Source organism: Gavia stellata, chromosome 1 (genome assembly GCF_030936135.1).
Source record: "Gavia stellata isolate bGavSte3 chromosome 1, bGavSte3.hap2, whole genome shotgun sequence".
NCBI classification, from domain to species: domain Eukaryota; kingdom Metazoa; phylum Chordata; class Aves; order Gaviiformes; family Gaviidae; genus Gavia; species Gavia stellata.
In genome coordinates, this window is record NC_082594.1 from 89,507,825 (window position 1) to 89,579,913 (window position 72,089).

Below are 72,089 nucleotides of genomic sequence, written 5' to 3' on the forward strand. Positions count from 1 at the left end.
TTAGCAGCTTCACAGAGCTCACTGTTCTTCATATGTTTATTTAAGGAGAGAAAGGAGAGTGGTGATAATATTTTAGATGTTTGGAAGAGAAACATATTTTTCTTAATTAATTATGAATGTGCATCTGAGGAATATGCATTTCTTTATCATGAGCCTTAAAATGATTGGTATTCTGGTGTTTATATGAGATTTTCTGTTGTCAGCTATTCTAATTACATTAAATTGATTCTATGTAGCATCAGAGGTTCATTTTATAATTTTCTGCTAGAAAACTTAAAACATTAATTACCTAATGTTCTGTTTATTTCAGAAGATTTTATGGCTGTTTTTATTTTTCTTTCCAGACACCAAATACAATCCCTAAATAAAAAAGAAAAAAATGATGTGTGTTTGTGTGTTCATGTAAAAGCCTGTATTATTAAACTGTACTGTTACAAATGTTTAAAGGGTTAAAAAACAGAGAGGAAAATTTTCGGTATGTGTAGTTTGTTATATTTATCTGTGATACATATCGTTTCTGGAGTCATTGAAATATCCAGGTGAGGTTTTGAAACCAAATAACAATTCAAAGAATCCAAAACTAGACAACAATTAAAAAAAAAAATCCTGCTGCGGAGGAGTAATGACTTTATACTCTTGAAGAAAAAACTTGGTCGAAATGCTACTGAATTGGTAGAAGAAACTTAAAATAAATAAGGCCATTCTGCAAACTACCCTCAACCCCAGCCTCAAGCTGTGGAAACTAAAGATTTTCTGAGGATTATTATGTCAATATAGTGTGTTCAGAATTTCAGTGTGTTCAGGTCTTATTTCAACAAAAAATTTCAAAACTTCAATTCAATAAAGAAGGAAGAAAAAAACTTTTTACTTTATTTCTTAGTGTCCAAGGCTTTTTCTCTCAATAGAAATGCCTTAAATCTAAAACTTTATAAAACTTTCCTATATTTTAAGAGCAACCATGAATTTCAGAAATTAGGTACATTTTTTATTTTCCTTTATAATTTTTAAAGTAACCTTTAAGATGTGAACCTTTCTTACAGAGGTACAAATCCAAAATGGTTCAAGTCTTCATAAAAGTGCTCTTCATGCTTCTGTGAGAGAGAATGCATACACAAAGATTTGTGTAGAGATATTTATTCGGTGCTCGAAACACCAAAAATGATCAGATTTTTCTTCTGGATATTACCATTTTGGAGAGAAGGACTCATTTCTGCAGACGTTCCCAGAATCAGACCTGCTTATAAGCCCCTGCCTCTTGCAGCTCCTGATGAGCGTACTGGAAATATTTTGTAGTGAGAGCTGAAATCAGTTCTCCCTGAATTTCTGAGTTAAGGAGGAATTGTAAGGTGCTGTTACTCAAAGATGCTGGAGATATAAGATACCACCTCTAACATCTCTGCTTAGGAGGTCAGGTCCCAGAGCACGTTCCCTTTTTCCTCTGGGAAATATTGTCTCTCTGTGCTCAAGGCAGCCCTTTGACAGGAGAGGTTTGTTTGAGAAGGCTTGCCTGGCAGTGCACTCGTTTGAGGAAAATTTGAAGAACCCTCAGCAGAGGCTCCCCCTCTTCGCTTGGGAGCTGCTGTGAAGTTTCAGCTCTTGCCCTTGGTCCCTGCCTGAGCTGTGTTGCAGCTGTGCTGTGCCTGGTCTCACACCTCCTTGAGTCTGACCTGCTGACTTTATGTTCTTAGCCTAATCTTGGACCTGTCTCATCATGACAGACTTGCAGGGTGACCACAGCCTCTTGGCACTAGCCTGGTTTTTCTGGTCACCTCAGGACCCATGGGGTGAGGTCCTCGCACCATCCTGTCCCATGGCCCCGCAGGTCCCCTCCCTGGCCTCATCAGACAGCCCCCACCTGCTGCACCCTGACAGGAGGCCCACTGGTAGCCATTCAGTCAAGCAAGATAATTCTCCTACCCAGAAAAGAAAGTACTCTACCTTTGTGAAAGACAGAAACTAATAGACAGCTAAAGCTACCACTCTGTCCTGGCCTCAGGAATACCCCGGTAAGCTACTAGGAGGCAAAACCCTGGGCAGTGTCAGAGCTGGGGCACCCACGTCCCATGAGCAGGGGTATTCCTCAGCCTCCATAAAACTCAGAAGTGAGAAGGAAGGGTGAACTGAGCTCCCATCCCTCCCAACGGTGAAAAGATCCTTCTTCTATAGAAAGGCATCTGTTGCTGGCTCGCACCTCTTGCTAAATTCAGCAGTAGTCTAGCTCCAAAGCTGTGAAGAGTGCCCAGCCTGTCCTTTCGTATTCCAGGCACTTATTACCGTTCTTCATAATAACATGTTATTCAGGAAATAATAACGTAAAAGATTCATTCAAGTAGCCAGAAAAATAAAGTGGGAATACTGGTGGAGACATAAAGAAGGGATTGTGTGCTTCAAAGGCTTGCTTCAAAGGCTTTTCCCAGCTGTGTGAGTTGGTCTAAAGAAAGATATTTTTAGTACATAGTACCATAGGAAGCGTGATAACAAGGATCATTGCTGTCTGGGAATCTGAAACCTGACAACTATCCTATAAAATACATCTAGCAGGCCATGTGCAGGAAGGGAAGGTGTCCTGCCCCTTCCCGCACATTCAGGAGCCTCACAAACCAAGAGCCCCTTTGTCCCAAATAATACAGGCTACCAGAGGGGATTATACATCAGAACTGCTCAGTGCCAACTACCTTAATGCATAAAGAGGCAAGTTGATTTTGCAACTGGGAGAATTTATTTTTCGGGAACCCACTACCTTAATGCATAAAGAGGCAAGTTGATTTTGCAACTGGGAGAATTTATTTTTCGGGAACCCATCAATGGCTTCTTGTAAGTGTGAATCTTGATACAGATTTATGCCAAAGTTAAGACCAGTCAAGTAATCTGTGGAGTTAGAACCAGCCATTACACAGTTTCAGTTAGTGCCTTGACCACAGAAATTAGCGTGGCTTGATTAGATTTGCCTGATGAGTAAACTAGGTTCATTTTGAAAAGATTAGATGATATTTTAAATTGAAAATAAAATCTAAAATTAGGTTTTTTGCATAATTATAGCATTTTCTTAACCTTTAAACCATGTTCTCCACTGAAGAGAAGTGAAAAGAGTTTGTTATTTTCAGGACCTTGTCTTTGCTCAGATGCGACTCTCTTCATAAGAAGAAACAAAAGAAAGAGGGGAAAAAAGTAGAGGAGATGAATGGGAATGAAATTACAAAAAAATATTTTTGACCATTTTTTTAAATGATGAAGAATATTTTGAAATATTAAGGAATGATAATTCTTACAGAAATCACAATGAATTTTAAAATTTTCGGTAAAAATCCTCTTCTTTTGTTTTCACAGCCATAATATCTGATTAATTGTCTTTTGGAATTTTAAAAGTAAAACAAAGGGTTGATTGTTTGGGAAAAAAAAGGGTTATTTTCTATTTCACATAATCTCCTGCACTATTTAACTACTACCAGAATCCCTTCAGTTTGGGAAAACAAAATCATAAAACATCTGATTTGAGTCACTTTGATAGAATGGAAATGGAAAGGTTCTGATTCAACAGGACCTGTTATCTATCTGTACTTTCTCACTGGAAAATTAAAATTGAGGAAGTTTGTGGCTATTGAGTTGCACATGGTGAATTTCAGGTGAATTAAACTCCTTACTGGTCACTTTGATATTTTTTTTTTTTCAACCTATTGTCTCTTTACCACAAAAACTCAATCAGAAACATCAGAGACACCAAAAGGTACAGGTTGCCCACATGGTCAGTGTGATATTTGTAATATGTTTCAGTGTGACCTAGAACAGGGTGTCCAGAAAGGTTGTGGAGTCTCCATCCTTGGAGATACTCAAACGCTGTCTGGACATTGTCCTGGCAACTGGCTGTAGGTGAACCTGCTTGAGCAGGGGGAGCTGGACAAGATGACCTCTAGAGGTCCCTTCCAACTTCAACTATTCTGTCATTCTGTAAATGTAGTTTGGAATTGATGGCAATAAAAAATAATAATACCTGCCCCGCTCAGATTCCGCTCCCCCTCCATCTTCCTATCTATGCAAGTAGTTGATCAAACAAGATAAAATAATAAATGGACATTGAAAATTTAGTCTGTTTTGGGGATGGAGAAATAATTCACCATGCTTTAGTTTAGGAGAATGGCTAGGCTTAGTGATATACTGCTGTGATATACCACTAGTATATTGATGTGACTCCACTGAAAGGGGTGAAATTACAGCAGAGAAAAACTGGTATAGTAGACCGGTTAATCAGGCCCATATGTTCATAACAGGAAATTTATTCATAGCTTATGTCTTTAATAATTGATGGTTACTCAAAACAAAAAACACACTACAGACACTGTGGAGAGAATAAGATCTTCTGACTTTAACTTTGTTGGAATTTCTCTGTAAATATTAGATTAAAACTCTATCACCTTCTTTTTCTATTCTTTCCCCCCATTTATTACTTTGTTAGTTGCATTTCCCATTTTTTCTGTACTGTTTCTAAGGCAACTGTTATTCTTAGAATTCCTACAGTACCTAGAGCATCTCTGAAGGATTTGTTGCTTTCCACAGATGTGCAGATAACTTAGTATCATTTTTTTCTTTTTACTGCGGATGTATATTCTGCAATTCTAAGTTTGATCTGTCCAGAGTCGAGACACTTTCCTACTGTAGATGAGTAAATGTGTCATCTTATTTCACAGAAGTGTACAGCTGTAACACTCAACATTCCCCTGAGATACACTAGGTGGAAGGGATATGATATGAAATAATATAAATGTCTAAAAGCACAAATAAATTCTTAAGGTTTTTACCACTTTTACAGATGAAAGAAGGAAAGCTGCAAATTGTATTTAAAAGTTGTAATCACTCCAAGGAAAGCTCCAATGTTTATGAACAAGAGAATCTTTTCTCTTACTATGTAAGGTGAAATAATAGCTACAAGGAAATCTGAAACTTGTTTTTTCTTTCTGTGTACTAGTATTTTACCCACCCTTTTCACCTGCTTTCCCATAGCCTCTTAACCAATCCGTTTAACATAGCTTGCTAGAAATGCAGGCTTCTATTCTTATGACTTCCTTCTTCAAAATTACATATTGTTCTCTCATTATTTTCCATTTTAGTCAAATAACTTGTTCACATATAACAATAAAAGCATCAATTTTGTTGATATTTAATCTTCCAAAAACTTACGATCCTTCTTTCTCTGGGAATTTTGTCTCTATGAATGAATGAGCAAATTATATTTCATTTAAGCTATTACAGGACTCTCTATTTCTGTTGATCCAACCAGCCAGCTCAGTCTGTTGGCAAAATGAGAACATTTCTTTCAATGTCTGAAGATTCAACATGTGGCAACTATAGGAACCTAAGAAAGGGCTGTCAAGTACTAAATCCAAGTGCCTGTGATCCCTTGAAAGCTTGTAACCGATGTGGCAAATTGGATCTTACATATAAAATAAAAGGTGAAGGAAATCCATATACTGTACAACAGCTCTATGGTGTCCTATAGAAAATTTGAAGAAATGTGAATTAAAGGTCCACATTTTTATTTCTTTTGATATGTTACATTAATTTTGATAGGAACCCCGAAAACTGTGTAACACTGAGGTATACTAATTTTTAAAATTAATTTTTTCCAAAGAAATAGGGGGATGTGACTGATGCAGGAAGAAAGATAATGCACTTGATATTAAAGTCTTTTCATTATTTCATTTTATTATAATGTAAGCTGGAATATTTAAAAATGTTCAAAGTGATTTATCTTTCATCATATCATATTAGTGGTGAAACAGCGTATTTATCAGTTGTAGTAACAGGCACTCTACAGTTACCTACAAGCATAAGCAATTAACCAGTGATAGACTTTGCCGAATCAAGATAATAATGTGCAGATGATAGTTAATGAACATCTCCCCCGAGGGGTTTCATTCGCACACCAAGCTCTTAGAGAAGATGATGGTGCTGATCTCTGGAGCTGCTGTTACAAACTGGTAAGGATGGTCATGATTTCTTAAGTTTTAATCAGTAAAGGTCTAAATACTAGGGCTTTTCCCTCTGCCATTAGAGGCGTGCTAAGGCAGATAGCAGAATCTGCACTCTGTTCGCACCAGTAGCGGGTGGCAATCTTTGGGGTCTAGTGGCTTCTGACACCTGGGCTTCTGGGCATTCCTGATTCTGGTGAAGCTTTCTGGAAGGCAGGATTACCTGTGCGCTGTTCCAAGGCCACAGAGCAAGTATATATGAAATACATTTTGCGTAGAAAATACCCAGACAATGTCTCTGCAAATCTCATCTGTTGGAAAGACAGCTTGCAGATTTCTTAATATCTGCTACTGCTGAAATAAAATGATGGCAAAAAAAAGAAAACAGGTATCAGAAGAAAGAGAACAAGCAATTATTCTTATAACCGAAGTGTTAAAAAAGACTCAGAAACCTTACTTTGCCTTTTGTTTCTATACATGTGTGTATATGGTCTGTTCATATAAAGGAAGACTAAAATGCTTTGAACTACTGGAGAAGAGAGACTGTAGATGACTTGGTTACTTCAACCCATTTCTGCAGGAATCATTTTAGTGGAGAGCAGTCTGTCCTCAGATGACCATTGTTTTGCCTAATACAAGGTATGGTGGTCACTGAGCTGTCAGATCTCTGAAACTCAGATCTACCGAATGAATTTTCAGTAATAGGAAATTTGGAAAAAAAAAGTTATTTCTCTTCTCTTCTGTTATCCTGAAACTATTTTCATATGACACCGGGTAAATAATTGAACTCAATAAAAAGTTTTTACTGAATTTTCTATTTAGGAAATAACTCAAAATTGCTGTAGAAAAGGAATTTGCATCCATTTTTTATCTACTGGATGATGCTTTAATGGGCATGGGAGGTAGGTTTCATTCTGTCATTTACCTGAAAGAGTCTGAATTCTCTTCTTCCATGTGACATTTTCAGCCATCACAGCACTCAGAGCTCTTTTGTCTATCTGTAACAGCTTCTTGTCATAGACAATTTTGCAGATCTATTCAACCCTGCCCTATATAATTTGCCTAATCAAGTGATAATCTAGAATAATTCATAATTATAAACATATAGTAGTGTAAATGTCCAGCGTAGGAAAAACATAGAAAGAGAAACCTGACTTGTAAAATATTTTCTGAGCACCTAGATTTCACACAGAAGTCTGCAGGTCTTGGAGACAACTGCCTTTGATAATCAGATCACAGAACTGCAGGCAGAAGACATCTAAATTGCAGTGTGCAGCTGTGTACGGTATTTATTATCTATTCTAGATCTGAGAGGGAGGTGAGAATCCCCAAATACCAAGGACTGTAATCATCATGATCATCATTCATCATTACTAGCCAGCTGCACACAAACACGCACACACACATGCTCTTCTTCCCTTTTGGCATCTGATAAAGCCCTAATATATATGTCATGTTGATTTGGGAATTGGAGAGAAGGTTTATAGAGAAAAACCCGAATCATTCCAGTCCCCCTAAATATGGAGCATTTATCTTAGGAGGAAAACCAGACTTACTAGTTATAGGTTTATTTCTATGCAGTGGAAAAATTAGTGTGGTATATCATACAGGAAGTATGAGGTAAACTGCATATTTATTTCATGTATTCTTTTATTTTAAAATGTACATGCTTCAAGATCAGAGGAAAATTCTCAGTGAAATATTGTTAACTGCAGGGAAATTATTTGTAAAAAATTGTAAGGTTGGTCCAAAGAAGAAAGTTATGAGAGTTGTATACAACAGCTACAAGATAAAGATCAGAGAAAGTTAGTGTGCATTTGCTACAAAGTAAAAAGCAAATTCAATTTGTAAGACAAATTAAATATAAGCAACTCCAAAATAATTATAACAGATTTCATTTTAATATATCCAAACAGGAAGGAAAGCGTCTACTAATTTACAGAAATTCATGCTGTTCTGTGTGGGTTATTAGAAGGATGAAAAAATAAAATAAAAATCCTGCCTTGGAAAAATGAGGTTGAGAAAGAAGTTTTAACTGCCCTCAGCTTTTTGACAGACATAGCTGCATAATCTGCATTTGTCTGGTGAAGTGGACAAACTAAAACCAACACATAATTAGCACATAAAGAATATTCAAATTTTCTCTTTTTTTTCCCTCAAACTAAATAAAATAGCAAGTACTTATGGAAGAATCTTAGTTACCGTTTTTCATTTATAATTTCTATTGATCTGTGGAAAGAGAAGGGGCAACGCTGTTTCTCTCCAAGACAGCATGTCTTTCCAAGGACACCGAATATGAATGCTGAAACTAACCATCTGAACCAGTGGGTTTATTTAGTGAAAATTATTCCTGAAGCTCAACATGAAGACTGTCAGAAATACAGTCTTTAGAAACAGACAGATGTTAAACAGCTGCTAAGATTATGTTCAGCAGTCATACATTTTGGGAAATTTAGTATGAATTTATGAATCTACACTGACAAAAAAGATTCTGTTGATTTAAACTACCCAAACACCCTATTGTAATATTTGTGGAAATCAATAAGATCCTGCCTTATGCAGCTAAAATTGTTGGCTATTCAGGGATCTCTGTCTGATTTGCCTTTGTGTTTGTTTGTTTGTTTCTTAGAAGGGCTGAGGGGTTTACCTGTAAAATGGGGGACACAGAAGAGGAAATTACATTTTCTAATATTATGCTGCCTAGCTGAATGAAATATAGGTGCCTGGGCTGGAACTCCATCAATACAAAAAAATGAAATGGAATTGCAGCCTGAGCCTCTTTGATAATGCATTCAATGACTTTGGGATGCAAAGGCACAGACTGGGGAAGGTAACATTGATTTAGGTGTCCTCGTCAAGCTTTTACCAGGTCCATGGCCTGAGACAGCACTCTTATGATTATGTGACAGTTAGGTAATGTGTTATGACTAGGGAGAAAGCACTGTGGCAATGATGAGTGGGTTTAGTGTAGAAGAGTTAGATGGGAAGTTGATTCACAGAACTATGGTATTTATCTATTTAACGTTTTTTATTATTACCTTTTGTGATATAAGTGCTGACTGCTCTAGAGAGGTAGACTTTGGTTCATTCTGATGTGATTACTTCTCACCTTTGAATGACTTTCACAGGGCCCTTGCTCTTCTCTGGTTCTGTGAGTTATTTCTGTTTTCTATCCCCAGCTGTTTTGCTGCAGTTAGCTTTTCTTTCACAGAATCACAGAATCACAGAATCACTACGGTTGGAAAAGACCTGTAAGATCGTCAAGTCCAACCGTTAAAAAAAAAAAACCAAACAAAAAACCAACAAAAAACAACAAAAACCACCAAACAAAAAAAAAACCACCCACAAACCACAAAACACACCACAATCCACACCAAAACAACCCACCAACACCACACAGCACCATACCCATCAAGCCACATCCCACAATGCCATATCCACATGCTCCTTGAATACCTCCAGGGAGGGTGACTCCACCACCTCCCTGGGCAGCCTATTCCAGTGTTTCACCACTCTCTCAGGAAAGATCTTTTTCCTAATATACAGTCTGAATCTCCCCTGGCGCAATTTGAGGCCATTTCCTCTTCTCCTGTCACTTGTCACTTGGGAGAAGAGACCAACACCCACCTCTCTGCAACCCCCTTTCAGGTAGTTGTAGAGAGCGATGAGGTCTCCCCTCAGCCTCCTCTTCTCCAGACTGAACAACCCCAGTTCCCTCAGCCGCTCCTCATAGGACTTGTGCTCCAGACCCCTCACCAGCTTCGTCGCCCTTCTCTGGACACGCTCCAGCACTTCAATATCCTTCTTGTAGTGAGGGGCCCAAAACTGAACACAGTATTCGAGGTGCGGCCTCACCAGAGCCGAGTACAGGGGCACGATCACTTCCCTGCTCCTGCTGGCCACACTATTTCTGATACAGGCCAGGATGCCGTTGGCCTTCTTGGCCACCTGGGCACACTGCTGACTCATATTCAGCCGGCTGTCAATCAACACCCCCAGGTCCTTTTCTGCGGGGGAGCTTTCCAGCCACTCATCCCCAAGCCTGTAGCGTTGCCTGGGGTTGTTGTGGCCAAAGTGTAGAACCCGGCACTTGGCCTTGTTGAACCTCATACAATTGGCCTGGGCCCATCGATCCAGCCTGTGCAGATCCCTCTGCAGAGCCTTCCTACCCTCAAGCAGATCGACAGTCCCGCCCAACTTGGTGTCGTCTGCAAACTTGCTGAGGGTGCACTCTATCCCCTCATCCAGATCATCAATAAAGATATTAAACAAGACTGGCCCCAAAACTGACCCCTGGGGGACTCCGCTTGTGACCGGCCGCCAACTGGATTTCACCCCATTCACCACAACTCTCTGGGCTCGGCCATCCAGCCAGTTTGTAACCCAGCGAAGAGTGCACCTGTCTAAGCCACGAGTCGCCAGCTTCTCCAGGAGAATACTGTGGAGAACAGTGTCAAAGGCTTTGCTAAAGTCCAGGTAGACAACATCAACAGCCTTCCCTTCATCCACTGGGCAGGTCACCTAGTCTTAGAAGGAGATCAGGTTGGTCAAGCAGGACCTGCCCTTCATGAACCCGTGCTGCCTGGGCCTGATCCCTTGTTGTCCTGCAAGTGCGCTGTGAGCGCCCTCAAGATGAAGCTCTCCATAATCTTCCCCGGCACCGAGGTCAGGCTGACAGGCCTGTAGTTCCCCGGATCCTCCTTCCTGCCCTTCTTGTAGATGGGCATCACATTGGCAAGCCTCCAGTCGTCCGGGACCTCCCCCGTTAACCAGGACTGTTGATAAATGATGGAGAGTGGCTTGGCAAGCTCCTCCGCTAGCTCCCTCAGTACCCTTTGGTGGATGCCATCAGGCCCCATAGACTTATGAGTGTCCAGGTGGCATAGCAGGTCATTAACTGCTTCCTCTGGGATCATGGGGAGCCTATTTTGCTCTCCATCCCTGTCTTCCAGCTCAGGGAGATGGATACCCTGAGGATACCTGGTCTGGCTATTAAAGACTGAGGCAAAGAAGGCATTAAGTACCTCAGTCTTTTCTTCATACTTCGTGACAATGTTCCCCGCCGCATCCAGTAAAGGATGGAGATTCTCCTTGGCTCTCTTTTTGTTGTTAATGTATTTATAGAAGCATTTTTTGTTATCCCTTACGACCGTGGCCAGGTTGAGCTCTAGCTGGGCTTTTGCCTTCCTAATTCCCTCTCTGCATGACCTAACGAGGTCCTTGTATTCTTCTTCACTTGCTTGCCCCTTCTTCCAGAGGTGATAAATTCTCTTTTTTTCCCTGAGTCTCAGCAAAAGCTCCTTGTTCAGCCAGGCCGGTCGTCTTCTCCACTGGCTCTTCTTACGGCACATGGGGACTGCCTGCTCCTGCGCCTTCAAGATTTCCTTCTTGAAGAACATCCAGCCTTCCTGGGCCCCTTTGCCCTTCAGGACCATCTCCCAAGGGACCCTCTCGACCAGTGTCCTGAACAGGCCAAAGTCTGCCCTCCAGAAGTCCATGGTAGCAGTTTTGCTGACCCCCCTCCTTACTTGGCTAAAAATTGAAAACTCTATCATTTCATGGTCGCTAAGCCCAAGACAGCCTCCAACCTTCACTTCTCCCACCAGACCCTCACTGTTCGTAAACAGTAGGTCAAGCAGAGCACCTTCCCTGGGAGGCTCGCTTACCAGCTGCATCAGGAAGTTATCTTCCACACATTCCAGGAACCTCCAGGACTGTTTCGTCTCGGCTATGTTATACTTCCAGTAGACATCCAGTAAGTTGAAGTCCCCCACAAGAACAAGGGCTTGCGACTGTGAGACTTCTGCCAGTCGCTTGTAGAATGCTTCATCGGCTTCTACGCCCTGGTTGGGTGGTCTATAATAGACCCCCAGCAGGATATCCGCCTTGTTGGCCTTCCCCCTCATCCTTACCCATAAGCATTCAACCCTGTCGTCACAATCATTGAGCTCTATACAATCAAAGCACTCCTTGACGTAGAGCCACCCCACTGCCTCTCCTTCCTTGCCTATCCCTCCTGAAGAGTTTATAGCCACCCATCGCAGCACTCCAGCCATGCGAGTCGTCCCACCATGTTTCTGCGATGACGACCACGTCATAGCTGTCCTGCTGCACGATGGCTTCCAGCTCCTCCTGTTTGCTGCCCATGCTGCATGCATTGGAATAGATGCACTTGAGCTGGGCTATCGATCTTGCCCCCGACAAAGGCACGCCACCCCTAGGCTCATCTCTAGGTACACTGGCTTCATCCCCTTCCCCCTTCAAGTCTAGTTTAAAGCCCTCTTGATGAGGCTTGCCAACTTGCGAGCAAGGATCCTTTTCCCCCTTGAGGATAGCTGAACACCGTCTGCACTCAGCAGACCCGGTGCCGTGTAGAGCGCCCCATGGTGAAAGAATCCAAAATTCCTCTGATGGCACCAGTCTCTGAGCCACGCATTGACCAGGTTCGCTTTCCTATTCCTATCAGCATTCCTTCCCGCTACTGAAGGGATTGAGGAAAACACCACCTGTGTTCCCGATCCCTCAACCAGTCTCCCCAGTGCTTTAAAGTCCTTCTTGATCCCTTTCAGGCTTCTTTCTCTCTGGACACCAGAAATCTTGGCTATGTTGTCTTGAGTGATCACTTATATTCCTCAGAATGGATAATATTTTCATTGTGGCTTTCCCTCACGATATTCTCCTCTGACTTTATGACTTATTACAACGTCTTAGAAAACAAGGGAAATTTTCATATTAGACGAGTCCCAATCTTTTGTTGGGGCACGGAGAGTGGAAGGAACAGGCTGTTTCTCCTTTATTAACCACACTACAGTTTGATTTGAGGGAATGAGAATAGCCTTATCATTGCTATAATTTATTTAAATCAGAGTGGAAAACATGGATTCTAAACAAATTCATGGAGTCACTTTCTTCCAAAGAATAGCCAAGTCAAGGAAAGAAAAGGAGGATAACAGCCTCCGTGAGAAGTGATCAGATATTTTCACTAAGGCATTTTTTTGGCAATATAAATGTTGTTTGCTTGGAGCCACTATTTGATACGTTTGCAAGAATATGTCAGGTCTGCTGACTAGGATTTTATTTCCATAGTGGAATTTCCTGGTCAAAATGAGAGAGAACATCCCACAATGTAAAGCAGAGAATAAACAACAGCGCAATGGTGGCGGTTGTCTCCTAAAATGCAAGTGATTTAAATTCTCCCTGAACTGGATTATCAACTTGAAAATAAGCCTCACCCACCCTAATGACTGCCCTGTGAGATGATCAGATGTTCTGCAGAGGAGTTGTTACAGTTCCATTCATGAAAGCTGTTTCATTTTTCTATAATTATTTAACAACTGATTAGAGAGTCACTTGATCGCACATACCAGGTAAGTACTTACAATCATCAGTATAATACCTTGTTCCTATTTCTCAGTCTCCCTTACTGAGCCATTCCACTTTGTTTACAAATTTTCTTATTCTCTTTTGGGGCTTTATTTGTATAAAATTAAGAAAAAGACCCTAACCACTGAAAATGAGACAAAAAGAGAAAGACATTTAGGGGCTCTGCAAGAGTGTCAATCCCATACTGTTACTGTTAAAATCTGTTTTTTGTTTTCTTCCTTCCTAAGATTATATGCAGCAGCATAAGAGATCTTTCTACGCTTTGCTCTGATCTTGTGTCTACATAAGGGAGAGGAAAAAACCAGATTATCTCAATCTTATGGGAGCTCAGAGTGACAACCACGTTTAGTGCAGAGGCTCAGCTACTTCCTGCATACTACCTGCCCCCTTGCCAAAGAAACTTGGCAACTCCTGTGACAAGAAATATGTCTTTCCATAACTTCACAATTTATGACTCTAATTACAATGAAGCCTTTGAAATTTACAGGTAAATGATTCTATAGATTGTTCGAAGCACAACAACCTTTAGGGTGACAGACATTCGAGGAATTTGCCATTGAAAAATGTTTTTGCAGTGCCCAGAGGTGTGGTGTGAGAGCTATGTGTCAGAATATTTATAGTTAGGTTTATCACTTCAAAAATATAAGGGAAAAATAATTTAATATATAATGTATAAGAAATGAAAATGTTTCTGAAACATATTCCTCTATCATTAAATCTACCTACTGCTCTTTTCTATCTTAAGGCCAAATAAGCATAATTTTTTTGCCTTTTAAAAGACTTATTTTCTTGTTGCTTGTTCTTGGACTCTGGGACATCACACAGTGATACGCGTTCAAGAAATTGTCTCCCTCCTCTTCCTTAAAGTCTCTTGAATCACATTTCTATTTTGTTCTTTAATTCACACATTCCTTGCTTAAGACCTTTGCAAACTTTCCCCATTTATAAGATCTAAAAGGTTTAATTTGAAACAGACTTTGTAGAGAGTCTACCGTGAAGCCTAAATAACCCAGATTTGAGGATAGGGTTGCTAAGACTCCTCAAAAGCCTGCTTTGTTAGAATTAGGGAAGCTACTAAAAGACTGTATTTTTTTCTTTCACTGTTCAAACTACACAGAAACAGGGTGGGATTTAGACTTTTAACCTTATGAATAGAATCAAGATAAAAAACCATCACACAAAACATCTTTGCTAGGTACTGTCAAAATCCATCCTCTTTCTATCACTCGAATGACCTATCATTCCTGTCCTACAGGCTCCCTCTTCCAGACCTTCAAACAGTTTTGTGTTGCAAAATCTGGATCTTCATTATCTGCCTGATATCTTTGTGAGGTATTGCATTTTGTTGTCAGCAGGCTCATTTTTTTGCATCACACAGATCAATTCGGGATGAAAGACAGCAGCCTCCCCCTCCAAAGTTAACAAAATAATTCAGGGATGATGCAGTGCCTTGTCATGACAGTACAGCACAGGTCATTTCTACCATTTTTCACCACTAAAGGCAGGCACCCCAGCAGCAGAATCACTAGTGTTCGCATTTGTCTTCAGTGGTAGGTACCACATTTGACTGTGTAGAATTGACTGTAGCAGAATTTCAAACTATCATTAAAAAATCATTAGAACCCCAAATGGGACTTTGTGAACCTATGCTTCATTCAGAGTACTTTTCCTGAGCTCTCACAAAGATGAGAGCAGCAATATCAGTAATGTATATAAACTGCTGTGCCATGCCATCTACATTTATATTGTGGACTTGTTCAACCCAATACTTCTTTCAGCCTGTCTGTGAACACAAAGTGAACTACTTTTTTCATCATCCAGAGCCTGGGGAGACTGAGCAAAGCTGCGCCAAAGATGCTTCTTTATGTGGATCAGTATCAGTGCCACGTTGTTCATTTGACATAAGGCATTTCATTTTGCAATGCCTTGATGCCCTGAACCTCAGTGCTTCCTTTAAGCACTCTAGTACCTGCAGAATCCATGAGCCTGTCTTTCCCCATTTGAAACAGTCTAAGCCCCTTTTTATTAAAACTGCACAGTGAATTATACAGCAGATTTCTGTATAATAGTCAATACTTTATAACCCTCTTCAATTACGTATACACTTTTAACTAAAAACAGTTAAAACAGGCTAAACCATGTGGATTGGATAGCCACTAAGATAAATTATTGACATCACAAACTGCTGTGGGACATGTATTATGTATTTTACAGGAAAGAAACAATTTTTTTCCTTCACAGTCTGAAATCTTTCATTTCCTGACCAGACCAAGCTCTTAGTCTCTTTTGCAGCCAACTTCCTCTGAATGGCTCAATATCCACCAGAGTAAAAAAATAATGGTCTTTCTATACAGAAAACCCGAGGAGATTTATGTGCATGTATCAGGTGTATCAAGCAGGCAAAGCTATTAAATGAGGATGACATATGTTTCTTACTCAAGACACACAGAGCAGCACCACCCTAAGAAGCCATTTCAGTGTACTTGCTTAGCATAGACTAGCTCCTTTCTTATGAAAGGAAATTGATACGATTGCAGCAAGGAACCTGAAATTTGTATTGCATTTAAAGCCATGTGAAGACACTTCCCATATCATCTTAAGGAATTGATACAATTTCTCTGTCAGTCAGCCTACTTGCTTGAAAAGTGAAAGTTCTGCAGAGCCTTCTTATAAAGTAATGGCTTTATTTTTCCCAGAAAAATAAAATATCCAAAATATAGGCTGTGAAAGACAGATTTCTATAGGAAGATGTATCTGCATGGAAACTACAGCCTCTTGTAGCTGGGAACCCAGACTCATGAATTTTATGTTCAAATCCAAAATCAAAAGTCTTTTAAGGATTTTGGCTGGGGAGTGCCTACTCATTTACCTCCATGAGGCCCTGGAGACACAACCATTACCAGGTTATCAGATAAGCCGGACTAATGGTGCTTACCAGCATTATATACGATATCAGAGCAGACGTATGTATCGGAAGGAGGCCATACCTACATACAACTGATCCCTACAGATGACAAACAAATTTACAGCTCTTGCTGATGAGCAGCCTCACCCCTCCCATAGTTTGCAATAATACTGCAATGTGGACACAGCAGGTTATTATGAAGGGCAAGTTTCCTATTCCTTCCTCAAGGAAGGACTCTCCCACATAAACTGTACTTCAAAAGGACTGTAAAGGATATCTATCCCATTCATGTTTGGTCCCTCTGCAGTGCTCTGGAGACTCCCTCTGGTGTGTGCTCCCACTGACCCTGTTGAAAAAGAACATCCACAAGAATGGGGTGATGAAAATAACAAAAGATTTCAGGACGTCCTTTTGGAGGGATCTTGGGATACTTGTTCACAAGGCTCTTGAAAATGGCACTGCATTTTCTAGATTTGGAAAAACTGTGTCACTAACCTTCTTCAAAATTTCTGTGCTTTTATCCATTCTCTGTGTGGAATTTGCTGAAATTCTTGTGTGTTTTCAGCTATAAATATTTCCTCTTGCTTTTGACTTCTATCTAAAGTGTCTGCAAATCTTGTTTCCTTAGTCAAGAACAGCACAGGAAAATACTGACAAATAAAAAAGGATTAGAAGCAGAAACGAAGTAAATATTATTTCATCCCACTGAAGGAGGTAATATACAAAACACAGGAGAAACAAGTCTACTTATCTGGAGGTTTGAAAAAAGTTGTGCTAAAAGCAAGTTACCTTTTTTTAGGAAAAATAAGTGTTTTCTTGCTGCTGTTTTCTAGTAGTGCCAAATGCCAGGAGAAAATTAAAAAGAGAGGGAAAGTATTTACAATTCTCATGAAGGGGTAGGTGTTGAAAACATTATGTGTGATTGCAAGGATGATTTGATCTAGACAGCTAGTGACTGCTGTCTACTATACTGAGCAAGGAAATGGTAGTGCACAGCTTGGCAAGGGCTGCAAGGCTCAGCTCTGCTCATGAGTGGCACTGATTAACTTCTGTGATGTGCTGTGGGCTCTGTGCTCTGCCTCACGAGAGCTCAGTTATGCTACTTGAAGGATAAGATTAATATTTTTGTTCTATTTAGCAAGGGGGTAGAAAAAAGGATGAGAATGAATGTTTATTTATTTTCAGCTTTTTCAGAAAAAAAGGAGGAAGAGTTCCACCGTGACTATAACATGCAGCGGGCTTATTGAGGGACCTAAAATGAGATCAGATGCTTCTAGTGTAATTGAAAGAGACATACACCCTTTTTCCTTTTATAGCACTTGTGGCACTCATAGCACTGCAACAATAACAAGGATCACAGGAACTGCATGCAGCATCCAGTCCCAGCCTCTGCCAGATAAAGTGTGTCCATTTATCTGAGGGCAGGATTTCGACTGTGCATTGTGTTCATGTTACCTATGATAAAGATTCTGAATACTCATTAAGACTAAGTGTTTTAGTGAGCGTGAGTGACCAGAGCTTCTAATTCAACGCAAAATCCACAAGGAAGACACTATTTTAAAATGTTTGTAATATTTTCACTTTTCCTTTGTTTCTGCTGTATTTTGTGGTTGTCTCCAAGAGCTGAGAATTGGACTCTTACGGAGAAGACCAGAAAAAGACATTTTATCTTTCTTGTCTGTCACTATTTCACAGCACTGGAACCCAAGAATATTCTGTATTTTTTCAAATAAATAAAGATAATTTGCGTTAAAATAATCAATGTATTTGCATATACATTTCAATATATTTGTAAATAATTTGGAAAACATGTTTCCGTTACATGGATAGAGACGTTGCTCTTATATTTACCATGGCATGGATAAGTATTTGCAAATGAGGTGTCACCACAGGAACTGTGCAACTCAATGAAGCATTAAAAAATAAATAAATTAATTGCCCTTTTTCAGGAATTCTTCTCAGATTTCTTCCTTTTCTGCCCCCTCTTACTTGGACGGGCGCTTGCTGTTTCTTGCTGAAAGCTCTAGGAAAAATCTCTTCTTAATTTAAATAGATAGCTCAGGTTTCTTTACTGACATCTATAATCTGTGAAAGCAGTGTTGCCTAACTTCTGGAGCCAGCTGAAAGGATACATGATATTATTATAAAAACATACATTTATCAGGAGCTTCCCATCAGCTTTTGCCTCAGGTATTCATGGGAATAAAATACTACTTTAGACCTATTCTCTTCAAAATACACACACTCAAACTGGTGTATTCGAGAAACTCACATAAAAACCAATTTTTAACGTTACTTCAGTGGTCAAATCAAAGCATAGCTGCAAAAGTAGCCACTTAGAGATAACACTTCAGATTTTATTTACAATTCATCTCAACTTCAGGAAAGAGCCATCTGCATCTGGTTTTCCTTGTGCTTGTTTCATCCAATACTCTAGTACTCCTGACATAAGTGTGAGATAAAGATTTTAGGAAAAGTTCAGATTTATCAGATATGCATTTATTTCAGGGACATTATTGCTCTTAAATATCTACTTTGCATAGAGTTTTTATGAGTTGCTAATGCAAATATTTTTTTTAATTGGGGTTCTTTTCTGTTTTAGTTTAGGTAATATTGTTAAATGGATTAGACTGATCCTTTCTGTAACTCTATTGATGTCACTGGAGTTACATTAGGGACACACTAAAACCCATTTGTCTCACCAAGCACCAGGGAAATATGCTTAGAATATGCTTGGAATTCAATGTCTTTTTGATGCCATCTGAATCTAAAATATAAATTCATACAAAGATTATCTAGCCTGGCAAGGTTCAGAATTTCATTTCGGTAGATAATCTGAAACTGAAAAACTTTAAAAGCTGGTGAAAAAGGCAGAAATATTGTATATAAAAATAAATAATTAATACCTGTTTGAAAACACAGCCTTTGCAAGCTACTGTAATTTTGAGGGATTTTTCTTCCTTTGATCCCCTCCCAAAGTATTGTATTTAAACATTTAAAAGAGGCATAAAAGAGACAATGGGCACAAAATGACATACAGGAGGCTCTTTCTGAATATCAGGAAACACTTTTGCGTTGTGAGGGTGTCTGGGCATTGACACAGATTACTCAGGGAGGTTGTGGAGTCTCCATCCTTGGGGATATTCAAAAGCCGTCTGGACAGGGTCCTGGACAAACGGCTCTAGGTGGCCCTGCTTGAGCAGGGGTGTTAGACCAGATGATCTCCAGAGATATCTTCCAATCTCAACCATTCTGTGATTCTGTGACTGAAGCCAGAGATGATCTTAAAGGAAGTACCTTTGCACAAATCTGCATTGCCTTAATGCTTCCTTTCCAATATTAGATGGTACATAAGTTAGTGAAGAGTCTTGCTACACAGCCATGCTTTAACCTGGTTAAAGGTCAAGACTAATTAGAAAGAAAGAATCAATTATTCCTTGAATTTGCATTTTGAGTCTTTTTTGGAGAACATTAGCACATTACTTATCATAGCTCCCATAACATTCAGTAATAACTGATTTTTCTGCCTTTGATTTTGTACAGCAAATTTATGCTGAGCCACATTATTTAGACACTTTCATTAACTGCTGAGACTTTCATTGTTTCAAAACTGGCAATAAAAAACATGTGTCTTAAAATCAGTTTTGCTACCTGGAAATAAATCCTATAATACTTTAATTTAAAGTACTGTCTCAAAAGCACCTTATGCATCTCTACATTTCCTCTTCAACAGTTTTTATTATAAGACGCAGCAAAAAATAATAGATGGAAGATTTCTTTAACTCCCTCATTCCCTCATGTACTTCTCCCATGGATCCTATAACTGAACCGCATTTTTTGAGATATCAGGGTCCATTTCCCCAAAACATTGACAAAAACTTTTATTTGCAAAATGCAGGTTTCTTCTGAAATTCTTTCTTATGACCAATTTTTCCCTGTTTTTTTTTCCTACATTTCTCTACTTGCTGAGGCTACAAGAACTTGTGTTCCTCTCTACCTTTGATGAAGTGAAGTCCTGAAAGTATTTCCAGTGATGGCAAAAGGAAAGTCCTATTTCAAAAGTTTTGTTACTGAAAATATTTGAAGAGCAAATGGAATTGTATTCAAATAGAATTAATAGAATAGGAGATTTTCATAACATACAAAAATGTTCTGAAAAATGAGCATGTCTGGAGTTGTTCTAGCAGAAACATTTTAACTGGACAGGGACTTGCTGAACACATTATTTCTCATGTGGACAAAAATTCAGTTGTTGAACTATACTGTTATCACTGCCTGCATCTGTCCCAGTGAAATGTTCCTACTACTGTTTGGGATTTTTCCAGGTATTTAAAAGTTACTGCAATCAGATGAGAGAGGAAAACGGAATAGATGATACCATTGCCATTATAGCTGTCACCCAGTTTCTATTAAGTAAACCCAAGAAAGGCTCTATTTGTAGCCTATTTTTTGTGTTATTCCCATCACCTTTTGTCATTCTGTGTTCAGAGTTTTCTTCCACTTCAAAGACAGGCAAAGAAGGAGAAGCAGTGGGGTAGCCCTGTATGTTAAGGAGTGTTTTGACTGTCTAGTGGTTAATCATGGTGACAACAGGGTTGAGTGTCTGTGGGTAAGAATCAGGGGGAAGGCCAACAAGGCAGATATCATGGTGGGAGTCTGTTATAGACCACCCAACCAGGATGAGGAGGCAGATGAAATATTCTATAAGCATCTGGGAGAAATCTCATAATCGCTAGCCCTTGTTCTCATGGGGGACTTCAACTTACCAGATGTCTGCTGGAAATACAATACAGCAGAGAGAAAACAGTCCAGGAGGTTCCTGGAGTGTGTGGAAGATAACTTCCTGACACAGCTGGTGAGTGAGCCAACTAGGGAAGGAACCCCGCTGGAGCTGCTGTTTCTGAACAGAGAAGGACTTGTGGGGGATGTGATGGTGGGAGGCCATCTTGGGCACAGTGATCATGAAATGATAGAGTTTTCGATTGTCAGAGAAGTAAGGAGGGGGGTGAGCAGAACTGGTACCTTGGACTTCCGGAGGGCTGAGTTTGGCCTGTTTAGGAGCCTGGTGGACAGAGTCCCTTGGGAGGCAGTCCTGAAGAGCAAAGGAGTCCAGGAAGGCTGGATACTCTTCAGGAAGGAAGTCTTAAAGGCGCAGGAGCAGGCCCTCCCCACATGCCAGAAGATGAGCCATCGGGGAAGAAGACTGGCCTGGCTGAACAGAGAGTTTTGGGTGGAACTCAGGAAAAAAAGGAGAGTTTATGTCCTCTGGAAGAAGGGGCAGGCAACTCAGGAGGACTACAAGGATGTTGTGAGGTTTTGCAGGGAGAAAATTAGAAGGGCCAAAGCCCAACTAGAATTTAACCTGGCCTGTGCCGTAAAAGGCAATAAAAAAATGTTTCTGTAAATACATTAGCAACAAAAGGAGGGCTAAGGAGAATCTTCATCCTTTACTGGATGCAGGGGAAAACATAGTGACAAAGGACGAGGAAAAGGCTGAGGTACTTAGTAACTTCTTTGCCTCAGTCTTTAATAGTAAGACCAGTTGTTCTCCAGGTACCCAGCCCTCTGACCTGGGAGATAGGAACCGAGAGCAGAATAAACCCCGCTCCAGTCCAAGGGGAAATTGTTAGCAACCTGCTACGGCACTTAGACACCCACAAGTCTATGGGACCAGATGGGATCCGCCCAAGGGTTCTGAGGGAGCTAGCAGAAGTGCTCACCAAGCCACTTTCCATCGTCTACCAGCAGTCTTGGCTAACTAGGGAGGTCCCAGACAACTGGAAGTTAGCAAATGTGACGCCCATCTTCAAGAAGGTCCGGAAGGAGGATTTGGGGAACTACAGGCCTGTCAGCCTGCCCTCAGTGCTCTTCGCTCAGGGGAAGATTATGGAGCATATCATTCCGAGTGCCATCACGTGGCACATACAGGACAGCCAGGCGATCAAGCCCAGCCAGCATGGGTTTATGAAAGGCAGGTCCTGCTTGACTAACCTGATCTCCTTCTATGACAAGGTGACCTGCTTAGTGGACGAGGGAAAGGCTGTGGATGTTGTCTACCTGGACTTTAGAAAAGCCTTTGACACTGTTTTCCACAGCATTCTCCTGGAGAAACTGACTGCTCATGGCTTGGATGGGTACACTCTTCGCTGCGTAAAAAACTGGCTGGACGGCAGGGCCCAAAGGGTTGTGCTGAATGGAGTTAAATCCATTTGGCAGCCAGTCACAAGTGGTGTACCCCAGAGCTCAGTATTGGGGCCAGTTTGTTTAATATCTTTATTAATGATCTGGACGAGGGGATCGAGTGCTCCCTCCGTAAGTTTGCAGACGATATTAAATTTGGCTGGAGTGTTGATCTGCTCGAGGGTCGGAAGGCTCTGCAGAGGGATCTGCACAGGCTGGATCGATGGGCCAAGGCCAATTGGATGAGGTTCAACAAGGCCAAGTGCCGAGTCCTGCACTTGGGTCACAACAACCCCAGGCAATGCTACAGGCTTGGGGAAGAGTGGCTGGAAAGCTGCCTGGTGAAAAAGGACCTGGGAGTGTTGTTGATTGACAGCCAGCTGAATATGAGCCAGCAGTGTGCCCAGGTGGCCAAGAAGGCCAACAGCATCTTGGCCTGTATCAGAAATAGTGTGGCCAGCAGGAATAGGGAAGTGATTGGGTCCCTTTACTTGGCACTGGTGAGGCTGCACCTTGAATACTGTGTTCAGTTTTGGGCCCACAAGAAAGACATTGAGGTGCTGGAATGTGTCCAGAGAAGGGCAACAAAGGTGGTGAGGGGTCTGGAGCACAAGCCCTATGAGGAGCAGTTGAGAGAGCTGGGGTTGTTCAGCCTGGAGAAGAGGAGGCTGAGGGGAGACCTCATCGCTCTCTATAATTACCTGAAAGGGGGTTGCAGAGAGGTGGGTGCTGGTCTCTTCTCCCAAGTGACAAGCGATAGGACAGGAGCAAATGGCCACAAGTTGCATCAGGGAAGGTTTAGACTAGATATTAGGAAAAATTTCTTCGCTGAAAGGGTTGTCAGACATTGGAACAGGCTGCCCAGGGAGGTGGTTGAGTCACCATCCCTGGAGGTATTTAAAAGACGTGTGAATGAGGCGCTTAGGGACATGGTTTATTGGTAGACTTAGCAGCGTTAGGTTTTAGGTTGGACTTGAGGATCTTAAAGGTCTTTTCCAACCTAAATGATTCTATGATTCTATGGTTCTATCGAATGTTAGCAGGGAACTGAAAAGCAGCTTTAACACATCTACCTGTGACTTTGCCAAAAGACAATGGGAATTAACATTTTACTGGCTGCTAAAAAAACCCCAAAAACCCAAAAAACAAACACACAAAAGCACTGTAAGAACAGTATTGGTAGTAGCTATTTAAAAATCAGTGTAATGTAATATAATGCAATGTAATCTTCAGATACTGCTCTAACCCTCTTTGGTGACTGTGAAAACATTTGCTAATTGCTTATCCCCCCACTATCCTCCTTCCCTCTGCTGAGCCTCCCCATCACTAGGTGCATAATCATCAGCCTTTGAAGTCAGCAGCAGTGTGCTAACAAAGCAATTAGTTGAAGCACGAAAAGCAGCAGGTGTTAGATGTATTGCTTTTTTGTGACATATCAACAGCATTTATCATGTACTTGCAAACGATTAATAATATACCAATGGATTTGCTACATGCCTTTATTTTCTCTGTTTGAATAAGGTGAATGCGTGCCAGCTATTATTTTTTTGCAAAGAGGATTCTCAGGCCACAGAAGCTGATGGGTCATATTCCAGGATCCTGACCCACAACACATGTCATGTGGCATCAGCACTCCAAGTCATTTGCTGAAATGTTATTCATCTGACTGAATGTAGTAATTTTATATTGGAGCCGGTTGTCTGGATTTCCATTATTGTCAGTGGGAAGAAATAGATTAATTGTTTCTTTCAAGCGCTTTATTTAAAGTACATATGTAAATGGTACATTGCTATTCTGAGATAGTATTATGAAATTAATAAAAATGCAAATAAACATTATATGAGTTGGACCTCAAACCAAAATTAGCTCTACCTGGATGTAGGAACAATGTCGAGTATTATTGGGTAATAGCAAATGACCTGGTTTAAAGTAAATTTCTTAGAATTTTTACTGTTACCATCTCCATTGCACAGTCATAGACACACTTGGACATTTTGGGGACCCTTGAATACGATTTTCTTTGTTTTTCAGATATGTAAACTTCAAAATAATCTCCACACTACAGCAGTTATATGACAAGATTCCTTTTAAAGTTGCTGCATTAATCTGCTGAATGAGTGCATCAAGGCACCTTTACAGATACTTCCACAAGTCTGCTTCCATTGTTAAGTGTGCTTAGTGGAGAAAGATAGGGAGATAGATAGCAGCATGCAAGGAAATAACACTTGTTTGCTTTTTAGGAGTTATCCCTCTGAAATGCATGACAAAACCAAAAACATAACATACGTTATATTATTATCAGACATAAGTATGCTCTGATAATCCGGTCTTGATTGATTAATCAAAAACTCTGTAAAAGAGAGTGATATAAAATCATGTGTCCAACTTCATCTGCCCTTCTTTTTTTTCCCTTGAGTGAAGTTACAGATTTTTTTCAAGGACTGGAGGCAGATGACAGTGAGCTGAAGAATAAAATTTGTTGTACAGCAAGGGAAAAAGAGAAAGGATAGTATGCATATTGTTATTATGTGATGTTCAGTGCAACTGTATTCTAGAGTGCCATGCAAAGGTAACACCTCTTTACTGAAATGATTTACAATATGGACACACTGAGTCACAGATGCATAGTTTGAATAACAGATCTGTCTTGTAAATGTATTTTACTACACCCACTACAGCTTGGACAATACAAACTGAATTTGTTTCTGCAGACAGAAATGTTTATTAAAGTGCAGCATGTTACACCAAACAGACAGACTAGAGACACTGTAGGCTGCATATTGGCGAATGCAGAACAGCTTCTGATGTGAATTTTAGCTTTAATTTGCAATTAAAAAACCTGGTTAACAGATATACGGTACTAATAATCAAAGAAAGTTATTTTATCATGTGTGGAGATATGGCACTACTATGTGAGCTGTGGTGTACAGTTTTAAGGCATTTTCCCCATTTTTCTAGACAATATGAAGGCATTCCTTTTTCTCCACATAAAGAGTCCTAAATACAATGAAGGTATGAAGTAGCAGTGCAGATGGGCAGGTCATGGTAGTGGGAGTATAAAGGGATCCTATGTCCTGTGGAGAAGGTGGAGGACAATGCAAGAGGCCATGGTAATAGGGCAGAGAGAAGATGGTAAGTGAGACCTGGGGAGAGTCTCCAGAGGAGAGATTCAGATACGTGTGTTTGTTCTAAGAAAGATTTAAAATTCCCCTGAAGTTCATGTATAGGAAAATAACTTTTGTCCAGAAATGTTCCCTTTTATTGCAAAATAGCAGGTTTTATTGTTGCTTTTCCTCGAAACAGTGGAATTGTTCTTCATGCGATTCATCTGAAGAGTAAATGGCTCACTTCAATATGAAAGCAACCTCTATATATTTTCTGGACATAAAATATCTTTTTATTATTCCAACCCAGCAAACACAGAGAAGTTAATCAAGCTCCACTCCATAAATTTGTACAAGTATGATTTGTACTCAGTCAAGTGAAAGAGTATTGCAAGATATTTAAGGCCACCATGACTTGCAACAATCAGTCTAAATAAAAGAAATACAGAAGTCTCTTTCCTTAGCAAAAGTTGCATATGCAACCGCAGAGTAAAAACACCAAAACATGCAAACAACAATCTCTATGTTAAACTAGGCAGAAAGCTTCTCAGTTTCCAGTGTGCCTTCTGAGACACTTAATATCACTTATGCTCTTCTGTTTGAGTGTGTGATTTCTGTTTTTATCTGTGTGTCAACAATTATGTTGAGATCTGAGATATGTCTAGCACATGAACAAAATTACTGGAGGAAGTAGGAGGAGTAGGAAGGTTATGAAAAGTCTGGCAAGGTCCAATGGAACAGCTGTTCTTCTGCCAACCTGATGGAGGAAGGGCTGCACAGCAATACAACACCGATACTAACAACACCTGCACCACTTCCCACCAAAGCTTTGCAAAGGGCAGGTAGGGAAGACAAAATTGTCACTGTCCAGTCAGGCTCTTTAGAACAAAACATTGTTTTCATCCTTTTCTAAGGAAATGTATCGTAAATAAACAAACTTTAATACATATCTAGCTTTTCCAAAACTGCTGTTAACTATGTAGGGAGAAACCTGTTTCTTAGACAGCTTTTTTTCCCATTCCTTTTTTCAGAAGGAAGGGGAAGTGGAAAGGGGAAGGAAGAGTTTGTTTGTTTGTTTGTTTCAGTGATGAGCATAATATTATGGTTTGATTGCTTCAGAAAGATTTGTTAAAAAAAAATTTGTCTTATGGAGCTGGCAGAGGAGCTTGCCAAGCCACTCTCCATCATTTGTCAACAGTCCTGGTTAACAAGGGAGGTCCCAGATGACAGGAGGCTTGCCAACGTGACACCCATCTACAAGAAGGGCCGGAAGGAGGATCCGGGGAACTACAGGCCTGTCAGCCTGACCTCGGTGCCGGGGAAGATTATGGAGAAGTTCATCTTGAGGGCGCTCACAGCGCACTTGCAGGATAACCAAGGGATCAGGCCCAGGCAGCACGGGTTCATGAAGGGCAGGTCCTGCTTGACCAACCTGATCTCCTTCTATGACCAGGTGACCCGCCCAGTGGATGAGGGAAAGGCTGTGGATGTTGTCTACCTGGACTTTAGTAAAGCCTTTGACACTGTTCTCCACAGTATTCTCCTGGAGAAGCTGGCGACTCGTGGCTTAGACAGGCGTACTCTTCGCTGGGTAAAAAAGTGGCTGGATGGCCGAGCCCAGAGAGTTGTGGTGAATGGGGTGAAATCCAGCTGGCGACTAGTCACAAGCAGTGTCCCCCAGGGCTTTGCGGGGTTTTGGGGCCGGTCTTGTTTAATATATTTATCATGATCTGGATGAGAGGATCGAGTGCTCCCTCAGAAAGTTTGCATATGACACCAAGCTGGACGAGAGTGTTGATCTGCTCGAGGGTCGGAAGGCTCTGCAGAGGGATCTGCACAGGCTGGATCGATGGGCCAAGGCCAATTGGATGAGGTTCAACAAGGCCAAGTGCCAAGTCCTGCACTTGGGTCACAACAAACCCAGGCAATGCTACAGGCTTGGGGAAGAGTCGCTGGAAAACTGCCTGGTGAAAAAGGACCTGGGAGTGTTGATTGACAGCCAGCTGAATATGAGCCAGCAGTGTGTCCAGGTGGCCAAGAAGGCCAACGGCATCCTGGCCTGTATCAGAAACAGTGTGGCCAGCAGGAATAGGGAAGTGATTGTACCTTTGTACTCGGAGCTGGTGCGGCCGCATCTTGAATATTGTGTTGTTTTGGGCCCCTCACTACAAGAAGAACATTGAGGTGCTGGAATGTGTCCAGAGAAGGGCAACAAAGGTGGTGAGGGGTCTGGAGCACAAGTCTTATGAGGAGCGGCTGAGAGAGTTGTGGTTGTTCAGCCTGGAGAAGAGGAGGCTGAGGGGAGACCTCATCGCTCTCTACAATTACCTGAAAGGGGGTTGCAGAGAGGTGGGTGCTGGTCTCTTCTCCCAGGTGACAAGCGATAGGACAGGAGCAAATGGCCTCAAGTTGTGCCAGGGAAGGTTTAGACTGGATATTAGGAAAAAATTCTGTACTGAGAGTGTGGTGAAGCACTGGAACAGGCTGCCCAGGGAGGTGGTGGAGTCACCATCACTGGAGGTGTTTAAAGAATGTGTGGACGTGGAATTGCAGGACATGGTTTAATGGTCATGGCAGTGTTGGGTTGATGGTTGGACTTGATGATCTTACAGGTCTTTTCCAACCTTAATGATTCTGTGATTCTGTGACTCATAATGTTTCCAACTGAAAACATACTGTCCTATATATTTGAATTCACATTCCTCACGTACAACTGATAGTGACTAATTGTTATTTATATGTCTACACTTTTAAAAATCCTTTTAGCTGAGCACTTATTTGCAGAGTAATCCTAGAGGAATTCCCTCCCACTTCCACTTAGCAACATTAGCAACATTGCATTAGTACAAGCAAAATTCATCTTTTGAAACTCCATCTGCTTACATGGGAAGAAACTAGAGCATGTAAACATCTCTGTGAATAAGTATTTCTTTCAAATGCAGTTTAGGATTTTTCTTAACAGTTGCACGCTGCAGTCATTGCTTTGATCTGTTTCTGTTATATTTATTCATGGTTTAGCGAACAAGTTTATTGTCCAGTTTGTGAAGAATTGAGAAGGTACCGATTTATACCAGTGTGCATCTATGGGTACTTCTGCATCAATATACTGGTTTGGAAAAGGAATGTGCTTTCAGAATAAGTATTTTGATCCTTTCCATTTTTTATATTTTTGTTCACATCACAGGCCAGTATCACAGCACAGAAACTGGATTTTTCTAGGATAAAACTAAACCCAAATATTTGCTCCAACAGCTAATGTGAGTTCAGTCAATCAAACCAAAGAAGAACTAATATGCATTAAAACCTTCCAACAGGTTGTACAATGAAGAGAGCAGGTCATCAGCTGTTTTACCCTACAAATCTGCAACCGGCAGTCCCCGTTATTTGCTAATGTAGACATAATCTATGAATTTCTAGGGTACTCCTTTACCTATCTTCTAATTTGTTTCTGTTTCTAGGACGTACAAATACAATTATAAATTGCTAAAATATGAAACTGTATAAGAATATACCACAAAATGTTCCCACACTAGAGCCTCAGTCATGAATAGGGCACAAAATTTCTACAATAATTTTTGTATTTCTGAAGATGTGTAACAAACATAAGCACTCAGCCTGCAGATTGCTAAACTGCTTGATCCTAAAGGATTCTTACAGTAGTTTAAGCTTGTCATCCCTTGATTCAAAAATGTGCATAGCAGAATGCAGGAAGTCTGGGAAATTTTTAATGTTCATGTCAGTGTGCTTCTTGGATCAAGCATTTCAAATTTGCTAAGGCAGGTAAGAACTGATTTTGGCAGGGGTAGATACAGAGGCTTCTTATCACCTCAGTAGTAACTTTCATGTGAACAAAAGTTTCTGTGAACATTTGCAGCTATTAGAAGGACTTTGTTAAATGTTGAAGAAAGGAATGGCTGTTTTGACCTGGAAAACAGGGCAAGTTATATAGCAGCAAGCAAACCTAAGAATCTAAGCCTAAAATGTCACCAGGTATATAGTTGGAAAGTCTCTTAGAGAGAAGTAGACTCTAAAAAGTAGACTGTGGTTCAGTTAATCGACTTCATTGACTGTAGTTTGGTTTATAAAACTCACCATGAGTCCATGTGACATCTTTGCCTTCTTGATATAAGTACTATAATGATACAAGAAGAATATTCAAGTCCATGAAGATTTTAATCATCTTTGTACGTTTTTCTGCAAAGGGGAAACAAATTCAGGCTTTATTTCCTACAACTGAAATACATTCAAGGAACTCCTCTGTCACGGATTGCTTTAAGGGAATATGAATTTGCTCACAATAACTAAGCCAGGAGGATAAGGAGAAATTTTGCTTATTTAATTCAAAGGTCTGGACATTTCGACTTCATTTGCAAAAATGTCCTTAGGAATTCTTTTCCTCTCCTAATCAGCTCCGATATTTTAAGAACAGTCACAATATATGTCAGAAGCTTTAAAAACCACCATTGATGCTGCAACTGAGGGAAGCTTTTTAGAAGCATCACATCTTTGTTAGCACTTTTTATGATTAAATTGAAGTCAGATAATTTAAATTTGAGAATATTCTTCAAAATCGCATTGCCTTGTTGTGTATATGATCATCATATTGAGAAGATTGTTTCTACATTTGTGTTTCCAACCTAATTTAAGAGAAGTTCAGCTAAAGAATGAAAAAGATTCCTGAAAGACGGGGATTTGGTGTTTTTAGTACAGGGATAGGAACAGATGAATATTCATTAGAAACGTAAGAGAGAGTCTAAATCTCTGAAGACATTGAAGATAAGCTTTCTATGATTCTCTAAATTTCATGAGTATATTTATTTTTGTAAGAAGACTTCAGAAAGATAGTTTGTGAAGAGGAAAAGAAAGTCATGAAAAAGACCATACTTTTTATGGCTAGGAAGATTTTTCAAAAAAAGTATGAAAGCTTGCTTGGAAGGATATGTATTGTTTGCATGACTGCATCTCATGGGTCACCAAAATGGATACTTTCACATAGTTTCATGGAAAAAAAGTTTTTGATTCATTGTTTATTTGTTTGTTGGGTTTTTTTAAGCAAGGAACTGGAAGAAGAGCTCAGATTGCCTGAAAAGCCTATGAATTGTAATTTACAGAATTTTGATGAGGCTCAGTTCTATACAGTCCTTAGTAATATTCACAGCAAACTGAAAGAAATGTCCATAGATGATGATTGCATGGTTACCCATAAACGGTCTAGGAGCAATCACTGTGACAATCAAAATGACCTCTGACATGATAGACTCCTGAAGATTTTATCTTTCAACTAGTTTCTGAGAAATTTAGAAATTTTAGGGAGGAAAAAATCTTGATTTAAACTTCCCAAAGAATTGTCAATTTCAGAGCTGAAATGGTTAACTATAATTTTTGTTAAAAGAAATGAATTTTGGTTGAAATTTTCTGGCTTATTCTTCCAGTTCCTCAATGATGTCATTTTTATCTTCTCTGTTAAATTAATATTTAAGTTATTTTGTCCATGTAGATACTGCATAATTGAATTATCTTTGATAAATGAAAGAGACTAATTTTAGAGAATTTTACTGCAGTGGAATGTTTTCCAGTCCTTTAATCACTATTGCACAGCTTTTATAAAATAATGTTTAATGAATTATGGCAAAGAAACACAGTTGTGGAGGGTTTTGGAAGTCTTGGTTTGGTTTACCAATGCAAGACATGGAGATACTGTAGTCCCATTTACTCACACATTATATATTCTACCAGGGGCTAAAGGTGATTGACTTTACTATTACAATGCTAACCCAAGTCCAGATAATTATTTCATTGCTTCTTATGGTAGAATATCCATTCTACATGTCTTTGTTTTAGTTAGAACACATTTTCTTCCCCAGTATGTTTTATTGGCAAAAAACAGTTTCTAAGTTGTAAGGTCACTTAGTAACAATGATCTTCCTATCTATGAGTTCTCTAATTTTTGTCAGTTGCAGCATCTGTAATTGCTGTCTTTCTAATAGTTAATAAAAAAATTATTAATAAACAATCATCGTCATAGTGGTGCATATGGAAGTTACTTTAAGTTAGTACTATGTTAAACTACAGGAATACCATGCTTTCATAGCAGAATGTGTAGGCTATGGTGCAGGTCTTAAGGAACTTTCCTGGTGTTCAGCTACTGACAAACCATACAGATAATTTATTCAAAATAAATTATCTAGCCTACCCAGTTTATTCAAACTTCTCTAAAATTCTGGGCAGTTGTTATTTAATATGTCTGCAGTTAATACTTTTGAATTGCACATGTAAATTGCCTCTAGAGTTCATGTATGTATATGCATATATATACATTGTGGTGGGCTAGAACAATAATGTTATGGAAAAAGCATGTCAGATTCTGCAGTGTACACTCATGATTCAAGAAAAAGTCTGAAAGGAGGATAGAAGAAAACATTTTAGCCTTCTCTAGTTTACTGTCTTTTCTCTGAAAGAGCAAGTAATAGAAAGATGGTGTTTGAGGACAATTTGAAATAGAAATTATTCTATTCATTTTCCAATGTGTATGCTTACTATCAAGAAGTGAATAAACTGATAAAACTCCCAAAGAAAAGAGACAGGTTAGTTTCCCCATCTTGTCAAGTTTACTTCTGCTTTGTTTAATGATTGCATATAGAGTATAAATTATAGCCTACTTTAATGATAGCTCTTTGCTCCTCAGATTTTATAAATCCACCACACTATCACCAAAGACTTTTGCTAGAAACTTTTAGTGGTATATTACTGAATATCTGGCTTTACCCAAGAACATACAAATACTTTTCACAGCATTTCATAGAGTTTATTACATCTGTGCACAGTGTTAGTATGTACAATATTGTATATGCTGGTTATTAAAAATTCCATAACATATCACCTTTTGAAAAGGTAAGAGTCTGGCTTCCAAAACCTTTAAATCATAAATACAATTTATGCATATGCATTTCAGTTTGTACCTATTACACTCATGTTTATATAACTTTTCTTTATTTATAATTTTGTATATAGTTTTCCCAGAAATGTGGAAACTTTTAAAGGACAACAATGTCAAAAAATCATCATTTCCACAATGTCAAGTAAAATGTAAGATGGAAATTACGCCAAGTTAAGTACTCAAGAAACCCTTTAAGTGTGTCAGAAGCTGAAAGCATGAGAGTTTTACTGATCTGTTATGCACCAGAAGAAGAGAGACTTGAGGCCAGATTTGCATTTGTATTTTAAAAAGTTAAATCCCACCTATCTCCCATTTCAGTTTGTTTGTGTCTAGAACTGTGTTCAACTCCCTTTTTTCAGATATCTAACACTGTAGATGATCAAAAATCTTATGTATGTCACAGTTTTTTCAAATAAAATTCCCTCATGCTTAAAAGGACCCCAAGAAATGTCTGTCTCATTCCTGACAGTGCACCAGGTGTTATGCCCTGTCCCTATCGGGATCTACACTGTCCCTCTTCCTTGGACTATCTTTCCTGAAAGCCTGATCAAAACCGAGCCTAGAGGTAACCCTTACTGGTCCATCGTTCATCTGAGCATTCACCAGCACCAGATCTGTGTCCTGGCTAAGGAGTTAAAGCCCACTCAAATCATCCAGCTCCAGTCACAGAATCACAGAATCACAGAATCACAACGGTTGGAAAAGACCTGTAAGATCATCAAGTCCAACCATCAACTAACACCACCATGCCCACTAAACCATGTCCCACAATGCCACGTCCACATGTTCCTTGAACACCTCCAGGGATGGTGACTCCACCACTTCCCTGGGCATCTTATTTCAGTGTTTCACCACTCTCTCAGTAAAGAAATTTTTCCTAATATCCAGCCTGAACTTCCCCTGGCACAACTTGAGGCCATTTCCTCTTGTCCTGTCTTGTCCTCAGTCCTTACTGCCTACCAGGGCAGCCACACTCCAGTGTGCTGTTGAAGCTGTTTCACTTTGCCTGGAAAGTTTAAATATCTGGTAGATTAGAAGGGAAACGGACAGCTGATTTCTGAAGGTAGCAATACAGTAGAGAGAGCACTGTGTTTCACAGGCTGGGTTTACTTTTTATATCTAAATTGCCTTTATGTCCCAAAATACACATCAAAAGATTTAGGTATTATGCAAGTGCGGCAGAATATGTAGGTATACGGAGGAAGGTATTTACGTGATATGGAATGTGGTGCAATAATTGGCACTCTGAACTCCAGTCCTGAGTGGTTGCTTAAGTGAGATAAATTCAGATCCAGAACAAGGGAAGGATTCTCAGGACTTACGAATTTAACAAAGAACTGAAAAATAATCTAGCTAAAATATATACCCAAACAGAAGCTAGGAGTGGCATATATACTTACAAAAAGGTCATTTTGGTGTTGCTGTAACTTACAGAACTTACATTGATGATGGGTAATTTGAAACAATAAGGTGAAGTACTTTTTTCAAAGGAAACTCTTGACAAATCTATTAAAATACTATGACTGTGTCAGAAGATAACTGTCAGAAAGAAGAAGACGGTATAATTTACTTGAACATTCACAAAGTCCTAGAAATAGCTCTGGTGAGTTTAGTAAAGAAATTTAGGAAGTGAAGAAAAGTAAAGTAAAGCCATAAAAACAGGGAAGAAACAAAATATAAAGCAAAGATAGATTATCTTCTTTCAGTTGGCAAATATCAACAGAAGGTTAACAATCTTCATGAAATGTACAAGTGTTTGGGTTAGTTGTGATAAAGAAGACTGTGAAGATCTTGAAAAGCAGTAGAAGGTGTATATGGGAAAAAATAATTTGAACAACTCGCACAGATGTTTTGGCTTTGTTTTTCAAAGTTATATTGTTTTAGGCAGAACTGCCTGGATTATGGCCATCACAAATCCATTTGGTCATATGTCTTTCAGTACATCACAATTGAAATCAATGAGATTACTCTAGGAGTTCATAGGGCATGCTGGAGAACACGTCTTATTTAAGAATCCCTAGGAAAGATAGGCATGTCAGCAGATTCAAAGTTGTCTGCAATTAACATAAGGGATGCATTTATTATCAATGAACTAAGGATTAACCAAACACTCTAGTTTTAGTTGTTCTTCCTACATAAAGTGGCAAAACTTGAATGCTTATTGGGCTTCCAGATAAATGTACACAAAGTTGTCTTTGAGCTAGGAAGGATTATGTGTGAAGATGTACCATATGGCTGATAAGCTAACAGTGTTTACATGCTTAACTTAGGACATGCATAAGCAGTTAATCATTTGGATATGGGAATATTCATGTTTAAAAGACCCAAAATTTACACCTGCAATTTTAAAAGTTCTAATTATAATGGCTATTTTCCCAAGTATGAAAAGACATTTTTCACAGACAAATGAATGACTCTGATTCCCTATTTCTGAATCAGAGTGACTTCAGTCAGAATGATTTCATTACTATTTGAAGACAAAGGTCCCCTGTCAGTAACACTTGAGTAACATACTGTCAATAACTTCTCTCATGCATATGGGCAGCCTGAAATAAACTGCTAGCTCTTGGGTGTCTACGTTTGTGACAATCTGTGAATGAATCACAGTATACTCTTGAGAACTGCATCAATGATTCTGCATATGGTTTGCAATTTAACCTGCATACCAAGGACGTGGGTTATATTGTGACTTAGAAGTCCAGCTCATCATAAGGTCAAGCTGAATGGCTCAAAGTCACACAGGAAGGCAAGGAAGCACAGAGACTCCCAGGGGCTTCCCACTGAATTGCCATACCAGGCAAAGGGTTTCATTCTTCCACATAGCTACTTCTGGTTAGGAAGGAATACAGCAATTTGGTCTAAGCCATTTCTCTTTCACTGTGAGAAGAGTCTGAGGATATTTGCTGTGGGTTCCACTGTATTGCGTGTCTGAAGTACGTATGATAATTCCCTGAATCAAAACCTAGTGATGCAAACTACAGACTTTAGCTAAGGAAGAAGGAACTATGCTGGTATAATTCAGTTTATATGTGTGTTTGTATGTAACAAGCTCAGGACGATAGGCAGAATTTTAAGACATATAAGGATGTAGTCTTCAGATGGCACTTCACGTATCCTTTGTGAACTCTAAAATTAGCCTCCTGGGAGCACTTTCTGGTAGAGCAGAACATAATGCTTTTAGTTTGTGACTGACAGGAAGGAATTTTTCCTCCCTGTCCCCTGCTGAAAAGACTGAAGAAGCCTGAATGGGCTTTAGTGTACAAATGTCAGCGCTATATACTGTTTCATCTCCTTTCAGAAGTCAGAAAAACTACTGTAACCTTCAATTTTTTTAGTGTAATGAATTTTGGAGTGAACTCTGCTGTCTGACTGCATGACCTTGAAAGGATCCATTGATCATTGTTACTTCTTTTAGGGACATGGTTTACTGGTGGAATTGGCAGGGTTAGGTTTATGGTTGGACTTGATGATCTTAAAGGTCTTTTCCAACCTAAATGATTCTATGATTCTATGATACTGTTTTAACTAGATGTAACTTTATTATCTTAATGTCCTCTGAAGGACCCTGACTTGTTTTGCCACATGCACTTCAGGGGATGGTTAGGGCCAGAAAGTACTTCCCTCACTGCTTGCACATTAATCCAGAAAAAGGGCAACATAAAATCCTAATAGTTCGCAGAGTGATTGGCAAAGATCTGTTGACCCTTCTAGCACTGCTCCTTATTTTGTACGTTAAATGCCTTCTTAAATGCCTTGAGTGATATATTTTTGTCAAGAAACATTGTGTATTAGTACTGTCATATTTAAAGTGTCAGCTATGGAAATATCACTTCTGCTCTTTTTCTTCCCTCCATCAGCTCCCGGCTTCCTCCCCCTCATCAACCCTCAGTTACAACAGTATTAAAGAACCTCAACAGAGAAGTCATTTTTTTTTTTTTTAAAGAAACAATTTAAGTAGCATCAGGAGTTCAAATACCACAAAGGGGCCCTGAAATGAGGCACTGAATCCAGCACACTAGTCTGGTTGCCAATCCCAGGCTTCCAAAGCCGGTCACGGTTCCGATTTCATTTATGGATCTCTAGTTCAAATTTCAGGAGATCTTGTACCTGTGTATGCTTGCAGGAGAATAGGCCCTCATGATGCAGTCCATAGAGACAGTAATTGCAGCAAATGCAACATAAATAATTTCCTGCTTACTCACTTTTTTCAGGATGGTTCATATAGAAATTGCAAGCTAAGACATATACCACTCCTAAGCTGAATTCTGCAGTTCTAGCTTTGTAATTAAAATACATCGTTCATTTTCTTCATTAAATAATTTTGGAGTCACAGCTGGCTAGAGGCTGGTGTTAAGCCAACTCATGCACTCCCAGTTAATAACAATTAATTTGACTGCTATGAATATCAGGGCCACTAAATTCAAGTACATTTTCTGCAACACAATTGGTAAAGAAGGATGCTTAATAGCCTATGTCTTGGTGGGGCAGTAACCCACAAACTGTTTGACTATGAGAAGTTAATGTGGTATGTCCCTGGTGGTAAAGAAACCACATGGTGCTTCTCTTCCCTTGACAATGAAGCTTTCATCTCTTCTGTGAAGAGGTCAAAGAAAATGACAAGAAATCAAATGTGCAGTGGATAATAATCAAAATTAGTACAGGAGTTGGAAAAATTATAGGTTACTTGCAACTGTTAATTGTAGGTTTTGAGCCTTTTGTTTTAATTCCAGACATCTATGTAAGAAGAACCATTAATTAACCTCACTCATTACCAACCCATGAACATGTATATTACACACTGTTTGTTGATAATAGGCTAGGCTGTGCTAAGAAAGGAACATGTTCCAGTAGCATGTCACTGAAAAGAAAGAAGGGGTGGATGCTTAAAGCATGGAATTCTTATGTGAGATGACCCTTTTCTTCTTGCACTGAACTGTTGCCTTCTGTCATATACTTTTGATATTTGTGCTATAGTCCAATTACTATATTGATCAGAGCATATTCTCTGGCTCATTTGTAAGATCTGGATAATCATTATTATATTCAAAATTGTTTATTTCAACCTTGTAAAACTGTCACTGGTCTAGCCAAATAATTTTATATTTTTACAGCTCCAAGAGAAAAAACAGTATAGGAACTCTGTACTTATGCTGAAACCAGCTGCCTCCACATATGATGGGTGAAGGACCTATGCCAGCCGTAGTCAGGTGCTATAACTGTATCCAGCTCTTCTAATGTTTTGCTTCTGCCTGTAGGTAGGGATGATCCTTTACAAAGCAGCAGATGTCATTGCAGTGGTAGGAAAACAAGGCATGTATGTGTGAAGTGGCGCCTGACTGCATTGAAATTAGGGGTGGTCTTCCATTTGTTGAACCACACAGAATCATCCAGTTCTTTTCACTATTTTTTTTTTTTCACATTTCTAAGCAATCAAAAAAATACTAAGGCATGTGCAGACCTAGATTTATGGAAGCCTTACACATGCTTATGAAGACTTAAAGGTTATATTACATTATTATTAAGCTGCCTTATACCTACTTATGAAATTGTAAGACTATATGATTATTATTTTAAAGATTTTATTAATATTATATTAAGACTAAATATTATAGCGTAAAGTGGTATGTACTATGAACAAAATATTTTCATTTTAAAATTAATTTATAGTAAAACTGAGTTATTTCACTTCATTTTAGTCCATTATGTGCAGAAGTTTTTATCTTTCTTGTGGTGTGTATAGGCAAGCACTGAAAATAGTATAATATATCTGCTTCTAACAGCACAGCCTACAAAGACATTTTGTTTTCTAACAACTCCTGTTTTAATGCCTCACTGTCCACTATTTATCACAGGAATTTTGTGATTTCATAGGACATTGTGTGTCTAAAAACTTCTGTGGATGTGACCTTTTTGCTATGGGTCTATTTGAATGCAGATAATCATTCCAGGACTTTTCACAGTTTTTTCTATGTACCTATAAAAGACAGACCAGTACTCCCAGTATTCACTAGGAATTAATTAAGAGAGACTCAGCTATATACAATTCAAATAACTAAGTAAATATCGCTAAAAAAAATTCGTGTGTAAGAGGTTGCAGCATGGGGCTAGATCAGCAGCTGAAGTATCAGGGTGCATTGTGGCTATTCTAAGAAAATTAGGCTATTTGGAGATCAGTAACTCAAGGATAGCAAATTTATTTTACTTTACAATATAGACCTATTTTGAGCGTGATAGACTTTGTCTCTAAATTAGCCCTTTTCTTTACGCAACATTCATCACTAAATTATGTGCATAACTGTAAATATCCTCCTTAAATAAAGTATGTGCTACTACATTCAAAGGCCTGAAGAAACATTTGTGGACATGTGGAAAAGAACAATTTTTTTCATATTTCTATTTGAAAAACAAAGCATGCAATTGTGAATTTAAAATGGCTTTTTAAATGTGCCAAGAATATAAGAAAAATAATTGGTTGGATGCGTTCATGTGTATGAACTTTACCCTTAGTTACGGCTTTTATGTTTAGTTTCTGAAAACATTTGGTACCAAATTCAGCTGACACAAATATTTCCTAACCAACAATTCAAAATGCTTGTAACTGTGCTTGTTAAGCAGGAAGCTACATAAAGATCATCTTTGGAATAATCATAAATAAGCATCCTTGGTTGTATCTCAAATCTACAAGATACATTAAGAAAATTCCCCCTGTATGCGTAATAACTACATTCAGGAACATTAAAAGTGATTTCCAATACATTCATTTTAGGGTTACATTCATTTTAGGGTTAATTCTGAGCTCGTTTGCCTGAGACTGGTACTTGTTTGAATGCATTTTAAGCCTAAAAATCACATACTTAGAGAATCCCATTCAGGGGTATAGCAAGGAAGGCATCAGCAATACTGAAAGGAAGAAAATGAATTCCTGTCTAGACAGTCAGCAACTTGCACTTCTTTTGTCTTCTGTATCTGTAAGTTAATCCCTGAGCCATTTGAAGTTATCTGTTTCTGCTGCAAATGAACTGGCACATTTGAGTTATTGACTTAGCTCCAGTCAAAGCTATGACTCTGGTTTGCAGTTTGTTGCAAAACTATGTACCAGTTCAAATGGTGCACCTATTAGCAAAGAAAAGATGATGAATGAGATCCCTTTTGTGGGACCTGGTGAATGGGATGGCTGCTGGACTCTGTCTTGTTATGTGCAGGACTAGAGCAATGGGCTTTGAGGGAAAGTGAGGGGGAGTGACAGAATCTTGTATCCAGTGCACACCAGTGTTGGTGTTGCACAGTGCTTTAACCTATATAAAGCTAACAGTCTTACATTTGTAAAGCTGCAGTCTTTCATTTGTAATGCTAGAGTCTGCCTTTCATTTTGTATGCAACCTGCCACATACACAATCCCAGCCTGCTGCGGCAGTACCTTTTACTTTTTTATCCCAAAGGGCTCTACTCCTTGCAGCCTCAAACTGGCAGACTCAGGAAACGTTATCACATCTGTAAAGTTGGGTTTTGTGGGAAGTGATTACCACTGAAATGTGAATTTTTCCTTTCCAGCCCTTGCTTCGCAGTTTTTAGTTTCTAATCTTATGCTAGGGAACAAATAGATCTTAATAGACAGCTCTAGTAGATAACAGTTATATAGGTAGCCAATAAGCATTTGCTTGATAATGCAGATGCAGAAAGCTAAACAGCCAACTGATGTGTACAACATCTGTGCCCGATAAAAGTATACTCTCATAAGCACTATTACTGTAATGAACCAGTCCTGATGAAATCATCTTTTTACTGCGGAAAAAATTATTCAGGGGAACACCTTCTGCAATGGAGAGTATGCATAGATGAGGATGACAAACTGGGGAGATCCCCACTGGTTCTTTTGTTGGCCGGTGACTTGAAGAGTTTTCTCTTCTTTCCCCTTTCCCTTTCCTTTTTCCTTGGCTTGTTACGCTACAATGCTTTTTGCTGAATACACTCATGACCTTGTCCAGGAATAACTCCTTGTCCTTGCTTAATAAGCATTTTTGAACACACCCATTTCATCTTAGTTGACTGTAAAGACTGTGTGTTCATACAGTAAACTAAATAAAATTGCCACATAAAAGGAAATGGGTAAATATATTCCTTCAAATACTATTAAGTAACATTATTGTGACAAAACAGAACAATTCGGGCATCTACCAATATTTAATCCAGTATCAGAACTCTATATTAGTTTTTTTCCACATAGTCAATATCAGGTGGGTTGGAACAATTGGATTTTCTTATAGCTTTTTCCATAGATTGAACAATTGATTGTCTTTTAACAGGACATGTATACTTTGTAAATATAACTCATTATACTAATGAACAATATAGAAGTTAAATAAAATATGTTTAAAAGATATTATTTACATCCCAGTGCACTAATTACAAGACTGTCTTATGATCCTTTTTTTTTCCTAAATTTGATCTATTGTGATTACTTTTTTTGTCTTCTGTCCTACACTGAAAGAAATACTACTTCTTGCTGTCAGGCAGCTGCCATTTTACTGCACAAAATTTATGGTCCCTCTTAACATACCTCACAAGACTTTGTTATATGATTATTCCTCAAAAATAATTTCAAGGTCTTTCTGTACAATGGCAGCCAAATCATGTGTTAATGTAAATTGGGGAAGATATGGCATTCTGTTTTTTTTAACATATTACTCAGAAAATGCTAATAAAAGGATTATGGACTAGATCATTGACTCCCTCGTTACTTAGAAAAACCACAAAAATTTATAGAGGTTTGATACACACAATACAAGGAATCTACCCCCTCAGCACTTCTGTATATGATTAATTGTAAGCAAGAAGTCTGAAAGATTTCTCACAAGTTAGGTTAGCATGATAGTTGCATTAACCTAATACTTAGGGAAACCCAGTCAGAGACGAGGAGCTCTGTGAGCTAAATGCTGTACAAGCACAAGATACAGACTCAAAGGGCAAGGCAGAGAAGGTGGAGAAAGGTGGGATGATACGGGGAATGGAAAGCATGAGATGCTGGTTTCAGGATACCAGTAGCTGGACTCCAGTAATCTTTTGGAGGATGTCAAAGCAAAAAGGAGTTTTAAGTGCAACATAAAGTAGGATCACAGTATCCCTTTTATGATATTTATAGGGAAATTTCATCCCCCAAAGAGGCAAAACTGCTTGAAAGATTTATCCAGTTAGAAAGGGAGGCTGATTATATGTATCTAATGTTAGTGAGAGTTCACCTTCTAGCCCCAAGCGGGAGAGCCTAAGTGGGCAGAAGGAGGACTGAAAAGACTTTTGAAGGGGAAGTTACATGGTTGTATTGGGTTGTCTCATTAAAAGGAATGCAGTTTGGAAATTTGTCTGTCAGAGTCCCAGGACTTTCACTGATTGGTTTATCAGAGCCCCAGCAAAAGGACTTGCACTGAGCAGATGCATAAAAATCGAAATTAGTTATTTTATTGAAAGTGACAGAAACAGATTTGAGATTGCAGTTGATAAATTCACTAACTACAATACTGCTACTAATTAAGGTTAACATTGCTAGCAAACTTGATAGTAATACAACAACCCGGGGATAACTTTCACCCAGAGAGTGAGAGGCGCAGCGCTTACCCAGAGAGGTGTCCCTGCCTGGGGTGGAGGAAGAGAACGCAGCCCGTCCACTGGTCTGTCGGGTATCGAGTTTCTTCTCTCCCACTTTAACAATAATTTTCTCTGTCTTTTATCCCCCAAAACTACGAGGTTATCCCCCCCCATATATGACGTGTAGCATGATTTGGGTGGAGAGACGAGTGCTATAGTCATAAATGTTTAGCATGATCTCTATAACCTTCATTAGCATATGCAGGGTGTGAGTCGTAATATGCATTTCACCACTAATGAGGCAAAGGTCATTTATCGGACACGAAGCCTTTCAAAGAAACAAAGAACCCCTCAGATTCCTGTTATTTTACTGTCTTTGCCGACCATAAGCAAGGCTATCCTGCCTCCACAGGGCCCCCTCCTTATCTGCACCCTCTGTTAGCCAGGTGAGTCTCCACTCCCCCAGGTATCACAAGAGATAGCAAGGTCAGTCTTAATGGTTCTTTGTGCACAGGAATCCCACCTCATTATCCAAATTCCACATGGGTGTAGGTGGCAAGGTGTTGATAGTGGGGGTGCTGAAGGGGTGGCCTCTGGGAAAATGTTAGGGGCTGCCCTGTGCCAGACAAACGCATCAGTGAAACAGATCCCCCACAGGCCACAGCTGAGCCCATCAGCCATGTCAGGGGTACCTCTATGAAAACATATTTAAGAAAGATCAGGAAACAGTGTACAGTGAAGGAGGGAACAAGGAAAAAACAAAAAAAGAAACAGCAGTGCGAGTACCAGGGTCAGAGAAGGAGGGAGAGGAGGTGTTCCAGGTGCTGCAGCAAAGATTGCCCTGCAGCCCCATGGGAGACCCCATGCTGGAGTAGGTTTATCTTGAAAGACTGCAGCGCATCGAAAGGACACATGCTGGAGCAGGGGAAAAGCATGAGAAGGAAGGAATGGCAGAGAGGAACTGCTATGATCTGCTGTAACTCCCCTACTCCCCATCCTCTTTGTGCTGTGTGGGGTGGGGGACAGGTGGGAGGTAGAGGAGTTGGAAGTGAAGGAGTAAAGGTGAGCCTGGGAAAGAAGGGATGGGGAAAGGTATTGTTTTAATGTTTGTCTCTGTTTCTTGCCATCCAAATCTATTTTAATTGACAATAAAAAAAATAATTTTCCCCAAGTTGAGTCTTCGTTGCCCATGATGGCAACAGGTAAGCAATCTCTCTGTCTTTATCTTGACCCGCAAGCTTTCTCATCACATTTTCTCCCCCTGTCTTGTTGAGGAGGGGGAGTGAGAGAGCAGCTGGGTGGCATTTTGGCCCTTAGACAAAGCTAACCCAACACAGTTGTTTATGTGAGGGACAAGATGAGTCATTAGAAAGACAGCCAGAGAAGAAATAAGGTCATTCTGACCTAGAAAAATTATTTTATTGCAGTATTCTGAATGGCTATCACAAGGAAAACTGCTTATGTGGACCACAAAGGAAGATGTTGCGATAGTCAAAAGTAAAATGATATGAGCTTGGTAAAATTTATAATTATATAAAGTTAGAAAAGGCTGTATCTTAGATATATTAAATGGGAAAAGAATGGATGTGACAAGTTAGAAAGATCAAAGTCAAAGATGACTCTGGTTGTAGATTCGATGATGCTTTAAACAGTGATGCAGAAGAGAGCTGAGGGTTTCAACATGGAAAGCTAAGATCTGCTTTTTAGTCTTACTGAGTGTTATCTGATGACTAGTTATCCATGACAGATTTCAGATATTTTGGAAAGAAGCAGTAGCTATATAAATTTGCCTTGTATAAAAAAACTGAGCTTGAATACATGCTTGTGCGGAAGGTTACTCTTGCAAAAATTTGCAGGATGACATTCTAAATGCATTACTCTACCTTTGAGTTGGAGAAATAAATCTGAGTTCAAGTAGTTAATTCCTTATATTTGTCTTGTAGCATATCGGTATTGATATTGTCAAAGTTTGCTTTCAGAGTTGTAGGATTCTGTTATTAAGTCAGATACCTGACTTTTCATTACAGTTTTTTTCTTTCACTTTAATTTCTGATTAGACTTCAACAAAGAATGGGATATATCTTTCCAACAGAGTCACTTTATTATTTCTAGCCGCATTACAAATGAATTCATTAGCATTCTCATCACAAAACCCAAGTTCATTATCTGATAAGACAAAAATTTCTTCAGATACATCCTGAGGTATTTGATTTGCCTTATTTATATTCTCAGTAGGCAACTTGCTCTCACTTGCTAGAGATGAGTATAAGTAAATCATGATTCTGCTCATTACTTTATCCTGATTGAGATTTTTTTCTGTCCTTTGTAACATGGAATCCTTATTTGTTTTCTTCTCCCTTTTTTAACGGGTTTGTGACTCCTGAGATAAAGTATACATTCCATTCTTGACTATGAAAAACAGATTCTAATTTTTTAAACATGTAGTTTATGTTCAGCAATATATTAAACTGAAACCCATATCTGGTTAATAATTAAAACAAACAAAAATTAACTCATTTAAAAATTAACTCGTTTAAGCCCAGATGGCAACGAAGAACCACACAGCCGCTCGCTCACTCCCCCCCTGCCTCAGCAGGATGGGGGAGAGAATCGGAAAAGTACAAGTGAGAAAGCTCGTGGGTTGAGATAAGAATAGTTTAATAAGTTAAATGAAATGAAGTAAAATAATAATGATAATAATGTTAAAAATTGTAATGAAAAGGAAAATAACAACAACAACAAACAAGAAAGGCAAGTGATGCAAATGAAAACAATTGCTCATCACCCTCCGACCGATGCCCAGCCCAAGCAGCGGTCCTCCGGCCAGCTTTCCCCCTAGTTTATATACTGAGCATGACATCCTATGGTATGGAATATCCCTTTGGTCAGTTGTGGTCAGCTGTCCCAGCTGTATCCCCTCCCAACTTCTTGTGCACCCCCAGCCTACTTGCTGGTGGGGCGGTGTGAGAAGCAGAAAAGGCCCTGACTCTGTGTAAGCACTGCTCAGCAGTAACTAAAACATCCCTGTGTATCAACACAGTTTCCAGCACAAATCCAAAACATAGCCCCATACTAGCCACTATGAAGAAAATTAACTCTATCCCAGACAAAACCAGCACATACATATTTGCTGGTATGTGTTTAGTATTGAATTCATGATGGCCATATTAATAAATCTGTACAGCTTATTTGCAGGGTGGGGGCAGGTTTTTTGCGTTTAGTCTTAGCTTTCCCTTTGATAAGCTATGTAGTTTTTCCCTGTTAATCTAAAACTTTTGATCCTATTTCTTATTCAGTTTAGTTCCCACTCAATTCCAGTACATGCTGAACCTTGTGCCAGACCTTCATTAATATCCCAACATATGCCCCCAAATAAGAAAATAGACTATTCTTAGAATATGGAGACTTTAGCTGATTAAAATTTCACAATAAACATCTCTATTTTCTGTATTACTCCATGATATTTTCTCAGGAGTCTATGCAGTCCTTTCTTCAGACCTACTAAATAACTGCAGATTATAGTAGTGGTAGTTAGTGGTGTAGTTAGTGGTAGAAGTGCCCTAAAGGAACACTTCATTGCCACACACCCAGGCCACTACAATATTAGAAAGTATCAAGTTGTTAAAGGAGCGAGCTAGACACAATTTCTCTTCACCTTTTTACTTACAGAGACCCATGTATTTATTCAGTTATTCCTATGAAAGTGTTCAGTATCACTGTGAGACACCTGAGGGTACATGAAAAAACTACATGGGTTCTGACAGAGGAAGCATAGATGCTACAGGAGGCCTGGGAAATTTTGCAATGGCAGCTGGAGGCCAGGGGGACCTCCAAGAACATCTGGAGTGGTGCCATATTGCTTATTTTTAGGAAAATTAATTGAACCCAGGGTGCGATTCAGCTCTGCATTCCAAAATTTGGAAGCCCAAAATGAAAGCTCTAGGGACTCACCTAGAGATACTCCACCTGCAAATATGTTCAGTTTATGGGACTAGACTACAAAAGTCACAAATGAAAACCAGTAATGTCTATAACGTGGGCATCAGATCCTCGGCATCAGTTCTGCTCTGCGGATGCACCCTTTCCGTTCTGCATGGCTTGCTAATGCAGGGGTAGCCATAGCGTCTCAGCTGCTGTTATAGTAAGCAGAGATCCTGTAAAGAAGGATCACCTAGACCCTGGTTCAGCTGTTTTTGATGAAAAAAATGTTAGTTATTAGTCAATAGTATCACTCTAACATTTGTTCACTGAATCAGCAGGATCCTCACTGACTATAACAAGAGTTTAGATGAGTAGCATGAAACACATGATATATGAGCAAATTTAATGTAGAATTTATAAAAACATACCAACCATGAGATTTCTGAGGGAGCTGGCAGAGGAGCTTGCCAAGCCACTCTCCCTCATTTATCAACAGTCCTGATTAACAAGGGAGGTCCCAGATGACAGGAGGCTTACCAATGTGACACCCATCTACAAGAAGGGCTGGAAGGAGGATCCAGGGAACTACAGGCCTGTCAGCCTGACCTCAATGCCGGGGAAGATTATGGAGAAGTTCATCTTGAGGGCGCTCACAGCGCACTTGCAGGACAACCAAGGGATCAGGCCCAGCCAGCACGGGTTCATGAAGGGCAGGTCCTGCTTGACCAACCTGATCTCCTTCTATGACCAGGTGACCCGCCCAGTGGATGAGGGAAAGGCTGTGGATGTTGTCTACCTGGACTTTAGTAAAGCCTTTGACACTGTCTCCCACAGTATTCTCCTGGAGAAACTGGCGACTCGTGGCTTAGACAGGCGTACTCTTCGCTGGGTAAAACACTGGCTGGATGGCCGAGCCCAGAGAGTTGTGGTGAATGGAATGAAATCCAGCTGGTGACCAGTCACAAGCAGTGTCCCCCAGGGCTCAGTTTTGGGGCCGGTTTTGTTTAATATCTTTATCGATGATCTGTATGAAGGGATTAAGTGCTCCCTCAGCAAGCCTGCAGATGACACCAAGTTGGGCGAGAGTGTTGATCTGCTCGAGGGTAGAAAGGCTCTGCAGAGGGGTCTGCACAGGCTGGATCAATTGGCGGAGGCCAATTTTATGAGGTTCAACAAGGCCAAGTGCCGAGTCCTGCACTTGGGTCACAACAACCCTATGCAACGCTACAGGCTTGGGGAAGAGTGGCTAGAAGGCTGCTTGGTGAGAAAGGACCTGGGAGTGTTGATTGACAGCCAGCTGAATATGAGGCAGCAGTGTGCCCAGGTGGCCAAGAAAGCCAATGGCATCCTGGCCTGTATCAGAAACAGTGTGGCCAGCAGGAGCAGGGAGGTGATCATGCCTCTGTACTCGGCTCTGGTGAGGCCGAACCTCGAATACTGTGTTCAGTTTTGGGCCCTTCACTACAAGGACATTGAGGTGCTGGAGTGTGTCCAGAGAAGGGCGACAAAGCTGGTGAGGGGTCTGGACCATAAGTCTTATGAGGAGCGGCTGAGGGAACTGGGGTTGTTCAGCCTGGAGAAGAGGAGGCTGAGGGGAGACCTTATCGCTCTCTACAATTACCTGAAAGGGGGTTGTGGTGAGGCGGGTGTTGGTCTCTTCTCCCAGGTGACTAGTGACAGGAGAAGAGGAAATGGCCTCAAGTTGTGCCAGGGGAGGTTTAGACTGGATATTAGGAAATTTTTTTTTACTGAGAGAGTGGTGAAGCATTGGAACAGGCTGCCCAGGGAGGTGGTGGAGTCACCACCACTGGAGGTGTTTAAAGAATGTGTGGGCGTGGAATTGAGGGACATGGTTTAATGGTCATGGCAGTGTTGGGTTGATGGTTGGACTTGATGATCTTACAGGTCTTTTCCAACCTTAATGATTCTGTGATTCTGTGATCCTGCCTCTAGTATTGCAGCTATTCTGTTTTATTATCGGTATTAATCCTGTATGTATAGTTCACTGATTGCTGGATAGCTGCATGTTGTTAATAAATCAAGAAACTGTTTCAATCCCAATCTGGTTTAAATTATTCTGAACCGAGAAGTTTTTTTTTTTGACACGTTCTGACCTGAGGTGGACTGGGAAAACTCATGATTCTATTTGACAGAATTCATGCTCTTTTCTATGACACTGCTGGAAATAGTGTAAATATACTAATAAATGCCAAGATATTCTCAGTGTAATTTCCATTTATGTGAGGAACTCTTTTTCTAAACAGTCCAACCCTATTAGTTTGCCATTAAAGATCAATATTTTTAATAATGAGGCAGTTTCACATATCTGAGGAATAAATCCTTTAACAGTTCATTCTGGCCTTTAGATGGTGTTACAGTTATTTTTGTTCTATTTAAATTAAAGTTCCTGTATGTTCATTATCCATAAACGCATTACACTGTTTTTATAGACACATTGGGAAGCGTTTATTCCATGCCTCTATACCAGTGACAAGTGTTCTTTTTTTCCATGTTTTGTGACATCACTTTCTCTTGAAGGTCAGAAAGCATGATTACACCATCCACATAAATCTTCTGGGAAGAGCAACGAACATTTTACACATAGATTGAAGACCCATCAGGAAGATTTGAGATTAAAACAGGGTGTCATTTCATTGCAGTATAAAGCTTTGTGCACCCATGTCATGAGTCCTATGTCCTGTTCTGGTCTGAATGATAAGAAGGAAGTAGCAGAAAAGTTACAGAAGAGGGTCATGAAGATTAACAAGGGAGTGAAGAAGCTTTATTACATAGAGGTCCCCAAATTATTGGAATTAATATGATTGAGGATTATAAAAAACAAGAAAATGGTGATTAAGATGAAAACAGAAAAATTTGCACCAAATTAGAGACAGCAGACACTCAAAAAAACCTGTAATAGTTATTAGTAAAGCAGGTAAAAGGATTTCTTTACAGATCAGGTAGTGAAATGCTGGAGCTTGCTGCTACTAGGCAGTTGTGGAAGTAGACACAGTAGCAGCAGATTGAAAAGAGTAAAATCATGGTCCACAGCTCTGTAAGTTATAAATAAAAAGAATAGGCTGATATTTATCCTCTAACATCTCTAATGCAATAATTGTGGAAGAGGGGTGAACCAAAAAAGCTGGCAAGACCTGAGTATTTTCTCTGACTGACATACCACTGTTGATGCAGAACATGAGGCTAAACAGATTGCTGATCTCACCAGCAGCACATTTCTTATGTCCTCATCATAGCTTTCCTTGTAATGTAAAAATGTGAGTTAGAACAGGCAATTTAGGGCTGTCGTAAATTGACCTAAAGCAGCCTAGATTACCTTCACCAATTGATAAAACTGTAAACAATTAATCATTTCAGCTAAGTCTGTTCCTTCTCTTGGGCTGTTACAAAAGCTTTACAAAGCTTGCATTGTTTGCTTGTTTTAATAAAAACTTTATAAACACAGCTAAGAGAACAGAAACTAGATCTGTTAATTTAAGAGGGATGTGTGTTTTTTCAACAGAGATAACTTTTACAAGATGCCTAGTTCATACAGCTTAGATGCCAAGCTAGGTTTTTTTGATCTTTTTTTTTAAAATCTTCTGGGTCTTTAACCAAAGAATTTGGTAAAAGGATTGAATCCTTCAATAGGATGGATTTTTTTTCCATTAACCATGTCCCTTTTTGTGGAAATCAAACCATGGAGAAGAGTAAAAGGAACCGGTGTTTTGTGAAGTTGAGAGAAGGATGAGGGGTCCGTCTCAGAATATCTTCCAGTACCCTCGTGTTGAATGTAGCCAATGTTAATGAAGATTGAACCTGGGCTCACTACCAACATGATTTAAATTCATTGTGTGCTCTCAGGCCGAAGCATAAGTGTATAAATGAGCCCAGAGCTACTCAGGATTTTTTAAGATGTCCTTGTCTTCCATTTGCAGAGTCTCTACTGCCCAGAAAAACAAGTTACTTTATCATGATAGTGCAAATGTCAGTGGACTGTCTGTCTTGCTTTTTCATAGGCTTGAAAAAAACCTTTTGACCACATCACAAATCATATAATTAGCTATAATACTACTTGTGCAAATGAAGGCCAGAAGTGCTGCTGAATGATGCAGTTCACAAAGCTTAGTTTTCTCTGTAAGTCTTAAATAGTAACACTTCCTGCATCCTGTTCTTGAAATATGGACCATCAGGCACTGATCCTAATTTTCTATCTATTAGGGGTACAGAAACCATGCCTGTGGCGAGTCATCTGTTACAGAGTTCCATTAGTAGATTTCAAGTATTGACTAGTAAAAGAAGTGTTCACTTTCCTGAGATTGTTAACAATCTATAGGATAATATACAGTATGTCTACAATTGCCATTAATGGAAGATTGATGAGAATAAACCTCATTTGTAACAGTTATTGGTTTGCAGACATTTCATAAATAAAAGACAAGCCTGACTCAATGAGCAGCTCCTAGTGAGTACTTCAAACTTTAGTGATGCCAAGAAGTGAAGTAATAACTACTAGAAATAGTAATCCTGTTTTAGTTGTATGGTTTAAAGATGTAGCAGCCTCCTTGTGATCTTAGCGCAATAAACTCTCCTCACTAAATCAACACTGTTCTATGATTTTATAAAGCATATTGTCTAATTACAGAACACAGGCAATCAAAAGCGTAAAGTGCAGGTATCAGCTCTTTTATGTTTACAGAGCCATGCAGATCCAAGGAACACAGATGCACAATTTCTGTATGTATCAAAATATTTGCATTTGAATCATTTGTCAAGACGAACTTTGCTGATGCATATGGAAATGCACCTAGTTAATATTTAAAAGAGTTTTTTAAAAAAGTAGTAATAGAAACAATCATTTTAACACTGTAATAGGATCTATACTTGTGCTATTGAAACCAGAATTATTTTAACATCCATTTCATTATTCCTTCACTTAACTGTTAATGCTTTGACAAGATTTAATAATTCACCTTTAGCATGTACTTATGTGACTGGGTATTTCTCTAACAGTTAAGTAGATATTTACTTAATTCACTTGTCTTCTGTTATGAATATCAAACATAAATGTCTATGTTTTTCCAGTATTGTGAGAAACTGATGAACCTAATGTTGAATTTTTAAAACTTTTTTTTGGTGTCTCAGGGGACAAGTGTATAGCAGACTTCATCTTCAGACAGAGAGCTTCAACAGAATCCAGTAGGAATTGCAGAAGGATATGAAGTTTTCCATTTTCATTTTTTCCATTGAGAACATCTCAGTCACATTTAAGCAATTCTGCTTGATGTCAGAATGGTTCTTTTCTTGTTGCTCATCTAAACATTTATCTTTCTGCAAAAAGGCACATCTTCAGAATAATTGTAAGAAATGGAATAACCATTGCTATCTTTTCACCAAGTGGAACAACAATGTTATAGTAGACCTGATTATTAATTGCTTTATAGCCTAATTTCTAGCTTGAAGGATTTTTTATGTTTATCAGCTACTCAAGCAGGAAATAATTATATGTAGTAACTAAAGGCAACTCTTTTCCCCAGTCGTAAGAAATATTTACTATATAAGGAGACTTTAGAGAATAAATGTATTAGCTCTCTTACCTACAACAATTTGTGAACCTGCTTAAATTTACCTCTTGGAAAAATCTGATGACAAATAAAATGAGAAATGATTTTCTACTTTTTATAAGAAACAGTTAAAAGACATGCCTTCACTAATTCTTAAATAATATTCAGGCAGATCTTTATTGATGTTGCCTCAGTTGCCTGTTTTCTTTTCTTGACATCTATTTTACTATTCAAAGTTCCTTTAGATTGTGTTGTCTTTGTATTCATCTTGTGAATTTCACATTTTCAACAGCTTGCTTTCAGTACAGTAGTTACCAATTTTTTGAGCACTTATAAACAAATTCTTACTGGTAAAAGTCAGTTTAGACCCAGTGAAGTTAATGTTCCTGTTATAAGGTAGCTGGCTGCGTTTTTGGTTCATAATTCCAGGACAGACACGGTCTGTTAAAATATGTGGTTATAACAATGGCAACAAGATCACATATTTTGCTGAACATTTATTTTCTGTATTGTAGTTCATGTTCAACAAGCTCCTTTCCCTTTGGCCAGACTAGTCAAGACAGCTCTTGTAAAGGGAATAGATCATAAAAGATATCTTTGAGAACTGTGTCTGTTATTGAACCTCAACAGTCCATGAGAATGTGCCTCAGGAGCGATTAAAATCTACTTCGGTTCTCATTGGCCTAGGGTATGATACCATCAGCCATTTCTTCAGTTTGATTTCTCCATCGCCAGCTGAGGAATATTTTTGAAGTATTCTTCCTTCCCCTGCTACAAGCTGTGTTTGTAGCACAGCACAGTGTTTATTTGCCTAGTGACTCTTATCAGACCAGGAAAAAAAGTATTTAGTTTATTAACTGAGATCAAATTGTCAGAGAAGCACTGGATTTTTGTGCCAAAGAGGACTTTAACTTTTGAACTAATCAAGGTCAGTGAAGTTGGCTGCAGGAAGGGGGAGACGTAAGGAAAGAGCAAGAAAAGAGAATTAATTTCCAGGAGAACAAAATGTGAAAAGTCATCTGTTTTGACTAGATCTGAATATTTCTTCCACAGATATTTGATATTGGGCATTTAAGACAAGCTTATTTGTTGTATTCTTTAACATTTAGGGGAAAAATTAAAGGGATAGATTAGTGGTGTGGAAAACGGTGTTTTAGCAAACAGCACTGGAAGCAGGTGTATGGATAGAAAGACATGAGACAGAACAGATTTTTGAGGGAGTCCGCATTAGTCCACAGAAGCAGAATAGGATTTATGTCCCAGAGCATGAGAAGAGCAAAAGGAAGGACATAGTGCTGGAGACGCTGCAGTCTCAGTCAGTAAGAGTTAAGACACCTGAGGGCAGCAGTCTACTGAATGGGCAGAGGAGGCAGGAGACTTTATAACAATTTGTGTCCAGAGTGGATGGAGGCAAAGGGCCATTTCTTACCATAAATAACTTCTACAATGAAGTTGAAAAGACTTTCACTCATAAAGAGGGCAGAAGACTCCAGATGACTTAAATGGTTTTCATTATGCACCTAAAACTACATCTTTGCACTGACCTAGGTTATGTAAGACAAAATGAGTTACAAAAAAGACCTCTGTTCCTTTCCACTGTTTAGTTAAATTTGTAACCTATCAGTGAATTAATTTTCTTGTTTTTATTTTTTTTAATCTGTCTATCCTCTAAGTCTGAAGAACACAATGAGAAATTTTGTACACTCTGTTATGTGATGGGAGATCAAAGTTAAGATTTAAATGAGTTTATTAATGGTGTCTATTCAGTGTTTTCTTCTAGGGAACACAGTATCAAATAAGTTATAGATGACATGACATGAATAATACATTGCAAGAAATAAGTTCATAAATAGTCCTAAATCTTAATTCATTTTTATATACTCAGTCAGCTGCAAAACAGATTCTGTCTGTCTTACAAATAAGAAAAACCTACATTTGTTGGACACATCATTAATGAATAATTCAGCAAGTCTTAAAGAAAACTGAATATCACAATTTAATTTGAAGTAGTCTGTGTTCAAGAGAGACGGGTATTTTATTGTGACATATCTTCTCTTGCAAGAAACACCTTTTCATGTACAAGCATGCCTGGTATCACTCCATGTTGAATAACACTCAGAAGAGTGGTGGGACTTCAGTATGGATAAACTCCAAAGTTGTTAGTGCGGTTGAGAAAGGCAGGATAGAAAGTCTTGTTGCTGCATACTGTACAGGCACAAAAGACAAAAGCTTTATGGGAGTTAGGAAGGATAAATAGCTCAAAAAGCCTCAGTTTTGTTCTAAGCCCTAAAAGAGAGAGAGATATAAGGCTATCTGAAAAGAGAGGTATATTTTGAATTAAATACATAAATAAATGTTTTGGTTTGATTTGAGATTTTTTGAGGAGTGGGGTCACCTGTTTCTTGTAGAAGGGCTGGGAAGAGGAGGACCTGAGATACACATCCTACAAGGAAATCTGTTATCATTAGAAGATCGCTGTAGCCTTGAATGAGAAGATGGATCACATTCAGGAAGACTGGAGCAAGTGTAGAATGCTCTGGTCAGTGTGAGTGCTGTCCTGATCTTCAAGGGACAGACCCAGATGTGGATGGATTTCAAGCTGTCCTGTGGATTTAATGAAAGCAGAGGTGTATGAATGGAGAGCTGAACAACAACAAAGCACCTGCTAAGTTTCTTGGACAAAATCAACTTTGTCCATGCTTGCAGTTTCACAGATGCATCTGTCAACAAGGAGAGGTGAATTATGCCAGGCAGCAGCAGAAGGAACCGAAGGTAAGAAAGCAGGAGCTAGTAGAAACAGAGGAAATCATATCCTGTGTGCTGGCTTCCCTGGGAAAAAGGAATAGGCATCTCTGACTTAAAAATCCACCTGAATCCATCCCACATGGAAGAATAACTGCAGCATGTGGACAAGCCTGGAAACAGGGCTTGCCACCATCAGTAAAACAAGGAGATCAAAGCTCAAAGCTCTTCGTTGTTCAGCCCACTGTCAAGATAAAAACACTAAAAGCTTGCCTGACTAAGATTTATGTTGAGGTGTCAGAAAATGGTATCTTTAAACACAAGACTTTATTGAAATGTAAAATTAACAAAAATAGTTTCATAATTGCCTTTGGTCTGCTTTGTATAGTTCGTGCTGTATTCTCTGTTTTCTGAATAAAACTGGAATAGTAGGTTCACTGCGGCACAGCAGGGGCAAGAACTGAATCTTATACTGCAGACACAGGGGTTTTTTATGTGAATTATCTCCTGTATATAGGAAACATCTCTTAAGAGGAAGGAGGAGACAATAAGAAGACAATATGACGTCTAGCTGGAGTCCAGTAACTCCAGGGGTCAATACTGGGTCATGTCCTGCTCCACATCTTCATTAATGATCTGGATGATAGGGCAGAGTGTACCCTCAGCAAGTTTGCTGATGACACAAAACTGGGAGGAGTGGCTGATATGCCAGAGGGTCATGCTGCCATCCAGAGGGACCTCGACAGGTTCCCCATGCAGTTCAACGAGGGGAAATGCAAAATTCTGCACCTGGGGAGGAACAACCCCATACACTAGTACATGTTGGGGGCCACCCAGCTGGAAAGCAGCTTTGCAGAAAAGGACATGGAGTCCTGGTTGGCATCAAGTTGAGCATGAGCCAGCAATATGCCTCTGCAGAAAAAAAGGCTAATGGTATCCTGGGCTGCATTAGGCAAAGTATTGCCAGCAGATGGTGGGAAGTGATTCTTCCCCTCTACTCAGCACTGGTGAGGCCACACCTGGAGTTCTGTGTCCATTTCTGGGCTTCTCATGACAAAAGAGACATGGACATACTGGAGAGAGTCCAGTGAAGGCTCATGAAGATGATTAAGGGACTGAAGCATCTCTTCTATGAGGAAAGGCTGAGAGAGCTGCAACTATTTAACCTAGAGAAGAAAAGGCTCAGCGGTGATCTTATTAATGAATATAAATACCTGAAGGGACGGTGCAAAGTGGACAGAGCCAGGCTCTTTTCAGTGGTGCCCAGTGGTAGGACCAGAGGCAATAGGCACAAATGGAAACACAGGAGGTGCCATCTGAACATGAGGAAACACTTTTTTACTGTGATGGTGACTGAGTCCCAGCACAGGTTGCCTAGGGAGGTCTTAGAGTCTCCATCCTTGGACATATTCAAAAGCCAGCTAGACATAGTGTTGGACAATGGTTTCTAGGTGGCCCTGATTAAGCAGGGTGGTTGGACCAGATGACCTCCGGAGGTTCCTTCCAACCTCAGCCATTCTGTGGTTCTGTGATTCTATAGTACGTACACAAGGTCAAGCCTGTTTTCTGCACAAAGAAGGAATTATTAAATACACGTATCCATGCTGCTCTTGCTGTTAAAGGGACAATGGCATTATTTCCTGCCTCTTCATCTAATGTCCAGGCCTGAAACCAGCAGACTGGATTCTTTAATCAATCCCAAAACAGAGAGCTGAAGTAGCAATGAAATCACCAGTGGCAAACTTACTGGTGTTTTAAGACGAAAAACTGAAGGCAGAGTAGGGCAACTTTTCAAGGTCTTATGACTGACCTTGCATAGTTTCCTTGTCCACACTACAATATACTTGAAGTCTTTCGAGAATAAAATAGAGATGAAAACTTGGTGAGAAAAATCATGTTTTCACAATAAATTGTAACAGTTCCTGAACTGAATAAGGTGAAAATTCACATGTTCATTGTATGTCTAAATACCAAAAAGCTCACAGAAGATTACATTTTTAGAAAGGAAATTTAGCTAGATTTAACTTCAAAAATATTTGTGTTACAATTATTAGTGGAGGCATAGTTCAATTGTCTTTTCTGTATCTACCCAACTCTCCTTATGCATGGTGTATAATCATCTTTTCATGGTATCTCAGCAGAATTGCGTAGTAATTGTTCATCCCAAATACTTGCTTCAACAATAGCTTATGAACATTCATTTTAAAAATAAAAATCAAAATTCAGTACTGGAAACTGCTAGGAAATACAAATATCATGACTCTGTAGAACTACATGTCCATAATCTAAAAGAGAACAAGAAATAATTTTGGCTGACACTTGTTTAAAAGAAACAACAGTTAAATCCTTAAAGAATCATTTTCTACTAGCAATGAGTAGAAAACAAGATCCTTATACACTACAGTAACCTAAGTAAAACTTTTAAAGTTAGGTATCATGTCATTTGTTGTTATAAAAAATGTTATAGTACTCTAGCATGATTTTTTAGAATGTTTACTCTGAAGAGTAAATGCTTAAAAAAATGCAATCATGATACGCATTCAAATGCTAAGAAAGTTTCATATTTGTATCATTCCTGAATTTGCTACTAAGACTAGCTGTTGAGTATATCAATTTATGATATATATGTGTAATTGTAAAGGTTCTAAAATATATTTTGGTGACAAAAAATGTATGAAGAATAGTTACATTTGAAAAAAAAGAAAAGACTCTTACAAATAACTTTGTTTAGGTGCTTTTCCACCTCAGAAAATTTAAAGAACTGACTTTTATATGTTCAGCAAAATCTTCCTTAAGTAAAGAAAGGATTACCCGTTTGATCTGCTGCAATTATGTAGCAATTTTGCAATTATTATTAGCATGATTATATATCCATTTTGTGAAATTAAAGCCTGGTTGTAAATGATAGAAATCATTAAAACTGATCGTGTCATGTTGTCATATAATGCAAATAAGTCTTATCATTCAGACAAATGAGTGCAATGAATATACTCAGTCCCATACTGCTTGTAAAATTGGAACAACAGTCCATGAAGGGTGAGTTAGTAGTACAAACAAATCTACCCACACTGTTGGTATAGCTGATACAGAATTAGCATCAGTGGCAGAACTAGCAGAGCAGGAGAGGCACAGACTTTGGGAATAAAACAAGAAAATCCATATATCATTTTCCTTTGTCCTTGGACTCTTTATTTTTCAGCAACAGGAGCCATTTCCAGCAATGCAGATTTAAGATGGAACATTGACTCAGGAGCAAGAAAACATATTTCTTCTCCCATCTACTCCATTCTTTTTTCTTTGGCTGTTTTTGTTGGTCCTTTCCCATATGCAAGGGATATTGAAATTAAGGAATATTTTCTGTTGCCTTCTTTTTTTATTTGCTCTAGTTGGAAATAAAGTAAGTAGAGCACGTTAGTGAAGACAGCTATAGGTAAGCAAGCTAGTGTGTCTCATTTAGAATGAAATTCATTTTAGTATGGAAAAAATATAAACTTCATATGTGAGAAAAGATTCTTGGGTCTGCCTGCATGATGTTATAAATTTCTTATTTTTGGAAAGTCAAGTGTATAAGGTAAGTTCCATCTTAGGAAACTATTTTTTCAGAATTGGCTTTACGTTTTTGAGGCATAGATTTACAGATTAATACAACATCCCATTAGTCAGTGTAGTGAAACTAGGAAGGTCAAAGAACAGGTATCGAACAAAATTACTTTGTCTGCAAAAATGGATGGAAATCATGTCCAAAATCAGAATGTAACCTATTCTCATGTCATATTATAGGGCTTCTTTAAATCAAAACAATACAAAACTCTTCGTACTTACCTGACTTTAGTTCCCACTTGCACTATTATTCCTTATGTATTTTTGAGAAAGGGTAAAAGTCATGGTTTTTTTTCCTAAGTGCTCTAATTCATAACAGAGCTATTCTGACACCATTCTATTCTTCCTATGATGCTATCATCCCTTTTGCCTTTCCAGCATGCACATCTGCAGAAGAAAAATCTAGTTTTCTGGCTTCAGCTCTTAAACTGTTGAGGAAATCAGTTACCTGTGTGCGTCATTTAGAGCTCTCTGCGGAAATTTATTTGCTACCACTTTTTATGCACTAAGAACAATAATAATTTGACAAATGTTGCAACAAAATTATGTAGCAGCAAATAATAGGACTTACTGGCAAGTATAAGTTGGTTCTTGGTGGAATTTATCAAGTATCTGAATGAAGTCACTCTGGACATTATGAATACTGTCATGCTTTTAAATCCTTCCAGAAGCAAAATTTAAAATACAAAGGAATATCAGAAAAACAGTGAACTGTAACCGAAGAGCATAGTTTTTTTTCCACAATTTGTAAATCTTAGATACAGTTGTCTGCATACCATATAATTAGGAATATTGCCTGTGTCAATTCTCAGTATGCAAACAAATCCTTCTATGTTATCTAAGTGGTGCCAAATTCAAAGCAGATAACACAACAGTGGCATTAACTTTTGGTATTGCATCATATGTAGAGGAAATCTGACTGGCCAGCTGCAAACAACATACACATTAGAGTAGGACAAGGTGTTATCAGGAAAAATAGGACACCCTAGATTAAGTCCAGATTGAGCATTTAAGATCGCAAGACATATACAAAAGGAAAAGGAGTAACAAGTTTTTGTGTATAGATTATGGTAGGGTGGATTTTTTTGTTTGTCTGACCAATTTCTGTTTTCCATTGAGAAATATTTACCAGAAATGTTACTGCTTGAGTTATGAGTGTCACAGAGTTACACATAGAGAAACCTGGGTAACTCCCATTTAGAAAAAAGATTTTTAAAATAAACAATACATACTTTCTTAAAGACTTGTCTTTTCCATGACAAAAGTAGGATAATTGCCAAAGGATGAAAGCCTAAGATAAAAAGACCTCAAAATAGGGCAAAGTAATGGCCCTCTTAAAAAAAAACAACAACTTTTAAAAAGCATTTTCTAGCTAATTAAAAATAAAAAGTTATTAATGAAGAAAGTTTTGTCAGTATTCCTCTCAATAATCTACCATCTGGACTATAAGCTAAGGCTTGTTGCAGCCTCAAAATGGCTTGATTGAAAATGTTTGTAAAAACTAACACCCGAACTGTACTTGTAAATCTTTTTCATCAAACTAAAAAAGAAAAATCTTGGTGTCCTCTTATGGAACACTCTAAACAGAGTCAAATGTTGAAATGGCTGTTAAACAAGATTGTCCACTGACCAGCCATGCTGTCATCTTCCTACATACAGCCTTGCCACTGACTGTCATCAGCAAGTATGAAAGCCTTTCTTGAGTCCAGACACCTTCTGCTTCTTGACCAACAATGCCTCACCATGCTCAAAGCCTACTGAGCAGTTTCATAGCTGTTACTCCATTTTCAAGGAAGAGGCTGTTAAGGTGCGCATGCAGGTAGCTAATCCTGATCTATGGCTCCACCAACAAGATAACTACATGAGAAAAGTCAGGGTGCTACAGGTAACTAAAGGAGAGCAATGTACTTGCATATACCCTGACCTGTGATATCACTAACAAGATAGCAACATGAAAACACCAGGACACTATACACAAAAGAAAGGAGGTGCTAGTTTATCAAAATGGTGACCAATAAAGAAAGGCAAAGGATAGACTGTGGAGCAGGACATTAAAGCTGTTGCTGCTCTGACCACACTCCCAGGTGAGTAATTGCCATCCCTGGTCACCTTTTTGGTGCTCTCCCCAGAGCACTGGACATCCAGACGTCCCAGCAAAGGCAGTGGCAGCACCTGCTTAGCTCTTCAGACCATCAGGCTTCAAAATCTTAGGGAGTAAAGATAATAAAGGCATTTTGAACAGCATTTTGAACAACACGGTATATCTGTGCACACAGCATCCTGGAGACTCCCATGTTTCAAATAGGCATGAAGGGGCCTTATCTGAACCCTAAGGTTACCAAAAGCAATTTAACTGTGCTAGTGTGGCAACAACCTGAGTTAAATCTGCTCTGCTGTGAAGAAACGCAGCAAGACTACCAAAGACACTTGATCAGAGTATATCTTACAATAGGGCAGCTCTTAGCAGCAACACAGAACTTGGACCTGTTTGAAAGGAAAAAACCCAATAATTCCTTCACACAATAATGCAGATTTCCTCTATTAGTAGCTTTTATATTCTTTCACTTTTACTTTTTGTGGTTAAGTGCTTCTATTGTTTAAGTGTGGCTGAAAATAAAAGGCACTATTACGTAGGGGTTTTTCCTAAGAGGTCAACAAAAGTTCTTTCTTCCAGAATACGTGTTATCACCTGTCATCAATTTTACTTTGATGTAATGATGGACAAATGGCGTTTATATAGCTACATATTCTGCGGTGTTCAGAGCAGTTGAGAAACTTCTAATATCACATATAAGGTTCATTTTGAGTATGAAAGGGAAATATGAATCAGTCATAATCATAGAGGGTTTGCCAGACTAAGCTAGAGTGGTTTTGTAGCAGTATTTCAGTATTTCATAATCCAAACTTGCAGAAGTGTTATCCATGGGCTCTATCTCTCCAAGATAAAACTATTGAGGTAAATAGGGACAAATATATCAGGCAATTGATTATGAGTGGTAAGGCTTTGCAAATATTGTAGAAACAATAACAACAAAAACAACAACCAGAGCAATAAGAATACTGTTAAAGTCATTCAATACACTGCAAGAGTAACCAAAAAATGATATATGTAAATAACACTAAGACAGATTTTTTCTGTTCTACAATACTTTAATTTAGCTGCAGTACACATGCGAGTTGGTGGAGATAAGTTACAAGTTACTACGGCTTCACAGCAGACGATAATCACTGAAAAAGATGTTAGCAAATAGCAAAGGTGGAAAATTACAACACTGTTAACTCCCTCCCTTTAGTATCTCTGCTGTATTGGGTTTGCGTGGCAAGGCTTTGGTAGCGAGGGGCTACAGGGGTGGCTTCTGTGACAAAATGCTAGAATCTTCCCCCGTGTCCGATAGAGCCAATGCCAGCTGGCTCCAAGATGGACCCACCACCGGCCAAGGCTGAACCAATCAGCAACAGTGGTAGCGCCTCTGGGATAACATATTTAAGAAGGGGGAAAAGAACTGCTCAACGGCAGCCAAAGAAGCGAGGAGTGAGAATATGTGAGAGAAACAACTTTGCATACACCAAAATCAAACGAGGACGAGGGGGAGGAGGTGCTCCAGGCACTGGAGCAGAGATTCCCCTGCAGCCTGTGGTGAAGACCACGGTGAGGCAGGCTTTCCTCTTGCAGCCCATGGAGGTCCCCAAACCAGAGCAGGTGGATGCCCAAAGGAGGCTGTTATCCTGTGGGAAGCCCACGCTGGAGCAGGCTCCTGGCAGGACCTGTGGACCCGTGGAGAGAGAGGAGCCCACGCTGGAGCAGGTTTGCTGGCAGGACTTGTGACCCTGTGGGGGACCCACGTTGGAGCAGTCTGTTCCTGAAGGACTGCACCCCGTGGAAAGGACCCATGCTGGAGCAGTTCATGAAGAACTGCAGCCCGTGGGAAGGACCCACATTGGAGAAGTTCGTGGAGAACTGTCTCCCGTGGGAGGGACCCCACACTGGAGCAGGGGAAGAGTGTGAGGAGGAAGGAGTGGTGGAAATAATGTGGGATGAACTGACCACAACCCCCATTCCCTGTCCTGCTGTGCCACTTGGGGGGAGGAGGTAGAGAAAATCAGGAGTGAAGTTGAGCCTGGGAAGAAGGGAAGGGTGGTAGGGGAAAGCATTTTTAAGATTTGGCTTTATTTCTCATTTCCCTACTCTGATTTGATTGGTGATAAATTAAACTGATTTCCCCAAGTCGAGTCTGTTTTGCCTGTGCTGGTAACTGGTGAGTGATCTCCCTGTCCTTATCTTGACCCACAAACTTTTCGTTATATTTTCTCTCCCCTGTCCAGCTGAGGAAGGGGAGTGATAGAGTGGCTTTGGTGGGCAACAGGCACCCAGCCAGGGTCAACCCATCACATATGCAAATGCAGGTCTCAGTTACCTCTATTCAATAATAATTTGGCCCTCAATTACTTCCATTATTTAAAATCACAGAATCACAGAATCATTAATGTTGGAAAAGACCTGTGAGACCATCACGTCCAACCATTAACTGAAAACCACCTTGTCCACTAAATCATGTCCCACAATGCCACGTCCACATGTTCCTTGAACACCTTCAGGGATGGTGATTCCACCACCTCCCTGGGCAGCCTGTTCCAATGCTTCACCACTCTCTCAGTAAAAAAAAATTTCCTAATATCCAGTCTAAACCTCCCCTGGCACAACTTGAGGCCATTTCCTCTTGTCCATTTGTCGCTTGGGAGAAGAGACCAGCACCCACCTCACCACAACCCCCTTTCAGGTAATTGTAGAGAGCGATAAGGTCTCCCCTCAGCCTCCTCTTCTCCAGGCTAAACAACCCCAGTTCCCTCAGCCGCTCCTCATAAGACTTGTGCTCCAGACCCCTCACCAGCTTCGTCGCCCTTCTCTGGACACGCTCCAGCACCTCAGTGTCTTTCTTGTAGTGAAGGGCCCAAAACTGAACACAGGATTCGAGGTTCGGCCTCACCAGCGCCAAGTACAGGGGGCATGATCACTTCCCTACTCCTGCTGGCCACACTATTTCTGATACAGGCCAGGATGCCGTTGGCCTTCTTGGCCACCTGGGCACACTGCTGGCTCATATTCAGCTGGCTGCCGACCTGCACCCCCAGGTCCTTTCTTACCAGGCAGCCTTCTAGCCACTCTTCCCCAAGCCTGTAGCATTGCATAGGGTTGTTGTGACCCAAGTGCAGGACTCGGCACTTGGCCTTGTTGAACCTCATACAATTGGCCTCCGCCAATCGATCCAGCCTGCGCAGACCCCTCTGCAGGGCCTTCCTACCCTCAAGCAGATCAACACTCCCTCCCAACTTGGTGTCATCTGCAGGCTTGCTGAGGGAGCACTTAATCCCTTCATACAGATCATCGATAAAGATATTAAACAAAACCGGCGCCAAAACTGAGCCCTGGGGGACACTGCTTGTGACTGGTCACCAGCTGGATTTCACTCCATTCACCACAACTCTCTGGGCTCGGCCATCCAGCCACTTTTTTATCCAGCGAAGAGTACAGCTCTCTAAGCCATGGGTCGCCAGCTTCTCCAGGAGAATACTGTGGGAGACAGCATCGAAGGCTTTACTAAAGTCCAGGTAGACAACATCCACAGCCTTTCCCTCATCCACTGGGCGGGTCACCTGGTCATAGAAGGAGATCAGGTTGGTCAAGCAGGACCTGCCTTCCATGAACCCATGCTGGCTGGGCCTGATCCCTTGGTTGTCCTGCAAGTGCGCTGTGAGCGCCCTCAAGATGAACTTCTCCATAATCTTCCCCGGCATTGAGGTCAGGCTGACAGGCCTGTAGTTCCCCGGATCCTCCTTCCGGCCCTTCTTGTAGATGGGTGTCACGTTGGCAAGCCTCCTGTCATCTGGGACCTCCCCTGTTAACCAGGACTGTTGATAAATGATGGAGAGTGGCTTGGCAAGCTCCTCCGCTAGCTCCCTCAGTACTCTTGGGTGGATGCCTTCAGGCCCCATAGACCTGTGAGTGTCCAGGAGGCATAGCAGGTCATTAACTGCTTCCTCCTGTATTATGGGGAGATTATTTTGCTCTCCATCCCTGTCTTCCAGCTCATGGAACTGAATACCCTGAGGATACCTGGTCTGGCTATTAAAGACTGAGGCAAAGAAGGCATTAAGTACCTCAGCCTTTTCCTCATCCTTCATGACGATGTCCCCCCCCACATCCAGTAAAGGATGGAGATTCTCCTTGGCTCTCTTTTTGTTGTTAATGTATTTATAGAAGCATTTTTTGTTATCCCTTACGACCGTGGCCAGATTGAGCTCTAGCTGAGCTTTTGCCTTTCTAATTCCCTCTCTGCATGACCTAATGACATCCTTGTACTTTTCTTCAGTTGCCTGCCCCTTCTTCCAAAGGTGATAAACTCTCCTTTTATACCTGAGTCCCAGCAAAAGCTCCCTGTTCAGCCAGGCCGGTCATCTTCCCCGCTGGCTCTTCTTACGGCACATGGGGACTGCCTGTTCCGGTGCCTTTAAGATTTCCTTCTGAAGAATGTCCAGCCTTCCTGGGCCCCTTTGCCCTTCAGGACCGTCTCCCAAGGGACCCTCTCGACCAGTGTCCTGAACACGCCAAAGTCTGCCCTCTGGGAGTCCATTGTAGTGGTTTTGCTGAGCCCCCTCCTTACTTCACCAAGAACTGAGAACTCTGTCATTTCATGGTCGCTAAGCCCAAGACGGCCTCTGACCATCACTTCTCCCACCAGTCCTTCTCTGTTTGTAAACAGCAGGTCAAGCAGGGCACCTCCCCTGGTAGGCTCACTTACCAGCCGTGTCAGGAAGTTATCTTCCACACACTCCAGGAACCTCCAGGACTGTTTCCTCTCTGCTGTGTTATATTTCCAGCAGACGTCCTGTAAGTTCACGTCCACCACAAGAACAAGGGCTAGTGATTGCAAGACTTCTGTGTCGCTTGTAGAATGCTTTGTCTGCCTCTTCGTCCTGGTTGGGTGGTCTATAAGAGATACCCAGCAGGATATCGGCCTCGTTTGCCTTCCCCCTCATCCTTACCCATAAGCACTCGACCTTGTCATCACAATCATTGAGTCCTATACAATCAAAACTCTCCCTAACATACAGAGCCACCGCCTGTCCTTCCTTGTCTATCCCTTCTGAAGAGCTTATAACCATCCATTGCAGCACTCCAGTCATGCGAGTCGTCCCACCATGTTTCTGTGATGGTAGACTATGTCATAGCTGTCCTGCTGCACAACAGCTTCCAGCTTGTCATGGTTTAGTCCCAACCGGCAACTAATCACCACACAGCTGCTCACTCACTCCCCATCCTCAGCTGGACAGGAGAGAGAAAATATGACGAAAGGCTCGTAGGTCGAGGCAAGGACATAGGGAGATCACTCACCAATTACCGTCATGGACAAAACAGACTCAACTTGGGGAAATTAGTTTAATTTATCACCAGTCAAAATCAGAGTAAGATAATGAGAAATAAAACCAAATCTTAAAACCACCTTCAGCCCACCCCTCTCTTCTTCCCGGGCTCAACTTCACTACTGATCTTCTCTACCACCTCCCGACGAGCAGTGCAGGGGGACGGGGAATGGGGGTTGAGGTCAGTTCATCACATGTTGTTTCTGCCACTCCTTCCTCCTCACACTCTTCCCCTGCTCCAGCATGGGGTCACTCCCACGGGAGACAGTTCTCCACAAACTTCTCCAATGTGGGTCCTTCCCACGGGCTGCAGTTCTTCACGAACTGCTCCAGCATGGGTCCTTTCCATGGGGTGCAGTCCTTCAGGAATAGACTGCTCCAACGTGGGTCCCCCACAGGGTCACAAGTCCTGCCAGCAAACCTGCTCCAGCGTGGGCTCCTCTCTCTCCACGGGTCCACAGGTCCTGCCAGGAGCCTGCTCCAGCATGGGCTTCCCACAGGATCACAGCCTCCTTTGGGCATCCACCTGCTCCTGCATGGGGTCCTCCATGGGCTGCAGGTGGATATCTGCTCCACCATGGACCTCCATGGGCTGCAGGAGCAGCCTGCCTTAGAATGGTCTTCACCACAGGCTGCAGGGAAATCTCTGCTCCAGCGCCTGGAGCACCTCTTCCCCCTCCTTCTTCACTGACCTTGGTGTTTGTAGAGTTGTTTCTCTCACATATTCTCACTCCTCTCTTATCCCGCTGCCGTTGCACAGTTGTTTTTCCTGCTTCTTAAATATATTATCCCAGAGGCACTACCACTGTTGCTGACGGGCTCAGCCTTGGCCAGCGGTGGGTCCGTCTTGGAGCCGGCTGGCATTGGCTCTATCAGACATAGGGGAAGTTTCTAGCAGCTTCTCACAGAAGCCACCCCTGTAGCCCTCCCTGCTACCAAAACGTTGCCATGCAAACCCAATACGCAGCTCCTCCTGTTTGCCACACATGCTGCATGCATTGGAGTAGATGCACTTGAGCTGGGCTACCGGTTTTGCCCCCAGCATTGACATGCCACCCCTAGGCTCATCTCTAGGGAGCCTGGTTTCATCCCTTTCCCCCTTTCAATCTAGTTTAAAGCCCTCTTGATGAGGCCCACCAACTCATAAACGAGAATCCTTTTCCCCCTTGGGGATAGTGGAACTTCATCTGCTGCCAGCAGGCCCGGTGCCGTGTAAACCGCCCCATGGTCAAAAAAGCCAAAATTCCACCAATGGCACCAGTTTCTGAGCCATGAGTTAACCAGGTGTGTTTTCCTGTCCCTTTCAGTGTTCCTCTCTGCCACTGAAGGGATTGAGAAAAACACTGCCTGTGCTCCCGATCCTTCAACCAGTCACCCCAGCGCTCTGAAGCCCCTTTTAATCGCTTTTAGACTTCTTGGTGCAACCTTGTTGCTGCCAACCTGCAAAACCAACAGCGGGTAGTAATCAGTGGGCCGTACCAGACCAGGGGGTTTCCTAGTGCCATCTCTCACCCGGGCCTCAGGGAGGCAGCAGACTTCCCTGTGGGTTGGGTCTGGTCGGCATATTGGGCCCTCTGTTCCCCTCAGGAGGGAATCGCCTATGACAGTTACCCTCCTTTTTGTCCTGGTAGAGGTAGTCGTAATGCGTGGGGTGGACTGGCTCACCCGAGGCAACCCTCTGGATGGACTTCCATCCATATCCTCATTATCCTGGCCCTCAAGTTCCAGAGCCCGTATCTGTTGTGTAGGGGCAGCTGGGAAGGTGAGGGAGCCCAGGAGGGGATTCGCCTGCTGCCCCGAGCAGGGACCTGTTTCCATTCCCCTTCGTCTCTTGGGTCCCCCCCTTCTGCCCGGCGGCAAGAGGGTAAGGGATCCTCTGCTTCTCGTGGAGCCTCCATCCTCTGCCTTTGCCTCAGGGACGGCAGGGTGTGGCTCCACCGCTCTGTCTCCCTCTCGCACTCCCTGATACTCCTCAGCCTCTCCACTTCCTCTTTCAGCTCTGCCCCCAGGCTGAGCAGATCGTTCACCTGGTCGCACCGCACACAGGTGTTGTCTCCCCTGGCCTCCGTCACGAGCGACAGGCTCAGGCACTCCTGGCAGCCGGAGACCTGGACAGCCACGTGCTTGAGTGGGAGCTCCATCTGGGTTGCCACATTCCTTCTGGCGATGGCTTTCAGCTGAGTGGAGACCATAGCTGGGCCTCTTCTGTGAGGGCGATGACCATTCTTTGAGAGAGCCTCTAGAGCCAGGAGGGAGGACTGTGCCCTGCCCGCATGCCTGCCTTCCCTGCGCGAACTGCTGCCCCACGTCCTGTTTGCCCGCCCTGGTCGCTGCGCTCCGGGTCGCTCGCGCTCCCTGGGGGCTGCTCTTGTACGTGAGGGGCTTTGGCCGCCTCTCCTCTTGTCCCCACCCATGCTGAGTCCGAGCTGCCGCTCGTCAGGACCTCGCTCTGTCGGCAGGGCGGGGAACGGGGAGCAGGCTGGGGAGCATCCTGTTACGCAGGATGTTGAAGAACCTAATGCTAGTGTCATACTATAGCTTCTACAGGTGGCAAGGGCAGCCTGGTGTTGCTGGTAGACAAACACAATATGAAGATATATGGATCTATTGCAGCTTAATATGAGGGTTGTGCAGACCTTCCATTCAGTTTCTAGGAGAAGCACAATTTTGCTAAATAAGTGGGATTTAATATCTCTTTTTCAAACTTTTGCTTCAACAATAATCTGTCATAGAAAGCAGTTGGATAGGCTAAACATGGTCTAGGTGGCGCAGCAGAATATGAGATATGGATTTCCATGAATGTTAGACTCAAGCAGTAGCTCACATCAAGAATACGGTAGCCCATGTCCCTAAATTACAAATGACCATAATAGCAGCAGTTACCTCTTGTACAGTATATTGGTAAAGTGCAACGTACTTCGTAAAACACTTCAGCTTTATTCCACCAAAGATATTTCTCACTAGCTAGTTTTGTCAACTGTATATATACTTTTTGCGATAAGGGTACAACCACTGTGCAGCAAAAATAATTTCTGTGTGTGCAAATGGAGGATTCAGACTTCTACTGTGCTTAAGGAACTGGATGTAGAAAAGGGTTAGATAGTGGATTATTAGTATTACTTTGAATTCTTAAATATCTTTTTCACAACTTTAGCAGTTCTCCGGCTGAACACATGCAGCATTCAAAGGACAGCTATTTAAAATTTTGAAGGCTAGTTCAGAGCAGACTAATAATTGATGACATACATGCTTCAAATGTGGTTTTGCTTGTGGCAAATATGCTTTATAGGATTTCTAAGAAGTTTTATGAAAGGAGACCCCCGTAAATGTTTTATTGGAGAAATCATAAATTTCTCCAATCGCAGCTTAGAGTACCTAAAACCAAGATTTTATGACAATGAAGGAGGGTCTTGCTCAAGTGTTTAAAATGTCTTCTTAATGGCTAATCAAGCCTTACTGCATTTTAAAAAGATGACAGCTCTAACATAGCAAATTGCTGAGTCTTCATTCAGGTTTTGTGACTTTAGCCCTGGGAATCTAACCCAAATCTAACAGGCATATCGTTGGAGATCAGTGTTTATCCGTTACAGAAAACAATAAAAATCTGAGCACAACATTAGTGCTTCCTTGTGAAACTGCAGGATTCATATGAATCATAGATTATAGCCAGGAATAACCTGAAAATCCTAAATGGTAAAAGTAGCAGCACACTATACAGTATTTTTATTATTCAGGTTGAAATATAAGGACCTTACTGCTTGAATATAGGGTCCTTATTGCTCTGCTGCTTTCAAGCATAGTGTGACCTGCATGGGTGGATCTTTTCAAAGTACTCCTGAGCAAGCAGTCATACCGAAAGTCTCAGAAATTGCTTGCCTCTCCGCTCAAGGTCATGCTCTATTAAGACTTTGATACTAAAACAAGCTTCCCAGAAGGTTTGCATAACTTTGAAAATGCTGCCTGTCGTCCCTCTGAACTGTAACCACATGTAGCCAGGCTGCTGCAACACCACTTTGTCTCCTGACTGATTCCTTACAGAGAATTTTGTATTACATAGTACAGTATGGATCTGTCGGAAGCACTATTATTAAGCCAGGACTTGATAAGATTGCATAGTGGTCTCTTCAGCACAATGGACTTTAAGAGAACTAGAATGTGATATGGACTCATACGGTCTCAGGATTCTGCTAATTTTATTTAGCAGTAAGTGATATTTTATTGCCAATACATATTTTGCATCGTAACACATGTCAGTATTGGACTGATTTACAATTATCCTGAAAAAACATGTTTAAAATAAATTCACAACTTTCTTCAAAACATTCCTGGTTTTGGCTAAAGTTATTTGTCTAACTTTTGCCTGATAATAAGAATATTTGCAAGCCATAACTATTTGGTTTTTTTAATTTTCAAATTACTGAATTATGTAAAACTTTCCAGTATAGGAAATAAAAGATATTCAGTGCTCTCACTTCTTGTTTAGGTACAACTGATTAGCATGTTCTGATAATGTTCTGATAAGAACTTTGCATTACCACCTTGTGCAATTCTTCTGAAATTCTGAACCTACTACTTGGTCGCGATTTGTTATAAGAACAGAATACAGTGGCTGAAGTGTCCTAAGAAATATTTTTTTGCTTTCTTATGAATGATGTTTGCAGTTCGTGTTGGAAATATAGAATTGGAAGACCTGCATAACTGCTGCCTTTTTACTGTTTTGTGGAAGTCCATGGAGATCTTCTTTCCCTGAATTCACACCAGCAGTTTCCGTAAGTTTTTCTTGATAAGTTTTAAAATAATGTCTTCCTTTAGATGTGTGTTTGTGCTGGTGGTTATGTTATGTTACTAATTTTATTTCATTTGGTTTGGTTTGCTTTTATTTGTTAAGACTTTTAAGCCTTCCCGAGCTGAACTGTTAAAAAAAAAAGTTTGAAAAGGATGGAGCTATGGGTAAGCTGCTCTCATACATTCTCTGCTAGGAAATGATCTGCTACATTAAAGTTTGAAATAGTTCTGTTTCATATTACGTATGTATCTTAAATGTCTGATTTTTTTAAACAAGAATACCTTGCATTTTAAGAGTTATTTACAGAACATGTGCATTATTAGTGTCCCATCTGTCACATAGCTAACAGAGGAGAAAGAAGAATCTGTGCAAATGACAAATAAAATGAGTAAATTAATTTTCTATAGCCAAGTCTTGTTAATAATTAATCTTGCTAAATTCCTAACCTATTATGGTTTAAGTAGAATACAGATTTGACTCTTAATTGAGAGGGAAGAATAACTTAGGAAGAGGTTAACAGAAAGTGAAAAAAAAAAGGGAGGTAATGTCTGAAATTCAGCAGTGATTCTTTACTGGGAGGAATGGGTAGAGGAATACACTTATGCATCTCGGAAACTGGCATTTTTAAAAAAGAGCAAAATGGAATATACTGAAGAAGAATAAATCCAATAAATTGCTGCCTAATAAAACTGGCTTTCTGGTCCTCAAACCAAAAGCACATTAGATGCCATGTTATTATCTACTTTAAAGGTTCTATCTGTCAATAAAAGACATAGGATGTGTGCTGAAACATGTATGATTTGCTGAATATGTATTAAGTGATCTAAGATTTCTAGTTGTAGGTAGGCATGGCAGTAATGAGGAGGTCACGTCTCAGGCATGTAATTATTCTGGTCACTAGATTATTTCTCAAATCAACAATATATTGTCACAAGTGAAAGAACTAGCATGTTCAATTCATTGTCAGCAAAGATAATACTTTCTGTCTGTTTAAGGTGGGACAGCAAAAATTTTACAGCACAAATGTACGTCTGAATGAGGCTCTAAGAGATCCGTTTCTGTGTTATAGAAACCAGGTCATTAATTTACCAATCTCCGTATTTTACCTTATGATACAGAGAATGATGCACTATAGTTACAATTACCTAAAGAGAACTTTTTTTTCTTAATCATCATTTAGGTGTGGCAGCAGAGAAACATTACTGCTGCTTAATGGAGATTTAAGTAAGCACTACGCTTACAACTACTGTTTAGCTCTTATGAAGATATTATAATGAAAATAAAGAGAAATATTTTCCCTACCTCTGATCTATTTTCAGTTACAGACCTACTCAAATTATACCATGCGTAAAGAAATGATACATCCTTTCAGAGTTGAAGAGGGAAATTTAGGGGTTGCTTTTAATTTTTCCCCTCTTTTTCACTTCCTTTTATTGCATTGAAAGAATGCAATTCTTTCTGCTCTACAAATTTGGCACCATTATGTACATAAAATTCTCATACCAAATGCAGCCTAAGAATCACTTTAGATGGCAATCTTAAGTGACTTGATGAATGTTAAGAAACTCCTATAGGAAACACAGGAAAATTGTGGTCAGAGCTAAGCTGCATTGAGCATCAGTCTGAAAGAGCTGAAAAAGATCAAGATCATGAAGTCTCCCTGAAAGATGGCTGCAGACTCTTCAGCTGCAGTCCGGCTGCAGGCAATCTAAATCAGTTATATTTTCCAGCAGCTTGACAAGAAATCCTCACAGTCTAAATCTCCCTTTTTGTTGGAAAGCAATATCCTAGCTGCTCTGGAAAGTTAAGCAGTTTCTGTTGGGTAAAGTGAGCTGGTCTGACCTATAAGAAAGCTTAGCACTTACGCTGAAAAAATTATGTAGTCTGTACAAAGAGCTATTCAGTACAAAATCTACTCTTTGGGGGTTACAATAATACCCCAAATAAACTCTTCGTTATTCCTGTACTCTGGGATTTCTATGCACTTCCCAGTTTGCATCACCTGGATA